General features: G+C 47.9%; 3 protein-coding genes across 4 annotated transcripts; 2 read left to right on the forward strand and 1 right to left on the reverse strand.

The window, feature by feature from the left end:
• Positions 1-2529: 2529 nt before the first annotated feature.
• Positions 2530-18285, forward strand: IGFBPL1 (insulin like growth factor binding protein like 1). Its single transcript, XM_010370001.2, has 5 exons — positions 2530-2974; positions 12300-12409; positions 13159-13275; positions 15090-15248; positions 17518-18285. Exons 1-4 carry the CDS (start codon positions 2530-2532, stop codon positions 15237-15239), a joined length of 822 nt encoding a protein of 273 aa, XP_010368303.2. The 3' UTR covers positions 15240-15248; positions 17518-18285.
• A 10529-nt stretch (positions 18286-28814) lies between these two features.
• ALDH1B1 (aldehyde dehydrogenase 1 family member B1) lies at positions 28815-35602 on the reverse strand. 2 transcript variants are annotated; one of them, XM_010369999.2, is made up of 2 exons: positions 35450-35602; positions 28815-31059 (listed from the first exon to the last, which is right to left on the reverse strand). In XM_010369999.2, exon 2 carries the CDS (start codon positions 31047-31049, stop codon positions 29496-29498), a length of 1554 nt encoding a protein of 517 aa, XP_010368301.1. In that variant the 5' UTR covers positions 31050-31059; positions 35450-35602; the 3' UTR covers positions 28815-29495. The 2 variants fall into 2 exon arrangements, with proteins under 2 accessions (XP_010368301.1, XP_010368302.1); XM_010370000.2 differs by lacking the exon at positions 35450-35602 and adding an exon at positions 33834-34345 and having other exon boundaries at positions 28843-31059.
• A 21553-nt stretch (positions 35603-57155) lies between these two features.
• Positions 57156-57771, forward strand: LOC115894041 (60S ribosomal protein L11-like). Its single transcript, XM_030920411.1, has one exon. It carries the CDS (start codon positions 57163-57165, stop codon positions 57697-57699), a length of 537 nt encoding a protein of 178 aa, XP_030776271.1. The 5' UTR covers positions 57156-57162; the 3' UTR covers positions 57700-57771.
• Positions 57772-70517: the final 12746 nt, after the last annotated feature.

Genomic DNA, 70517 nt, shown 5'->3' on the forward strand with positions numbered 1-70517 from the left:
ACGTTTTGTCCAGTCCAGGTCTCAGGGTCAGGCACTGTACTATGGGAATGGTGGCTCAGTTGGAGGTAATCAAATATCAACTCCCCTGACCCCTAATTCTGACCCTCTCGATGCTCCTTGCCAAGACTCATTCTTAAACTCTTTCTTTGACGAGGACCTCACTATCTCTGGAGCAGCCTAATCTCTCTTTGAACAACTATGAACCATTAGAAAGTTTGAACTTACCAGCAAAGTTGTCCCTGTAAAGCAGCATGGAGTTCGCTTATCTCTTTTGTTTGCAAATCCTGCTTTGTTAAGTGTTTCCTTCTCATAGTGAGACTCCATCTCTGAAAAAAAAAAAATTGTTTAAATTAGCCAGGCGTGGTGGTGCTCACCTGTAGTCTAGCTACTCAGGAAGCTGAGCAAGGGAGAATGGCTTGAGGTTCAGGAGTTCGAGGCTGCAGTGAGCTATGATCATGACATTGCACTCCAACCTGGGCAGCAGAATGAGGTACCATTTCTTTAATAAAAAAAAAAAAAAAAGTGCTTCCTTCACATCATTAAACAATCTTAAATTTCTGCATGTTTACACATTCACATATTTACAAGTATGCCATTACATTAGATGTGCACTTTTTAATTTGCTATTTTACTAAACAATGTATTATAAACATGTTTTCATTTCTATTAACCCATATCTTCTAATTTTTAATGCCTACGTAATCCTCTATTGTTAGATGCACCATAATTTATTTAATGATTGCCTCTCAGTGGGCATTAAGGTTGTTTCCTTTTTTTTTTTTTTTTTTTTTGCTGTAGTGACCAACTCCAGGATGAAATCTTCACACATAGTGATCTTTTTTTTTAGGAGAGATTCCTAGAAGAGCACAGAGAGGTCAAGGGGTGAGAGCACTTTAAAAGGCCACTCCTGGTAAAGACAGCAGCCTTCAGGTTGAAAGTCAGCGTTAATACGTTCTGAGAGCTGCACTGAGTGCATTACCAACATTGTTATATTTATTCCTTACCACCACCCCTTCATGGTGCCTGACCACCCCTGCTCTGTGTGGCTGATTGTAAGGTAAGGCCCAGCGTCAACCAGGCAGATGGCCCTCCTCTGACCACCACATAAAGTGGCCTCAGAAGAGGCTCCTTTTTAGGGATAAGAAGACTGCAAACTGGGAAGGAACTAGGCTTGAAAACAAAATGAACTCCACCCAAGAATGCTGTAGCTGGTCTTCCCAGGCTGCAAGAGGCTTTCTCCATCTCTAGGAGTTCAGCAAAGAAAAAACAACAGAGCACAAGACAAATGAGGGGTGGCCAGTAAAGGCAGGAAAAGTCTCCCATAAAACCTGGTCAGCGTGTCCCTCCCTCCATTCAATGCCTTTACCTGGCAACACATCAAATCCCAGCAGCCAAGACTCTCTTAGGTTTCTCATCTGGGTGCCCTGCCAGGACTCAGGCAGGATGGTGTGCACAGAGCCTGGCCCAGAGAAGGCACAATGGCGGCATTAATAACTGACTACAAGAACCTGCGTTTTTCCAACATGCATTCTCCACTAAGCCACAGGTACACTGACCCTTGTGCACCGAGACTTCATCAGAGCATTATTCGTATTAACCGAAGGATGGAAAACAACTGGTTAAGTAACTGCAACTAAACCCTGAGGAAAGGCCACTCTATATTAACTCCAAAACATATCACCATATCTGATCACAACAAAGTCACTGGGGACGGAGATGCACCATGACTTTACACAGCATTAAGAAACACACTCACAGAACCAATGAACTATGCTCCCATTGACCGTACAAGAAACTCAGTTTCAGAGATGACAAGAGGTGGGGAAACTGTGAAATACTGTAAGTGGAAAAACCAAGTGCAGACTAATGTGTATGGCACGCTACTCCGTGTGTGTGGGAGAGAAACAGAGTGTGTGTGTTTTAAAGGAAGGGGCTTTTATAGGCACATGTGCTTTTATAGGCATAGAGAAAATTTCTGAAAAGATACACAAAAACCCGATAGCACGAGTGGCCTCCGGAAGCCGAGTTGGAGGATGGTGATACAAGGTGGTAGGGAAACCCCTCTTTTCATCCTTAGATGTATATGTAAAATACACATTTTAAAACATATATTCTCTTTATAAAATAAAACTTCTTAAACTACTGAATGCAAAATAAAATTAAATAAAACAGCACATCCTTCTGGCAGGATTTACGGACATACTATCTGGAGCCAGCCTTGGATCCGGAGACTGTACGGTTATCCAATCCTGCCTCTACCACAGCGACCTCGGGCAAGTTCTCCCCCCGACTGGGTCTCGGTTCCCTCAAGAGTCCAATCGGAGGTCGGAGAGCTGCTCTCGGGGCGTCCCTCCAGCTCGGAGCCCTGGGCCACGGGCACCACGCGAGTCCCGGGCTGGAGCAGCGGTTTGCTGGCGCCCCGCGGTGCAGGCCCGGCCAATCAGCGGCCGCGGGGCGGGAGCGGTGGCTGCTTGGCGGGCGCGGAGCGGAGCGCGAAGCAGAGGCGTCGCCGCTGTCCTGAAGCAAGCCATGCCGCGCTTGTCGCTGCTCTTGCCGCTGCTGCTTCTGCTGCCGCCGCTGTCCCCAAGCCTCGGGATCCGCGACGCGGGTGGCCGGCGCCCCGAGTGTGGTCCGTGCCGGCCGGAGCGCTGCCCGGCGCCCGCGCCCTGCCCGGCGCCCGGGATCTCGGCGCGCGACGAGTGCGGCTGCTGCTCTCGCTGCCTGGGAGCGGAGGGCGCGAGCTGCGGGGGCCGAGCCGGCGCGCGCTGTGGCCCTGGCCTGGTGTGCGCGAGCCGGGCCGCGGGGGCGGCGCCCGAGGGCACTGGGCTCTGCGTGTGCGCGCAGCGCGGCCCCGTCTGCGGCTCTGACGGCTACTCCTACCCCAGTGTCTGCGCGCTGCGCCTGCGCGCCCGGCACAAGCCCCGCGCGCACCCGGGTCACCTGCACAAGGCACGCGACGGCCCTTGCGAGTTCGGTAAGTCGGGGTCGGGGATCGGGTGGGTAGAGAAGGGGGTATTCCAACCCTCTGGGGTGTGGAGCGAAGGATCCCCCTGCCCAGTGGTGGACAGCTCTGCCTGGGACTCAGTTTCCCTTTAGGGAGCAGTATTTCGTATCTCTCCTCGTGCTCAGAGAGACTGGGGCGAGAATCCTTGGAGATGCCACTCACCGTGCTAGTCGAATTTTTGGTGAGCCTGCTACCCCTTTTGGTACGTAAGTACCTGCTGATGCAGTCACTTATTTGTAGGCATGGTATGTTTGCCGGGCAGGAGACTGGGAGTTGAGGAGGGGGATCAGAGTTCCCAGGTATCCAGCGCTAGGTGGATTGTTTGAATGGGGAGGAAGGGAAGTTGAGGATGCGGGAGGAGGATGAGTTCCAGACTGGGGAATCGGGAGTCACCAGGCCATAGCACCAGAGCACCAGGGCCCCAGATGTGGGATGGGGCTGAGCTGGGATGCTGAGGGAGCTCCACCCAGGAAAAGTAAGACCTCTGGAGATGTAAGATCTGAAAAGATTGTGGTGCTATTAGGGGCAGACCCAGGTTTCGTGGGTCTAAATAATATATAATTTGGAGAGTCCTGTCTAAAGTAAAGGAATAGAACTGCTAGGGATTTCGAAACTTATTATGAAATGTTAGGGACTTAGAAACTTAAGCTTCATTAACATCAAAGTAAAATAATCTCTGTGTGCTATAGTTGCCCACTCTCTTTATGTACCTTCTGAAAACCAAACAAAAAGAAACCAAAACATTAGTACTGCTTTACCGGCTTCCTAAGCATGAGTGTATCCCGCCCATTAGGTATTGGAGAAGTGCCCCTGTGTACTCTGTCTGGAGTGGGCAGTGAAGAGTTTAGGGTGAGTGAGAAGGTGACCAGTGAGTCCCAAGGAGCCTAGGTTTCAGCCTGGGGTTCAGGCTTCTGGGAAATAATTCTGGCCCAAGTCCAGACTTTAGGGCCTAAGACAATGTAATGACTTAGCTTCAAGAAAGAAGCTTGGGGTGGGGTTCTTCCCAAGCCTTAAGAAGGATCTAGTAGTCTTTCCCCTCAAGTAGTTCAGGTAGATGTACCCAAGTCCAGGAGACACAATGGGTTGTTGGAGACAGGGCAGGAAGGCTCCTGTCCTGGGAAACGTAAAACCAGTGTGTGGCCAGTTGAGCACAGGAAAGTCACCATTGACTGTTCCTAGCTGAAGCTCCCCATGGAGCACAGAGCTGGCTGGGGGTGCATCTGTGCTGCCGCTGGCTCCCTGAGTGGCCCTGGACAGGCCCCTTCTCCTCTCTGGCCATATCAGCCCCAGTGGAGTCATTGTTGAGGTCCCTCTCACTTGGAACAGTTTGTCTCCGCCATGTGGCACTTAAGCAGTGCTGTCTCTTTCCTTTTGCTAGTTCCTATCACTCGTTTTTATAATCTGCTTTCCTCAGCAGTTAATTCACAGGCAATTCTCTTTGTCTCCAGACAGGTAACACTTTAACTCCATATGCAGGAGACATAAGAAATGCTGACCAGGTCCCCAGACTGTAAGTGGTGCTGATGGTCTCAGATAATTTCTCCCCAGAGTGGCATTCTCTTCCTAAGAGAAAGGCACCTGAAAGACATTCAGACCAAATCTGCTGTTATACAGAGAAAGAGACTGAGACCCAGTAAGGTCAGAGCCCTTGTCCAGGGTGACCAGTAAAGGATGACCAGCTCCCTGGTCCCAACACCCTGTCCAGTGCTCTTTTGGCATAGGACTTGATAGTATTAAGTCAGGCAGATGGTGGTTACCATGGTTACCAGAGTGAGGCCAGATGGCAGATGGAAACTCCATACCCCTAATTCACTGAAAATTACCAAATGACAAGTAAATGTGACAGCCCCTCCACTCTGATCTACGGGCTCTGACGCCCACCCCAGGCACAGACCCAGGGAATAAAGATGTTCACGGGGCCACACGGAAGCAACTCAGAACTGCTTTTCATGATCTCATTAGCGACAGGCGTCAGGCCTCCCCGGGATTCAGCCTTTCTTCCGCATCAACCTTTGTGTCATCCACCACAGAACCGGGCACTGTTTGCCTGTCACTCTCTGTCCTGAAGTGCTTGTGTGGCCTCTGCCCTTGTGTCCGGATAAAGCATGAAGGTTTGGACAGGGGATGTTTCCTAGCCCAGGCAGCAGCTCATTCTGTGCTGCCCTAAAGCTATCTTTTATTCAGAAGACACAGCGGGAGTTTTTTAACAATGCCCCTGGGGACCCCGGTTGAAGGGAAGCAGACTGTGAGTCAGAGCAGGGCTGTTCTGCTTCAATATTGGCAATAAAATCACCCCTCCTGACTCCTTTGGAACCCAAGCACCTAGATTTCATGGAATGAGGCCTCGGGAAGTATTTATTGTGTTGGTCACAGTGTGTGAAGGGTCCTTATACATGCCTCTCAGGAGCCTGGGGAAGCAGTTTTCAGGCTTAAATTCTGCCCTTTCCTCCTATGCCCTGAAACGCCCCAAACTGCCACATAATGAGAGTGATCCTTTGATCCACACACATGTACGCAAGACTCGCATATGAATAATTCTTACTGTTGGAAATTGCTTTTGCATCCATCTTTTTTTTTTTTTTTTTTTTTTTTTGAGATGGGGTCTTACTGTGTCTCCCAGGCAGAATACAATGGCTTGATCACAGCTCACTGTGATCCTGGGGTCAAGGAACCCTCCTGCCTCAGCCTTCCAAGTAGCTGGGACTATAGGCACATGCCATCATGCCCAGCTAATTTTTAGAATTTTTTGTAGAGACAGGATCTTGCTGTGTTGCCCAGGCTATCCTTGAATTCCTGGCCTCAAGCAGTCCTCCCACCTCAGTCTCCCAAAGTGCAGAATGAAACTTCCCCCTTCGGCCTGGCACCTAAGGCTTGCAATGGCCTACCCCAAACTACTCTGGGGTGTCCTCTCCTTTCCCAACCATCCTACCAGGCCTCGACCCCATGGACCCACTTGCACACCCACCAAAGGGTTCCCACTTCTGAGCCTCAGTTCATGCTGTGCCTCCCCCTTGCCAGCCTTGGGATGCTCTCCCCATCCTTCAAGGCTTCTCTCAGGAGCTATAGCCCAGTGCTAAATAGAGGGACAAGTGACGAACCTTGGGAAAAACAGGAAGGTGGACCCATATTGAGAAACCCCCAAGATTCAAGGCTGGCGGGTGCACAGCACCTTACTGATCAGGTTGCTAGCAGACTAGCTGTGCAGCGACCATCTGAAAACAGCCAGGCAGGCCAGGCACGGTGGCACACGCCTGTAATCCCAGCACTTTGGGAGGCCAAGGCGGATGGATCACAAGGTAGGAGATCGAGACCATCCTGGCTAACACAGTGAAACCCTGTCTGTACTAAAAATACAAAAACAAAATTAGAAGAAGGATGCAAAAACAATTTCCAACAGTAAGAATTATTCATACTTGGGTCTTCAATACATTCTGAATTATTGGTTGAGCTTCTCACTGGTAAGGTGGTATGGCCTTAGTATTATGATGATGATGATTGCTCTCATTACTTTAAAGGCTGGACTCTTCAGTGTGTGTGCCCTATTTGTTAGCATTGGGAGAGGGTTGGGATCCTACAGACAGCAAGACACCAGGGCATTGAGCCCTGGCAGCTTCAGTGAGCTCCTGAGACCCTGAATCTTAGAAAATACACCTTGGTTGAAATTCCAGCTCCACTTAGAAACCTAGGTCTGTGCTAATATGTGTTACCAGGTAACCAGGAGAGGCAGCAAATGCCACTTCGTGAGAGGGACAAAGAAGGGGGTTTGTGCTCAAAACCCTTTCATGCCGAGGGAGGAGATCTGAGGCGGAGGCTGCAGGGAGCAGGATTAAGCTGTTTCTTGTTCCACATCATAACGTGACTATTAGCATAAATTATCAGAGCTGTTCAGTGCATTGATTATTAAAATCTTTGGTTGTGTGCTTTTTAATACAAGCAGATGGGGTCCTGGGGGATGGCTTGATATTCTGTCTTTCCCTAGCACCATTAACTTTAAAGAAATCTCAGAGGCATTTGGGAAGATTTTTTCTTTTCTTTTTTTTTTTTTTTTTTTTTTTTTTTTTGAGACGGAGTCTGGCTCTGTCACCCAAGCTGGAGTGCAGTGGCCGGATCTCAGCTCACTGCAAGCTCCACCTCCCGGGTTTACGCCATTCTCCTGCCTCAGCCTCTGGAGTAGCTGGGACTACAGGCGCCCGCCACCTCGCCCGGCTAGTTTTTTTTTTTTTGTATTTTTTAGTAGAGACGGGGTTTCACCGTGTTAGCCAGGATGGTCTCGATCTCCTGACCTCGTGATCTGCCCGTCTCGGCCTCCCAAAGTGCTGGGATTACAGACTTGAGCCACCGCGCCTGGTCAAGGGAAGATTTTTTCATTCCAGCCATCAATGACTGATATAATTGACGAGGTAGGGGGACAAAGCACCACACGCTATAATAATAATAATATTGATCCCTTTCATTTGTACAGATCCACACAGTTAATAACTTAGTCACATCCATTTTCTCCCTTCACCCCAAGGATGGGAGGCTGTGGTCATTTTCTTCATTTGCAGATAAAAAGGAAATGATTAACAACTTGCCCTAGCTCAAGTGGTTGGCAGCCAGATTCCTGGGCATTTGAGTCTCCCTCTGGTACTGTTTTTGCTCACCCCACAGTACTGCCTCCTGTGACCATGTGCATCTGGGTGACTGTCTTACCTGCTGGTTAGCCCTTGGATGGTTGGATTTGTGCAATTCTAGGGCTATTGCTGGCACAAGCAGAAGGAAACAATATCAACAAGGAAGAGCTCTAGGGGGATGAAGCTTCCACATTCACAGACTGGACTAGCTAGAAGCCATCCTCCCTCCTGCAAGCCACATCATTCCTGTGAAAGGCAAGCAGAAAGGAAAGCCCTGGTTCCTCCAGCAGTGTGGTGGCTCTGGCAACAGTAAGAGTATGTGCTTGGCTCCCCAGAGTGAGGACTGTAGTCATGGCCCCTGGTACCTGTCATCTGAGGCCAGAGGAGGGTCTCATGCAGGCAAAGAGCTTTAGAGGAGACTGCCTAGGGACAGCACACCCTGCTGAGTCCTCAAGTCCCTCTGCAGAGGTCTTTTACATTCTGTAAGGGTTCTTGCAATTGTTCCTCACAGCAGCCTTTGGGGAGTGGGCTGGGGAGGGAATAGATTCCTGTGCCCATTTTAAAGAAGAAGAAACAGGCCAAGGCCTGGCAGAGAAAGGATTTGAACCTGGACTCTTCCACCCCTGCCTGCCACGCTGTCCTTCCTGCCTGTGGTGGCAGCCATGACATTGAGCGTTCCAGTGCCATGCTGGAGTGAGCCCTTGGGGATAGTAGGAACTGGAAATGTCCTGCTGGTGTCGAGGACACATTGCTCATGTTAGGGGTTATCTTCACAAGAGCTGTTCCCTGGGGGTGATGTTTGGGGTGTTTCATTACTGTCTAGAAAAGAGCTAACATGGCAGGCCTGTGACCATATCCTCAGAAAGACTTGCTGGCAAAGTTGGCCCTGGGCTGGTATCTGGAGACTTAGATTTCAGGGGGGTTCCACTTTTCTCAGAATTGATGAGAGTGGCTCACTGTGCCTGAACTGTACAAACATGTGGTTTATGGGGAACCCCTGCTTTCCTTCTCAGAGTGTGGAATTTAGGTATTCAGTTAGGCAGAGAGTGCCCCTGTGGCCAGCTCCCAGTGAAAAACCCTGGGCACCGGGTCCCTCTTGAGCTTCTCTGGTAGACAGCATTTCTACCAGAGAAATGTGACTCCGTGGGGAGGGCTCTTGGAAGCTTGTGCCTGCTTCCCCTACCCTGACTTTTTCCCTTGACTGATTTTGCCAGATGGGAAAATCCTTTCACTGTAATAGATCACAGCCGGAGTACCACTGTATGCTGAGTCCTGTGAGTCCTCCTAGTCCTCCTAGGAAATCATTGAACTGGAGAGTTGTCTTGGGGATCTCCCAACACAATGCCTAAGCAACTCACCTCTTATTCTGGAACGGAGACCATACAGATAACAAATGTTCCACTTTAGAAACCAGTGTGGGAGTGAATGGAATCATGGTGCTGGGTTTGAGTCCCTGTTTCTCCGAGCACTTTACCTTTCTGAGTCTTGGTTTTCTCATCTGTAAAATGGGGATGGAAGCAGCTACCTCACAGAGCTGGTGTGAGGATTAAAGGGTAGTGTACATGGAAGGGTCCTCTAGGGAAAAGGGAGGATGGTGTTAGCACAGTGGTTCAGAAGAGCTTGAGATCTGGAGCCAGATCACTGGGATCATAGCCAACTCACTCTGCACCCTTTAACCCTGGGTAACCCAGGGCAGCGCCACCATCTGGCAGCTGGTGAGATTGCTGGAGAAATAAACAGGTTAATACCTGTAGGCAGAAAAGTGCTTAGTACACAGTGAGCGCTGTGCTGATAGCATAATTACTGTTATTACTGGTACTGTGATAATTATTTATCATAAAGAGCTACTATGGATAAAAATATTTTAAATTTAAAATCAGATATGTTAAAATTAAAAACAGGGCTGGGAATACAGTGACTTATGCCTGTATTCCCAGAGCTTTGGAAGGCCAAGATGGGAGGATTGTTAGAGGCCAGGAGTTTAAGACCAGCCTGAGCAACATAGCAAGACCCATCTCTACAAAAAAAAAATTTTGTTTCATCAGCTGGGCATGGTAGTGCATGCCTGTAGTCCCAGCTACTCAGGAGGCTGAGGCAGGAGGATTGCTTGAGCCCTGGAGTTCGAGACTACAGTGAGCTATGATTGTGCCACTTCATTCCAGTCTGAGTGACAGAATGAGACCCTGCCTCAAAAAAAAATTAGAACCAGATTATTATGGCACAAGCAACATTAAATTTTTTGAGGTCACAGAACAACTGTTCTGTATCTTGGCTATAGTGGTAATTACATGACTGTATCCATTTGTCAAAACCTAGAATTGCACACCAGAAAGAACGAATTATGCTTTATGTAAATTTAAAAATAAATAAATAAATAAAAATTTAAACATCCCTTTAATGTGCTTTGACCTCCCTTTAAAAGCAGGGCCTCTTTTGTAAAAGAATGGGTATTTTTTGTCACAAAATCAGTTATGAAGTCAGTATTTCCAAGACAGCCTTTCTTAACTGTAGTTGTTGAAAGAGAGAGAGAGACTGAAATATGAGGAGAGAGAGATGAATTGTGATTTACTGGTTTACTCATTTAGGCCTGGAAGGCCTAATGAAATGATGAAATCACATTTTAAATGTATGACTTTACATGAACAAAAGTAAACCACGCTGACTGAGAGTCCCCTTGGTATCCAGGTCCTTCTGACTGTCACCACAGTGAGCCACTGGAGCACCGGTTTGGGCTCCCCTGGAGGCGGCATCCCAGCACTTGTGTGGTTGGGGAGGCGCTGGCGGAACAATGTGAATAAATTAGACTGCCTTTGTCATAGCAGATAGGGCTCCTGCCAGAGAGCTCAGTGTTGTGGCTCTCTGTGGCTGTCAGGCAACGTTAGACATCTAGGATCTTGGTTCCAGGGGCTTTGGCTACACTCAGGCACATGGATTGGGCACCAGCCTTCAGAGGGCCCTCAGATGGGCACAGCTGAAGGAGTGGACGGATCAGATAGAAGAGGAGGAAAGCAGCCTGGGATGGGGAGGCAGTCTGCATTCAACTCCCTGCTGGGCTGCTGGGACAACCAGGGGCTACGGGGCTCCAGAGGGTCGCCCCACGGTCAACAGGTGGGAGTCATAGGCTTTAGCTCTAGGTGAGGATGTCCTTTCTTACCAGTAGAGCCCTCCAAAGACAGAATGGCCTGGCCTGATAGGTGGTGAGTTCTCCATCCCTGGAGGCATGCAAATGGAGGCTGGGTGAGCATGTCATACATGGTCAGACACAGAATCACAGAGAATTAGGATGCTAAAGAGCCTCTCTAGTTTGAGACTATGGCTCTAAGGCAATTTTCCAGAGATTTTTTTTTTGGCACTGGCTTGACAGGGTCTGCTTCCCGGTCTGTCTGGAGGGGCCAAACTAGTCTGCTTTCTGCACCCTGATCCTCCTGTGCATTTGGGTGTGATGCAACCCTGTCCATCACCTCCTTCCTCCTGCCTTCTGTCTCCTCCCTTTGCCATCCTTTTGTATTACAGCCTTATGCAGGTGCAGGCTTGTGGAGAACAACAGGGCTGTCCTTGAGTCACCAGGCAAAGCCCTAGGAGTTCTAGACTCTGCAGTTTGATGACCTGGAAATGAACATGTTTGTTCCTTGATTTGTCATGTGTGTGTTCATCCAGTCATCTGTTTGCTCCTGGCCCTCACTTGCATATCACGTTAACTTACGCTTTTCACCGTCAATCCGTGGTTAGATCAGCTCGACTGCCCTAGGAAGCAGGGGTGTGATCCCCACCTTATTGATGACAGCTGTGTGTGAGCATTATCTGGCCAGGCCTCCACACTACACCTTGCCCAACACACTGTGGTGCTGGATGCCAGGGTGGCTGAGTTGCTGTCCGGTGCAGGTGAGAGCAGGTAGAAACGCCTAGCCTTGATTATTCCAGCCCAGCATGAGCAGAGCAAATGCCAGACACAGGGAGGAAGGCAGAGTGTGGAGTAGCAGCTTGAAACATCTAACATCGGGTCCTGTTCAGAGAGTCCACACCCTCCCTCTCCTCTCTGTCATGTTCTGGCAGTATAGAACCACATTTGTCTGATTCCCTGATTTGCCCAGGCTTGGGTCGGCTTCTGGGGATGGGGAGGCAGAGGGAGTGGGGGAGCCTTGGGGAGTCTTTACTCTGTGCATGCAAATGGGCATCTTGAATGGACCACAGGGGGTTGAGCTCCGGGGTGTGTGCAGCTGTTCTGCCTGGCATTCTTCTTCCTGACGCCCTCCACGTGGAAGGAGAAAGGCCCATCTGTTAGAAGACTGCCGTTGGTGGCGTGACACCAGCCGCTTTAGGAGTCGGCTGCCGTGTTTCCTGGTTGAGTTATAGCAGATGGCAGCCAGAGCCTGGAACAGGCCTTGGGAGGGAGCACTGAGGCCCAAGCTCTGCCACAGATGGTGCTGGGGGACTTTGGGAAGTCGCCCTTCCCCTCTGGACCCCTGTTTCCCCACTGGTAAAACAAAGATGGATCAGGAGATCGGTAGGCAGCTTTCCAGGTCTGAGGAAATCTCTCTTTTAGGATTCCTGCCCAAGTGTGACATGCCGCTCCCCTCATTTCAGGACATCCCAGCAGGCTCTCAGTGGGCAGGGAAATTCAGAGGTGGATTGCTTGGAACCTGACAGGGTAAAGGTTGCATCCCCTTGTCTCCTCCTCTTAGCTCCTGTGGTTGTCGTTCCTCCCCGAAGTGTTCACAATGTCACCGGGGCGCAGGTGGGCCTGTCCTGTGAAGTGAGGGCTGTGCCTACCCCAGTCATCATGTGGAGAAAGGTATTTCTGTCCAAGAACTCATGCGTCTCGTGTGTGTGTGTGTGTGTGTGTGTGTGTGTGTGTGTGTGAAAGAGACAGGGAGAAACAAAGACGTGAGTGGTAAAATGTTTTTCTTTTAAGTGTGTTTGTATATATGCTTTTATAGGTGGGCCAGAGGATGAAGAAAAGATATCTTCTGTACCACTCCTCTGCCTCGAAACTTCTACCCCAAAGCTCTCCCCTTAGAAGGGGACATTGCAGCCCTTCCTGTGCCATTTACACCCTTGGCCACTTAAGGACCCAGAAAGCTCTGCTTTTACCCAGTCTGCATCAGCTGCAGTGGCCGTGTGCGTGTGTATCCTGCTTCACTTCAGGGCTGTATTTCAGACAGACCTGGCTGATGGCAGAAGACTCAGTCCTATTCCAAAACCAAATCTTCTAAAGACTAGTTTTTGAGAGAGCAGCAAGGATCACAGTGTATGTTGTCCCCTTAATGTCAGCAGGCCTGAGACGGGCGTTGAAATTCTGAATCCTTCTGTGGGATAGTGGTGATGTTTGTGTCTTTGCTGTCTGGCAGAGCGTGCTGTCTACATGTACAAGTAGGTTTAAAAAATGACTGATGTCATTTGCATAGGAATGAGCAGTGTTAGGGTTTCAGTCTTTGAGTCAGTGGGAGGAGGAGGAAGGAGGAGGGTGAGGAAGCCTGTGGGATGGTTTTTATCCAGAAATGCTTTTTCTGAGGCCCCTCCTGGCATTCCTGTCCCCTGTAGGTCATGCAGTCCCCTGAGGGCACCCAAGCGCTGGAGGAGCTGCCTGGGGACCACGTCAATATAGCTGTCCAGGTGCGAGGGGGCCCTTCCGACCATGAGGCCACCGCCTGGATTTTGGTGAGTGTTTAGGATTATTGGATATTATTGACTGACCATTAAAAACCATCCTTTATATTTCTACAATGCATTACATGTTTCAAAGCTGTTCTTACCCGTTTCTCACTGGCCCCTCCAGTAACTGTGAGGCAGGCAGGGCAGGTTTCAGATCTGCTGGGAACACATGTGATCTGCTGCCAGGGGCAGAGTGATGGCCCCACAGTGATGTCCACGTCCTCACCCCCAGAACCGTACAACGTTACATGGCAAGGTGGTGGGAGGGAGGTTGTGGTTGCTAAACAGCTGAGATAAGGAGATTTAAGATAAAGAGATTAGCCTGGATTATCCAGGTGGCCCAATTTAAAGGTGAATCTTTAAGTATAGAAGAGGGAAAGAGAAGAGTCAGAGGCAGACTGAAGTGATTCGACGTGAGGAGGACTTGACCCACCATTTCTAGCTTTGATGATGTTGGAAAGGGCCACAGCCAAGGAGTGCCAGCATCCACTAGGAGCTGGAGAAGGCAAGAAAATGAGTCTCCTGAGAGCCTTCAGAAACGCAGCCCTGCCGGCACCTTGATTTTAGCCCACTGATTTTAGCCCCCTTTGGGCTTCCGACCTCCAAAACTGTAGATAATAAATGTGTTTGTTTTAAGGCACTCAGCTTGTGGCGATTTGTTACAGCAGCCCAAGGAAACTAGTACACCTGCCTAAGGTCACCCGCTGGTAAAGGAGGAAGGTGGCACATTCGAGTCCTCTTCCAGAGCTCTTTCCTGCCACTCGCAGCACTTTTACTAAGATGAAGAATGCCACATGTTCGAAGGAGTGATGGAATGAGGAGATGGGCTCCATGTTGGGTCAGTCACTGTACCTTTCTGAGCCTCGATTTCCACTGTTGTTAAAAGAGGGCTTCAAACTGAATGACCTCTGAGGGCCTTTGTGGCCCTGACAGTCTGTGATTTACCTGTGAGTCTCCTGTAAAAAGAAGACCATAATGCTCACACTTCCCCCCCGACTGGCATGAGTTTAAAATGAGCTGATGTGCATACCCCAGTGTGTGGCCCATAGCATGATTTGTAATTGATGGAAGCAGTTGGTTGTAACAAGAGAAAGCAAAAGAGAAACAAGCTTGTTATGGACCTGGCTGTGAGTATCCTCGGGGTGCTCCCTAAGGACAACCTCCTCATTCCACCCACAGCTCTGGGAGGCTTGGTGACTCTTCTCCACCCAGCTGAGAGATTGGGAATGCAATTGGTTGTGTGGTTTTTTTCAATCAAGCACATTCCCTCATTTTTCAAATGAAGCACATTCCCTCATTTTTCAAATGAAGCACATTCCCTCATTTTTCAAATGAAGCACATTCCCTCATTTTTCAAATGAAGCACATTCCCTCATTTTCTTAGGAGAAAAGACAGGGACAAAGAGGTTATCTCTGGTGATATTTTGTAGAGGCTGTCCCTATAGGGAATACTTTGTGGATAATTCTTTGGTCAGTAGATTTTTGTTCTTTTTTTAACTTGAGGTATTTTCCAAATAATCTATACCTTGCACCTTTAATACAAAATGGTATACCATTTACAGGTAGCTCGCAGTACATGGCAGGCATGTGGAGGAATCATTCAGATGACAGCCACAGTAGGGAGCGTGCCTTTCAAGAGGGTCCCTGGGAAGGAAATTTACCTTCGTGTTCCTTGGCAGCCAAGGCAAGGGGAGAAGTAGAGCAAGTTTACCTTATTCTGAAAAGGAGGAGGTGTGCAGACTTTATCATTAAGAACTAACTAAGGAAGTCATTTTGCTGTACCTTATATAACTGTATAAACTTGCCTGTTGTATTTCCAGATCAACCCTCTACGAAAGGAGGATGAGGGTGTGTACCAGTGCCATGCAGCCAACATGGTGGGAGAGGCTGAGTCCCACAGCACGGTGACGGTTCTAGATCTGAGTAAATACGGGAGCTTCCGCTTCCCAGCTCCTGATGACCGCATGTGATGGAGAAATGTACATGTTCTAAGTCATTTTTAGTATTTTACATCCAAGTTATGAGATATTTGAAGTGGCTTATAAGACCTGTAATAAAAAGGAAGAAAAATACATAAATGGAGAAACCAGGGAGACAGCAAAAGAAGATTAGGAACATACTAAGATGAGCAGTAGAATCTCTGGTATATTCTGCACACATCTCCCTCTGAGCTTCTTAGCATGCAAAGGCAAGAGCTGTGAACATGATGTGTGTCCATGAGATGAAAAGACCAGTTGTGTTTTGGGGCTGGAGGGAATATTTCCTCTGTATTCTTCTAGAAAGAGCACTGAGAGAGGTAGCAGACAGTGTCATTGTGACCGCGTCCATGTGAAAAGATTCTCGCAAAGAAGATGCCTGAGCTTCCTTTATGTGTTCCTGGAGCTCTTCCTTGTTCAGGATGCCTGAGCTTCCTTCCTGGGGCTCAGGCCTTGCCTTCCTGTCCTCAACACTATATGCTGCTTCGCAACACATCTCCTTGTGGGTGGGGGCAGAGAGAATCTCCACATTCCCTCTGGCCAGGGCCTCCTCGTCGGTAGTCACACAGCTGACAGCTGGGGTTGCATCTGTTCCCTGCCCACAGGTGAACTGGGAATTCGGGAAAGGAATCACTTTATAAGCCAGCTTTTGCTCCATAAAAATCCCAAAATCTTTCTGGTTCACAGCCACAGACGTTGATCACTTGCTCATGTTCCATGTTATAGCTGTGAGCTGGCTGTGGCCCTGCCCCGTGTGCGCCCCCTCATTCAGGACCCAGCTGGAGGAACAGCTCCAGTGTGGAACATGTCCTTTCTGTGGCCAAGCTGCACACACCATTGCATTTAAAGTTTCTGCTCGGATCTGATGTGTGCCCCGCCCACTTACAGACCAATCAATAGGTCTGGGATTCCCAGTGGGGATCGTGTGTGGGAGGATGTGTGCTTCACTCGCCAGAGGCAAAAGGGCAGGGATTGCATGATCCCTTTTTTTTTTTGTTTCTTTTTAAGACGGAGTCTCACTCTGTCACCCAGGCTGGAGTGCAGTGACGCGATCTCGGCTCACTGCAAGCTCCGCCTTCTGGGTTCACACCATTCTCCTGCCTCAGCCTCCCGAGTAGCTGGGATTACAGGCGCCCGCCACCACGCCTGGCTAATTTTTTTGTATTTTTAGTAGAGACGGGGTTTCACTGTGTTAGGCAGGATGGTCTCGATCTCCTGACCTCATGATCCGCCCACCTTGGCCTCCCAAAGTGCTGGGATTATAGGTGTGAGCCACTGCGCCTGACCTGCATGATCCTCTTACGGGGGAGCAGTGGTAAACAGGCACCATTACCAAGACTGATCAACAGGTGCTTAATAGAACAGGAAAAATTAGAAATAAGTCTGATAGCGTTTCTCAAAAGCAAGAGGATTTTGCCGTGGTTTTAGTTATAATACTCTTTTAGCCACTACTGTTGCACGCCTTCTATGTGCCAGGCCTTACTTCTGGTCTGTAGGGGGTCACAGAAAAACAAAAAGTGGACATCATTGTAATACAAGGAATGCGATGTTAGGGGAATGGGAGGAGATGTTAAGGCACAAAAAGCAGCTTAGAACTGGGGAAAATGAAGGAAGAGTCATCAAGGAGGTGGCATTAGGGTTGAAGGGTGGGTGTACGCGAGTAGTTAAGAGGCCCTAGAAATGGGGAGAAAAATATGAAAATGTAAAACTGTGAAATAGGAATTCAACAAAGAGTTAGGAGATTGGGTCTTAAAATTGTCTTCCTGATGATATGTGACTTGTTTTATATAGACATGTTTCCAGTTTTAAATATATATATCTATAATTTTCAAATACACATATATTTTGAGGCAGAAATGATTCTGGGGTGTGAATACATCAAAAGGATACCATGAAAAATTGTGGAATTTTAAGACAATCACTGCTGCCTGGGTCTTGGGTTCCTTCTGTGACACACAGTATTGCCAGCTCTGGCTTGCATACCTCCAGGGATACAGAGCTCACTACCACTGATAGCCATCTGTGGATTTTCCAATGGTTGAAAAGGTCTTCTTCTTATTAAGCTGGAGTCTGCCACTCTGAAACGTCCACCTTTTGGTCTTGAAAGTATTTCTTGGGGCTCCACAGGGCCCTTCACTCCCCATTGGCACCATTTCCTGCTGGGGAGAGATTTGAAGTGAAGGATCATTTCCCCCACCTTCCATGTAACACATAGTTGATTGTAACAGAGCAGGCTGACTTTCGCTAATTCTTTTTCTCCTTTTCTTCCTAGGGTCTTGATCATAGGATGATGGAAAAGTCAAATAATGGATCTTTGTGCTTCGTGAAGAGTTGGAAAACCTGTGTTTGTAGATGACCCCTTTTGTATGTTTTTAAAAATTAGATGCAAACTAGATTTGTATGCAGATGTAGTTTTTAGCAGGGCAAACAGTGAGAAACGGATTTGCATGTGGCTTTTTTATACTTTTGAAATGAATTGTTCCATGAGAAGTCTTTTTTTAATTACTCTTTTCCAGGGAGATCACAGATTGGCACGTTTGCAATTTCTAAAGGGCTCGTGTCAGCTGTGACTCTTTACCTCATTTGTCTGTGACCTATTAGTGGTGCTCTGTGACTTAGCGTGCATTGTAGAAGGAGGGATGAGGGTCCCAGTTGTCCTCTGCCTGCCTGTAACTTGCTGTGTGACCTGGACAGGTCTCTTCCCCTCTCTGGGCCCTGGTCCCTTCATCTGTGAGTATAGTGTTCTTAACTGGATGTTATCAATGTCCCTTTTAGCCCTGCCATCCTAGAGTAAGATGGCCCTTTGGAAAAATTACAGGAGATGTGATCTTAGTGTTCTTTCTAAAATGGTATTCCCTCAGAAACAAATTCCATTGCTTTACCCCAGGGTGTGGACAGCTGGCTGTAGCTCTTCTATTCCTACCTTTTCCCTTTTAAGGAGACTTAGTTTTATGTGGGATGCTTTACCAGACTCAGGAGCACCTTGGCTGGATCTTTGGAGACCAGAGCATCCATTTATTAGCCTAGCATTCTCTTTTTAAAAAATTTTTTTGAGACAGGGTCATGCTCTGTCACCCAGGCTGGAGTGCAGTGGTATGATCATGGCTCACTGCAACCTCCACCTTCTGGGCTCAAGTGATCCTCCCACCTCAGCCTCCCGAGGAGCTGGGATCACAGGCATGCCCCACCATACCCAGCTATTTTTTTTCTTCTTATAGAGACAGGGTCTCCCTATGTTGCCCAGGCTGGTCTCAAACTCCTGTGCTCAAGTGATCCTCCTGCCTTGGCCTCCCAAAGTGCTGGATTATAGGCATCAGCCACTATGCCTGGCTTAGCCTAGCATTCTTTAAACAGGTGGTTAGAAGCAGTGGAGACCAGGCTTCTGATGATCAAATTGTAAAAAAAAAAAAGGGGGGGGGTGGTTAGCCATTATCTCCAGACTGTGGAATTAGGTTGTAGTCGAATATATTTTACCCGTAAACATTTTGACCTCACCCAAGAATAAAGCTCTCTTTTTTTTTCTTTTTTAATGAAAAAAGAAAGGAGAATATTTGCTATCTTGTCTTAAAAAAAAAACAGATCCTTAGGTTATTACAATTTTTAAAATAAGAATTGAGATCCCTTACTATGTACAGTCCTTGAAGTTCATAAAGCTTGATCCCAACTCTGGGAGAGGGGGCAGGACAGGTGTTAATGTCCCTGCCTTTTGCAGATGAAGAAACCAGGCTCTGAGAGGAAAAGCTACTTGCCCAAGGTGTGAAGGCCTCTGAAAGAGGAGCAAAGCTCCAGGCACTTGGCCCTCCTTGGTCACTTTTCTACTCCACGGTGCTGCTACTCAGGGTCATCTCAAAACTATGTAAAGGCAGATGTTGCCAATCCACAGGCTTCAGAGACTCTTATGAAGACTCTTCCCAACTTTTAAGGCACCCTTTCATACCACTCACATCGTGCATTACATTTTGGAGTCCTCGTTCGAAGTGAACTTTCTGCCTGTAAGCCTGCGATTCCATATCTAAAATATTGGGATGGCATCACCTTCTGTACTATGCAGCAGCAGGAGACTGGCCTGGGATTCTGGAAACATGAGATCCATTTGTATATTAATCCCTGGCTTGCTGTGTGACCCTGAGCAAGTCTCCTTCACTTTCTGTGCCTCAGTGTCCTTATTTGAGTAAAAGGGGAATAAAACTAGATGAGTGGTTTTCAAACTTTAAAACATTGGAAGTTCTCTTTGAAAACAGATGAGAATTGAAATGGATGGCACTGGAAGCTGCTCTTGTCCACGGGGGTCTGGAGCTGCCAGGGGACCTGCTCACATCCCCTCCTCACTCAGCACCTCCCACCCCTCCCTTCCGCACACACTGTGACTTACTTTCATGTGGGAGGGCCTGCAGTTAATTACATTTCCTCGTCACTCAGCACCTCCCACCCCTCCGTTCCCCACGCACTGACTTACTTCCATGTGGGAGGGCCTGTAGTTAATTCTCCTGTGTCTTGAGTGGTTGGGAGATGATTTGGTCAGACCCTTAGTGAAATGATGTGAGAAGGAACAGGAATGCTGTGGCTCTGAAGAAGGTAGTAGAACATCCCACACCTGCTAATAAGCACATTTTGCTAACTCAGTTGACTCCCCTCAAATTTGCCTAGTGAAAATTGAAAGGCTGGATGTGGACCCAGAGAGCAGGGTGGACAGAGCCCATGCTGGAAGTACTGAGCATCAAGACTGTATGGGGCTGGCTTTAGCATCATCATTCTGTGCAAAGACAAATAAATAATTAATGTCACACTGTCTGAAATTCTCACCAAAACCAAAAAGGCACATTAACGTGATTGTTCCAACCTCATGGTTTTTCAAGTGTGAGAGCCCAGAGACCTCTTCAGAGGCTAAGAGAGCATCCACTGCCACAGCTGTTAGCATTTGCAGACATAATCACAATGCCCTCCCCTCCCCGCACCGAACGTGGGTTTTTCTACTGTTTTTGTAGATGTCATGATGTAACGACCTCTGCACCCTGAAAATAAATGTTTTTAAGGACAGTCTTTGTGGTGTCTTTGTTGTAGGAATGCTGTATAGGTGGGTGCAGGTCCCACTGGTGTTCCTTTATCATCCCTCATGCGTCCTGTCCTTTCTTCTGCATGCCCACTTCAGCTACTTAGTCTAGACCCTCCTTACCTCTCACGCCTGGACTATGATCACAGCCCCACCGTTCACCTTGCCCGCAATTTTTAACCAGCCCTAATCATCTTACACTACTGCCCTTGACTGTGTATGTCCTGCCGTATAAGCATTCTAGTACTTCATTCACTTGCTGAGATATGTGCTCTGTCCTCTCCCACACACACTAAGTAGCATTTTCCAGGTGCCAGATGGGTACAAGACACTGAAAATCATATGGATGGAATCATCTGGATTCCTCCCATATGAAAGTAGGTAGAATCAGGTCCTGAACTCAGACTCCAGTGGAGGCATGGGTGAGATGAGGTCACTATCCCTGGCAGCCTACTGTGTCTGCTTTGTGGTTAGAGCAGAGGGAGATCAAGGAAGACTTCCCAGAAGAGGAAGCAGGCATTTGAACTGGCGGGAGTGGGTGTGGGGGATTCCAGGCTAAGGAAACAGCATGCAAAAAGGAGTCAGGGTAGAGCAATGCAGTGTAGTTTGTGAACAGGGAGGAATGGCCAGTTGCTACTGCTCAGAGCTGTGGTAGTGGGCGGCGGTCATTTTGGGCCACACCCGTAAATGCTGACAGAGGAGGTTGAACTTGTTGCCGTAAGCAGTGGACAGCCTGAATCTCTGTCTTCTGTTGTCCACTGGGCTTGAGGAAGACAATTCCATAGCCCATGTTCAATCCCAAATGTATCTGCTTTCCCCCTTAAATACAAATAAGGCTAGTTTTTAGTTAAGGTGGATTTTTTTTTCTTTCAGGTTTTATGGTGAAATTAATTCCAACATCTTTAAAAACACTGCCCTGCCCTCTCCTCCAGGGATGGATGGTGCAGGAGAAATGAGTAAGAACGGCAGATCCAGCGACAGTAAAAGTCTCTGCTCATGAATTTCCTCCTTCCCAGTCTTTACCAGGGCTTCTTGAACATTAAATCAGACAATGATTATTCCGTGATATTTTAATTAATTAAGGGAAAGCCAAGTGCTCTGGTGTCTCAGTTTAATGAATTCAGAACGTGGAAGCCCAGCGCCCAGGGCTGAGTTGTGCACCTACACTTGCCCACGCTCTGGCTCCCTGGGGCTGACCTCTCTCCTGGAACGTGAACTCCTTTACGGCCGGGGCTCCTTTTGAGTTCAGCCTCATTGCATCCAGCAGTGAGAAGTGTGTGGGTCCGAGGAGGCAGACTTGTCTGTGTTGGCTTTCACTGTGGCTGTCTCTTTCTCATGCCTACATCTCCCCTCCATATTAGGGAACGGTTGATTCTTGAGGGAAGAGTAAAAATCCTGAGTACTAGGGAGTCTCCCCTCTTTCCTCCATGCATAAATCCACCCATCACACACATTTGCAGAGCTCCTCCAGTGCACCAGGCATCGCCAGGTAGCGAAGGGTCTACAACTGCTCACAGACCTCGGAGTCTCAGCTCCAGCACAGAGGGCTGCTTGTGGTGCCAGCTGGCGTGCCCCTGTCTCTCTGCGGTTGAAGGTGTATGCAGCTCTTGCTTGGGTGGAAAGGGGACTAGCTTTAGAGTTGGAAGACCCAGAACCAAGGTCAAGCCCTGTCACAGACTGCAAGGCTGGGTCACTTCCGTCAACTCTTACAGCCTCCATTTCCTCTTCAATCCAGGAAGGGTGGCATCCCTGCCCTGGCCTGTTGCTCTAAGAGCCCCATGTGTGAATGGCCACGCACTGTCTGTTCTGCACAGATCTTGGAGGGCTGTGTGCTGGAGGCAGAGGGCTGGGAGTGAAATCAAACATGCTCGGAGTATGTGAGGCACAGTCTAGCAGGACAGAAACATTAGACCCGTTTCAACCAATGAGAGCTGCCTCAGCACAAGACCAAATGAAGGGTGCCCAGAGACCTCTTCAGAGGCTAAGAGAGCATGTGCTGCCACAGCTGTTAGCACAAAAGGCTAGCTCAAAGGGTGAGATTGCTTAAATGAGAAGTTCAGAGGAACCATCCTGGAGGGGGTGGCCCTTAAGTAGGGCTCCAAGGAAAAGGAACAGCATGAGCACGGCTGGATGAGAGGCAGCAAATGGCCCACGAGAGCATTAAACTCAAAAAGCGTCCTTGTCAGAAGCAGTCTCCTGTTGGCACATCTCCATGGACGTGCCACAGGCGGCAGAACTGGGGCGAGCTGCCAGCAAAATCTAAGGTCTTCCACAGTGTTGAACTGTCCTGTTACAGACTATACTTCCTGCCTCCTCTTGCACCTAGGCTGGGTCATGTAGCTAGTGAAATGTGAGTATAAGTGATGTGTTCCATGCAGAGCCCAGGGCTTTCAAAAAGTCACTGTGCCGTTTCTGCACTGTCTTCCCCATTTGCCAGCTGACACGGAGATCTCTGAGGCCCTGGACAGGGGTTTTCACCTGGGTCCCTAGACCCCTTGGGGTTCTACAGGTAGATTCACAGATTCTGTGAACTCCTTGAGAGCGTGCAAACTATGTGCATGTGCATGTGTACATCCTTTTCACGGTGAAAAGGTCTATTGCTTTGATTAGCTTTTCAAAGGAATACAAAACATAAAAGTGGTTAAGAACAGGCCAGGTGCAGTGGTTCACGCCTGTAATCCCAGCACTCTGAGAGGCCAAGGCGGGGGAATCACCTGAGGTCAGGAGTTCGAGACCAGCCTGGCCAACATAGTGAAATACAAAAATTAGTCAGGCATGGTGGTGGGCGACTGTAATCCCAGCTACTCGGGAGGCTGAGGCAGGGAGAATTGCTTGAACCCAGGAGGCAGAGGTTGCAATGAGTCAAGATCGTACCACTGTACTCCAACCTGGGCAACAGAGCAAGGCTGTGTCTCAAAAAAAAAAAAAAAAAGGTTAAGAACCACTGTAGACGGTGGAACCACAAGATGAAAGGAACCTGTGTCCTTGAATCTCCACGTGAAAGGAAAATGCCAATTTGCCAGGTACCTGCATTAGATTGTTACATAAGCAAAACTAAATCATCATTGTATTGAACCCTCAAATTTGGGGTTTCTTCGTTGTGGCAGCTAACATTATGCTAATACATATGGGAAGAACCTTGGCTGGGAGCAACTTGTCCAAGTTGCTCTGTCCACATTTCCAGCTAAGTGAGGTGGGCGGCACCAGAGGCTCTCAAAGGGCCTCATACCAGGACTTCTTGTTTTCCCTTGAGGTTCTTCCTAACTCCAGGATTAATGGACAGATCACTGGGGCTTGGGAGGATTAAGTGACACTCTCAACCCAGGCTGATCTGGCTTCTGTGCCCAACTCCACCAGCTGCTCTTACCAAGGTCTACAGGGAGTCCTGGTGGCTGCCGCCAGGGACACTGCTCAGTACTCATCCTACTTGACCTCTTGGGAGCCTCAGGCTTCGCTGGGGTCTCCCTCCCCCCGGAAAGTACCCGCCTTCCTTGACTTCCTGCCTCCTCTCTCCTGGGTCTTCCTCCTGCTCCTCCTCATTCTCTGCTCACTCCTTGTTGGCATTCTTAAGGTCAAGTGATTTTGCTCCCCTTACAATCTGTTCTCAACATAGCAGCCCCAGTGATCTTTTCAAAACAAGTCGTATCATGTCACTGCTGTGCTCAAAAGCCTCTGGTGGCTCCTTCCTCAGAGTAAAGGCCCCCATCAGTCCATCCACACGGTGACCTCCAAACACTAGCCCTCTGACCCCACTCAGGCTGTGACTTCTCTGTCCTATTTTCCCACCTGGCTTGCTCCATGCCAGTCACCTGGCCTTCTCCTGTGTTCCAGGAGCCTCCAGGCATGCTCCAGTCTCTTTCAGTTCCTTTGTCATCTCTTTGGTGAGACGACCTCTGAGCACCTTACTGAAAATTACAATGTCTACTCCACCCCAACCACTTCCCGATTCCCTTCCCAGCACTATTGTTCTCCATAATACCCTTCATCTCCTGACAGACTAACGATTTCACCTATTTTTCATATGGTCTGTCTCTTCTATCAGAAAGGATGTTCAGGATTTTTTTTTTTTTTTAGTTTCCTGCTGTATCCTCTGCCCCTAGAGTAGTTCTTAGCACATAGTTGACGTTCCATAAAATGTGTTAAACAAAGGAATAAATAAGTAAGAGTCCCACCGTGTCCCTAAATGTGCAACCTCCAGGGGGGTTGCAGTGGCTGGCACCCCTCCCCACCACGTGGTTACTGGAGCCAGAAACATGAAGTTACCCAACTTTCTCTCCTCTCTTGTGCCAAGTTGTCCATCCATCATCACGCTCTGAAGCCTGCCTTCTGGTTGTCCAGGCTCTGCCCCCACCCCACACCCTGGTGCTCCAGCATAACTTTGGGTGCAAGCAACAATGTCCTGAGAGGTGCCGACTCCAGGTTAACTCCCTGAATCTATCCTCCACATTGATGCAGAGGCAGCTTCAAAAATCTAATGTGATCCTATCACTTTCCTTTAAAAGCCCTTGGGGGCAGCCAGACATGATGGCTCACACCTGTAATCTCAGCACTTTGGGTGGCTGAGGCAGGAGGATTGCTTGAGGCCAGGAGTTCAAGACTAGCCTGGGCTACAGAGCAAGATGTCCCCCATCTCTGCAAAATGTTAAAAAAAAATTAACCCAGCATGGTGGCACACACCTGTAGTCCCAGTTACTTGGGAGGCTCAGGTGGGAGGATGGCTTGAGCCCAGGAGTTTGAAGCTGTAGTGTGCTATGATCAAGCAACTGCACTCCAGCCTGTGTGGCAGAGGGAGACCCTGTTTAAAAAAACAAAAGCAAAACCAAAAAGCACGCTCCCATTGCTAGACCAAGTGTGAGCTTCTGGAAGGACACACAAGCCCCTTCACAGTCCAGCCCCTGCCTGCTCCCTGACCCCATGCGTTTCCTCCCTGCCTCTTTCCTCCTCATGGGAAAACTTGCCCTTCCTCCAACCCTCCATATTTCTCAGACTCCAGGAGCATCCTTCCCTTATCCCTCTGGTCCCCTGCTAGTCATTTAGCAGGACCCCATGCCCACTCCCACTGGTCCTGTGAGCTGAGCTGGGAGCCCTGCAAAGCAGTGGTGTGTGGCAGAGTCAGAGGACCTGAGCTTAAGCCTGGCTCCACTCACTGCTGAACACCTCCCGGGCTCGATATCTATCAAGTGCAGAAGGATACTATTGAGTGCCCTGATGGCAGTTATAAAGTGAAACCCCGTCTCTACTAAAGTACAAAAATTAGCCGGGTGTGGTGGTGGTGTGTGCTTGTAATCCCAGCTACTCAGGACGCATCCAGGAGGCAGAGGTTGCAGTGAGCCAAGATTGCGCCACTGCACTCCAGCCTGGTAGACAGAGAGAGACTCCATCTCAAAATTAAAAAAAAAAAAAAAAAAAAGAAGCATGAAGGGAGGTGGCTCACTGTGTGTGCTTGATACAGACAGATGCTTGCTTTCCGCTCATGATCTCATGGCCTCTGTACTTCTCACTGCACTCTCCACCTGGCTCTGTAATTGTCTCTCCTGCCCAGCTGTGAGCTCCGGCAGGGACGGGACTGTCTTACTCAATTCTCTGTCCCCCAGCAATAGGCCTAGAGCAGGATCATCACCCCCCACCCCTTTGTTTTTTCTTAAACCAAAGAGCTACTTGTGTGAATTAATGAACCAGGTGGCCACCAGAGGTCAGCCTCACACCCAGAATGCAGCCAACCCAAATGAAAGTTCCTAAATGGCCCCGGGTCTGAAGACAACCGGTGGGACTGAGCAGCAGCTCTGATGCATCCGCTGTGCTAGTGGCTGGCTGGGTTTGTAGGGCTTGCTGGGCTTTGCTGTGGGTTCTCCAGGCTTGGAGGGTTGGTTCCATGTGCTTGCCAGTATGCCCTGCTCTCTGGTCCCTCGTGCATGCTCACGGGGAACTGATTCCAGAAGAGTTACTTATTAAACCTCTCCACTTCCATTTCCTCATCTGAAAAATAAGTGGAGAGGTAACTCCACTATTCCACAACCTGCTGTATAGGATGGTTGTGAGGCTTCCATAGCATGGCAAGGTGCCTGATACAGTGTTCACGGAGTAAGATCTTGGTGAGAGTTTGCTGAGTGGATGGAAGCCGCAGAATTGCAACATCTCCCTCCAAGTGTGAGTCTGGTGGGCAGTGTCTGGCCTGAATGAGGACACGCAGTTAAACCTCCCTGCTCACAAGTTTGTGCATTCAGCACAATGGTAAAACCAGTGGAGGGGACTGCGCTTGGTGGCTCATGCCTGTAATTCCAGCACTTTGGGAGATCAAGGTGGGCAGATCATTTGAACCCAGGACTTCAAGACCAGCTTGGGCTATGAGGCAAAACCCTGTCTCTTCAAAAAATACACAAATCAGCCAGGCATCATGACGCATGCCTGTAGGCCCAGCTACTCAGGAGGCTAGGTGTGAGGATTGCTTGAACCCAAGAGGTGGAGGCTGCAGTGCACCATGATCGTGCCACTGCACTCCAGCCTGGACGACAGAATGAGACCCTATCTCAATCAATCAATCAATCATTTTAAAAAGAATTTAAAAATGGGTGGAGGAGCCATGATGGCTGAGCTTATTAACAATCTGACCTATGGCTCCTCACTCTCAGAATTTCAGGGCTCAAAACAAGAGACCTTGAAGACCGTCTTTTCCAATCCCACCCCATACTGGAACACTGTCTAGAGAGCTCCTCTTTGGTTAAGGAGTGCTGAAACTTAAATAAGGAATGGATTTGTTAAAATATTGTGATGTTGCACGTTAATCATTAGAGAAACCCACCCACCCACTTCCATGTCCCAGTGCGTTTATGAGAAACTTTCACTGCTGCGCAACAGAGGTGTCAACAGCCTTCAAGAGAAATCTGTAGAAGGTGCACTATGGGGGAATGTCAGGGTCACCTCAGCTGTAGACAAATGGTGTAGAAAGGAGGTCCTAGGAAGAGAGGTGAGGGAACCCGACAAACCCTGAATCCTCAAGCAGCAGTTTCCAGCCAAACCCAAATTATAATAAACAAAATCTTCATGTTGCCTAGGTAAGACAATAGGATGTTTAAGAGTTGACTGGGGCCAGGCATGGTGGCTCACGCCTGTAATCCCAACACTTTGGGAGGCTGTGGCAGGAGGGTTGCTTGAGACCAGGAGTTTGAGACCAGCCTGGGAAATATGGTGAAACCCCATATCTACGAAAAATACAAAAAAAAAAAAAAAAAAAAATTAACCAGGCCATGGTGGTGAGTGCCTGTAGTTCCAGCTACTTGGGAGGCTCACGTGGGAGGACTGCTTGATGTCGGGAGGCAGAGATGACTGGGGTGTGCATTTACAGGAAAGGGGGGATCTGAATGTAAGGTGACTTGTAAGCAGCATTGTCTAGAAAGGTGGACCGAGAGAGGGAGGCTCGGCATTCTGCTTCTATGTTGTGGCCTGGCTGGTTGGATTTGCCTTCACTCCCATCAGTTGGGGAATGAATACAGCAAGACTAACAACAAGCATTATGAACTCTGAGGTTTGAAACTCTGGAAAGCCCCAGCATGTCAAGGTGGCCCCCATGCTAGGCTTGGCTGGAAGGGTGGTGTGGTTTGGAAGGGGTGGGGGGCTGTGGAAACAAGTCCAACAAGATGGGCCCACTCTGAGCAGGAACCAGAGGTTTTCTCTACGGGTCTTACAGTTGCACTTTGTCCCCATCCAAGAGAAAACAAAACGGAAACATTGGGGAGGGGACTTTTGCACCTGACTGAGGGTTGACTAGACCACTTGGGTCCCTTCAATACCCCACACTCCATAAAATGTTCAGCAGCAGGACAATATGGAGACAAAATGGATTTGCTCACAGAATGTATACTTTTTTTTTTATTAAATGAAGTTAATTCACAGCCAGGTGTTGTGGCTCACACCTGTAATCCCAGCACTTTGGGAGGCCGAGGAAGGTGGATCACCTGAGGTCAGGAGTTCGAGATCAGCCTGCTCAAAATGGCGAAACCTCATCTCTACTAAAAATACAAAAATTAGCCAGGTGTGATAGCGTGCACCTATAATCCCAGCTACTCAGGAGGCTGAGACAGGAGAATCGCTTGAACCTCGGAGGCGGAGGTTGCAGTGAGACGAGATCACACCACTGCACTCCAGCCTGGGTGACAGAGTGAGACTTCATGTCAAAAAAAAAAAAGAAAAAAAGAAAAAGAAAAGAAATTAATTCATATACCATAATTAAACAATTCCATAGTTTTACAGTATTTTTACCAAATCCTGCAACCATTACTATTGTTCAATTCCAGAACATTTTCAAAACCTCCCAAAAATAAATCCTATGCCCACTAGCAGTTACTCCTCTATCCCCTGGCAACCACTAATCTATGTTCCATCTCTATGGATTTGCCTAGTTGTATATTTCATATAAATGGAATCATACAGTCTGTAGCCTTGTACACCTCTCTGGCTTGTTTCACTGAGAAGGATGTTTTCAGGGTTCACTGATGTCGCAGGGTGTGTCAGTGCTTCATCCCTTTTTATGGCCGAGTAGTCCAAGGAATATTCCATGCAAACATTTTCTTAATCCACTCATCAGATAATGGACATTTAGGGTGTTTGGGTTTACTTTACAACTGTAATTACGTAAGCATATTCTTTGTCTACTCCTTCCCACAAATTAAGGAAAATCAGTAGCAAAATGAAGGGCAAGCAACTAAAACAGCCAGCAACTGGCACACAGACAAGGAAAAGCACCTTTGGTTTTTAGGTTAAGCCAATGAAGAGTGGGGCCGAGATTTGGTATCCACCTAGTTCAAAACCCCTAACGCTTTCCAAGCCTATGTCTGAGTTGAGTCAATCCACTAAACCATCAAGTCAACCCACGGGAAAGTCCCTGGATCAGCAGGAAGAGCTACAAATTACAGATCATTGGTTTTTAATCTGTCTTCCAGAGACTCCTAAGAGTTCATGCAAGCAACTCATGGGCCCCCAAGGGAGCTGTGGCTGGAGGTTGGATAGGTAGAACTCTGAGCCTGGTCCCCATCCCTGCTTTAAATAGAACGGCCTTGATTGAATTGCTTTATTTGTGGGGTTTCTTCTAAGAGTTAATTTGGAACAAATAAAGGGTGTTCTTGGCTTTAAAATAGTTTGGCAAGCATTGGTCAAGGTGGTTGTGGAACTGCTGGACTGGGACTCGGCCTCCCTGACAGCTGCTCTTACGAGTTCTTCTGAGGAACCTTGATGGTGACTGTCTTCACCTCTGTGTAGGCCTTAAGTCCGTCCTCACCCAGCTCCCTCCCATTTCCAGATTCCTTAAACCCTCCAAATGGTGTGTGGCAGGTGACGATGTTGTAGGTGTTTACCCACACGGTCCCGGCCTGGAGTGCCTGGGTGAAGTACATGGCCTTGTCCAGGTCCCGGGTGAACACAGCTGCAGCCAGGCCATACCTAGTGTTGTTGGCCCTCTCAATCACCTCCTCAATCTTCTTGAACTTGAACAGGGGCTGCACAGGCCCAAAGATCTCCTCTTTGGCGATCCTCATGTCATCCTGCACGCCACCAAAGACAGTAGGCTTGATGAAGAAACCACGCTCCCCAAAACGCTCTCCGCCACAGAGCAGTTTTGCACCCTCCTTCTGGCCAAGTTGGATGTAGCCTAGGACTCGTTCAAACTGCTCCTTGTCCACCTGAGGCCCCTGCTGGGTGTCCAGCTCAAAGGGGTTCCCCACTTTCCTCTGCTTTGCTTTCTCCACGGTTCTCTCGAGAAACTCATTGTAGATGGATTCTTCCACGAAGGTCCGGGAGCCAGCACAGCAGCACTGGCCCATGTTGAAGAACAGGGCTTCGTGGCACTGCTCTACGGCATGCTCCATGTCAGCATCGGCCAGCACGATGCTGGGGCTCTTGCCGCCCAGCTCCAGGGTGACTCTCTTGAGGTTGGAATCACCAGCTGCTTTCTGGATCAGGTGGCCTACCTCGGTGGAACCGGTGAAGGCAACTTTGTCAACATCCATGTGCTGCGCGATGGCCGCACCTGCTGTTGGGCCATAGCCCGTGATGATGTTCACCACCCCAGGGGGAAAGCCCGCCTCCTTGATGAGGGAGGCCAAGTACAGGGCAGAGAGGGGTGTCTGCTCTGCCACCTTCATAACCACAGTGTTGCCTGTGGCAAGCGCCGGGGCGAGTTTCCAACCCTGCATTACCAAGGGAAAGTTCCACGGGATGATCTGGCCACAGACACCAACAGGCTCATGCCGGGTGAAGCAGAAATGCTCGCCATCCATGGGGATCGTCTTGCCATGCCACTTGTCAGCCCAGCCGGCAAAGTACCGATACACCTTGATGACCTCATCCAAGTCCAAGGCGTAAGACTCTTGGAAAGGCTTCCCATTGTCCAAGGTCTCCAGTGAGGCCAAGTAGACTCGATCCCGCTCCACTAGGTCTGCCAGGCGGTTCAGCAGCCGGCCCCGCTCAGAGGCATCCATCCGGCGCCATGGGGACCCCAGGCGGAAGGCCTCCCGGGCTGCTTTCACGGCCAGATCCACATCAGCCCGGTCACCTTCAGCCACGTGCCCGATGACCTCCCCGGTGGTAGGGTTGACCGTCGGGAAAGTCTTCTTGCTGACTGCATCTTGCCATTCGTTGTTGATGAACAGCTGGTTGTAGGAGATGCCTGGGTTCAGAATGGGGCTTGGGAGGGCTGCTGCTGACGAGTACCGGGCAGTCCTGCCCTGGAGGCAAAGCAGCCGGGGTGCCAGGAAGCGCAGCATGCTGACCACTCTGGAGAGGGACAAAAGAAACCAGGGTGAAAAGGTGGGATAAGGCAGGTGGCGGTACCCAAGGGCCCACCAGCTCAGACATTCCAGCATTAAGGATTGTTACCTCTAAAAACATAGACTGTAAGAGCTGTGAGGGCCTTGATGAACTCTCTGGGCCAACTCTATCATGTCCCGCCTATCCTCAGCTCACACCCTCACCTCTGCTGGGTCTCAGTAAGGCCTTCCCTGACCACCCTTTATAAAATTGCAACTCTTCCCACCCCAACACTCTCTATCCCCCCCACCCTGCTTTACTGCTTCTCTATCTCACATCCCAAATACTATCTTTACAGGCTTCTATGTTTGTCTGTCTGCCCCCAATAAAATGCAAGCTCCATGAGCACAGGAACTTATTTTTCTGTTTCATTCATCGCTATGTCCCCGAGCCTAGAGATACGCCTGCTACAGAGCAGCGGCTCAACACATAGTACTGAATGATACACTGAGGAAACACTGAAATTGCCACAAAGGCTGTCTAAGAATTGACTAAGACTTGAGTAGAAATCAAAGAGACTTGGAGACAGTTGTTCTCTGAGAGGGACCTGCTTCACTTCACCTCTGTGCCTCAGTTCCCCCATATGTGAAATGCCTCATGGGGTTATGTTGAATGATGTCTTGCATATGAAAACCCTGACAAGCTCCACTCAGGACATCAGGACTGGCCGTGCCTCAGAAATTGACCTAGCCCAGCACCCCCCAACCACAGGTCTCAGCATAGCCTTTTCAGCTTTCCCAGAGGTGCAGCAAGTCAGGAGGCAGTTGAGAAGAAAAGCTACAACTCTGAGAAGTGTAGACTTCGTTAAAACAACTACTGTTATAAAACTTAAAACAGTGAATAATACATATTAAATGTATTATTAGTTGAAGCAGTTATTCTTCAGTCAGAATTTGAATCTCTCTGCCTTTGATGTCTCATGAATTTTGCTCCGCCCAGCAGTAAAATGGAATTGCACCTGCCTGTCCCTTTACCCCCAGCCTCTCACCCTCCACCCCTGGGCAGGGAGAGGAACAAAAAACTCAATCAGGAAAGCAAGGCTCCATGTAGGTCCCCAGCCCCATAAAAATCAATGTGATAGGCGTGGTGGCTTATGCTGGTAACGCTTTGGGAGGCCAAAGTGGGAGGATTGCTTGGGGCCAGGAGTTTGAGACCACCCTGAGCACATAGCAAGAACTCTGTCTCTACAAAAAAAATAATAATAATAATAAATTTGCCGAGCATAGTGGTGCATGCCTGTAGTTCCAGCTGTTTGGGAGGCCGAGGTGGGGGGAAACACTTGAGCCCAGGAGGTTGAGGCTGCAATGAGCCACAATTGTGCCACTGCACTCCAGCCTGGATAACAGAGCAAGACTGTATCTAATAATAATTATAATAATCAATGCTGATCAAGAAAGTTTCCCTTCCCCTTGGGGGTGTTAGAAATAACGCTCAAAATCCTAAGGAAATTGAACACTCGAACAAAGGATTCTTAGCAAAGCAAATTTACTTCTGCACAGAGGGGTGCCTCCTTGACAAGTTGCCATGAGAGCACACTTGAACAAAGGGGCACAAGAGCCTTTATTCCTGATGCAAGTCCTGCCCCTGTACCCTTTCCCCATTGGCTGGGGTTGGGTCGTACAATCTAAACTAATCCCGGTTGGCTAAACATTTGACTTTTTAGATAGAGTGGGCATGTAAAAGAAAGTGCACAGAAAGGGAAAGGGGTGTCTGCAATGAGCTAGAAAGTTAGTCCTCTTTCCAAATAAGCAAAGGAATGTGAGCTGGTAACTGATAACACTTGGTACTGTGGCGTGCCTGGGCATCTAACAAAGGCAAAAAGGAAAAAAAGGGAAAAAAAAAAAGGGTGGGGGGCTACTATGAATTAAAGAATAAAAGATTGATAAGATTATTTGAAGAGAAACCTCATCATATCCCACAGGGGGAAGCTGAGTCAGCAGGTCTGCCAGTGGTGCCCCAGGGTTCCATTTAGCTCACGACTTTGTCACATGCTGGGACAGAGCGCCCTTGCCAACAACAGGCCTGGCTCTGAGGGTGAGGAGACCAAAAGAAGGTAGGGGAAAGGGGAGTCACCAATCCATGGGGTAAGGATTGGAGGGGTGAAGCAGTCAGGAGAGGTGATCATACGCCAAGGCTGGCAAACCTTTGCAGTCACACAAAGGCTGTTGCTACTCTTGGGGCCTGTATGGGGTCCCTGCCGGGGCCTCCACTTGCAGATAGGAAGATCACAGCTCACAAAACATCATGCTTTACAGTTTGCAGGCCGATTTCTCAAGGGAAATTTGCCAAGCCTCTCTCAGCCCCTAACTGATGAGGGTCGATGATGACCCCCATTTTGCAAGAAGGCTGGGCACCAGCGAGGTTCAGGGACTCATCGAGGACACACAGCAATAAAGTATAGGAGCCTCACTCCAGATTTCCACAGCCCTAACTTTGCACATCCTCCAGAATATGGGCAATTTTTTACAGTTCATTCACTGCGGGAAGGACCGGACCTTCTCTATCCGCGAGGACTGCGGCGGCACCCATCTCACCCCTTCTGTGGTGGAAAGGGCGCAGCCTCTGCGCTTGTCCAAGCCTCTGGGCTATGGTCAGGGGCCCTCTGTTGGAGTGGGCCGAGTGGGCAGGAGTGTTGAAGTCGAGCTAACGTGGGAAGGTCTGGGGGCTTCTGCGTCCTCGGGGCCGCTGTACCATCACCCAGAGGCAGGGGTTGGGATTAGGGGGTGTGGAGAGAGTCCTACCGTGCAACTGTGTCCGGAATTGGTGGGTTCTTGGTCTCACTGACTTCAAGAATGAAGCCGTGGACCCTCGCGGTGTGAGAGTTACAGTTTTTAAAGATGGTGTGTCTGGAGTCTGTTCCTTCAGACTTTCAGATGTGTCTGGATCTTCTTCCTTCTGGTGGGTGGTCTCGTTGTCAAGAGTGAAGCTGCAGACCGTCGTGGTGTCACAGCCCTTAAAGGCAGCGCGCCTGGAGTTGTTCATTCTTCCCGGTGGGTTCATGGTCTCGCTAGCTTCAGGAGTGCAACTGCAGACCTTCGTGGTGAGTGTTACAGCTCATAAAGGCAGCGTGGACCCAAAGAGTGAACAGCACCAAGTTTCATTACAAACAGGTAAAGAAAAAAAACCTTACACAGTGTGGAAGTGGACCTGACCATGTTGCTGCTCACTGGCTCTGGCAGCCTGCTTTTAGTCCCTTATCTGGCCCCACCCACATCCTGCTGATTGGTCCATTTTACAGAGAGCTGATTGGTCTATTTTACAGAGAGCTGATTGGTCCGTTTTGATAGCGCTGATTGGTGCGTTTACAATCCTTGAGCTAGACACAGAGTCACAGAGTGCTAGTTAGCTAGATACAGAGTTAGCTAGATACAGAGTACCAACTGGTGTATTTACAAACCTTGAGCTAGCCACAAAGTGCTGACTGATGCGTTTACAATCCTTGGGCTAGATACAGAGTCACAGAGTACTAGTCCTCCCAAGTCTCCACTGGGTTAGCTAGATACCGAGTACCAATTGGTGTATTCGCAAGCCCCGAGCTAGACACAGAGTGCTGATTGGTGCACATACGATCCTCCGGTTAGATATAAAAGTTCTCCAAGTCCCCATCCAATTCAGGAACCCAGCTGGCTTCACCCAGTGGATACTGCACCCGGGCTGCAGGCGGAGCTACCCGCCAGTCCCAAGCCGCGCCTGCACTCCTCAGCCCTTGGACTATCGATGGGACCGGGCGCCACGGAGCAGGGGGCGGCGCCCGTCCGGGAGGCTCAGGCCGCGCGGGAGCCCACCGAAGGGGAGGGGCTTGGACATGGCGGGCTGCAGGTCCCGAGCCCTGCCCCTCCGGGAGGCAGCAAAGGCCCAGCGAGAATTTGAGTGCGGCGCGGCGGGCCGGCACTGCTGGGGGACCCGGTGCAACCTCCGCAGCTGCTGGCCCAGGTGCTAAGCCCCTCACTGCCCTGGGCCGGCGATGCCGGCCGGCCGCTCCGTGTGCTGGGCCCGCCGAGCCCGCGCCCGCCGGAATTTACACCGGCCTGCGAGCGCAGCCCGGGTTCCCGCCCGCGCTTCTCACTCCACACCTCCCGGCAAGCAGAGGAAGGAGCCTCCGGCCTCAGCCAGCCCAGAGAAGGGCTCCCACGGTGCCGTGGCGGGCTGAAGGGCTCCTCAAGCGCCGCCAAAGTGGACGCCGAGGCCGGAGGCAGAGGAGGCGCAGAGTGAGGGCTCCTAGCACATTGTCACCTCTCACAATGGCGGAAAGGCCAGCCCCCATATGGGGACGCCGGGACCCAGAGAGGAAAGCCCCCACGCGGCGCCGGGACCTGCGGCTTCCCGGGGGAGCCGAGGGAAGACTCGCGTTAGTTACCTGCAGCAGACTTGTGCTCAGGTTCAGGATCAAGCTCGGGTTCAGGCTCCGGTCCTCCCAGCTCTGTCCAGCGGACCGCCTATGGCTGGCCGCAGGTCCCGCCTCCGCGCAGCCTGGAACCCAGAGGCCAGTGAGGCTCCGCCTGCGCCTGGGGCGCTGCCTACGTCCTGCCACCGGCCAAGGCCGCTCCTCCCTCGCCCAGCTCGGTCTTTCCCGGTCCCCGCCCCTCTACCCCCGGCAGCCCGCACCGCTTCAGTTCTCCCTCCCTCGCGTCTCCGCATGCCGAGTGTCCACGTTGCTCAGATCTAGGGTCCTAAGGCACTGGTTTGGGAGCGGAAACAGAGATACGCAGAGAGGGACAGGGGCTTCCCCCGGTCACACAGCAAAGTTTTCGGAGACCGAACCCCAACTACACTTTGCCTTTCTCCCGGCTGCAAGACGCTGCTTGACTGCCATCCTTTAGACTCCCCTTAACCTCCTCTCTGCTTCGCCTGTCCCTCATTTTTTTTTGTTCGGGATTCACTAATTTCTGTCCTCCACTTTGCCCCTTTCTTCAGTTCCTTTAAGAAGATTTTATATTTGGGCATTTTTCAAACTACATTTTTGTTCTAAGGACAAAAAGAATATATGCACAGTGTAGAAAGCTTGGAAAACACAGGAAAGGATGAAAAAAGAAGAAAAAGATCACCTGTAATCTCTTCACCCACGGTCGCCATTATTACGGTTGGGTGTTCCTCCTGCTGGTATTGTTTCATCTGCATCTTTCAAGATTTATTTTAATAAAAATAAAATCGTATAGTAACCTCTGTTGTGCTGCTGTAAAAAAATTTAAACACTTAGCGCTGTATTTTGAAGTTCTCTCCTATCACTAATTACAGATGACATTATCCTCTCCAAGGTGGCATAGAATTCTGTTGTAGGGTTAAACTGTTGGACATTTAATTGTCTCCATTTTGTTGCTATAAAGGTTGCCAAGATGGAGCACTGAACACACATTTCACTCACTCCACCCTCACTGCACCTTCCTTCTGGCTAAGGAAGTCCGAAAGCTAACTGCCATGTTTCCCAGCCTCATTTGCAGTTAAGAGTTCTGGATGTGGACTAGATGCTGCCAATCAGTAGTACTCTGCCGGATGTGGAAGGCAGGCACGCGTTGGAGGATATTGTCCTGCCCCTGGAGGGTGGCACTAGCAGGATAGCAGAAATAGGAGATGTTCTGCGGCAGCATTCCTTGTCCCTTCTCCAGCTTCCTGGCTGTGGACTGGCCGCTGTGGCTGCAGTCGCTCCTTGACCTGGCTTCCTGCTCTTTGAATGGAGGCTGCAGGAGGTTGTCTGAAGTGGCCTCAGACAGTCACGAGGCTGGTGGGCCATGTCCATATTGTCCTGAGAGTCAGTCCTGGTCTGGCTAAGGCTTGCTTCTGCCTCCGACACTTGCAGCAGCTCTGTGAGCACCCAATTCCCTTTATTAAATCCCTGCCTCTCCACCTATCTAGGGTGTTCACATGCAACTGCTTGCACCTAATTCACTTAGTTCTTTCCTTAAGCTACATCTCTATGGAATCTTTTGCTTCCATATCATCCTTAGGATGTTCACAGCCCTTGCTGCAAAAGTTAGCCCTCCATGAAGGCACTATGATTGACATATTATCAGCTTGATGCCCATGCTTTCCTCTGGTTTCTCCAGCAACCACATGAGGCCCTTGCAAAGGCCCTCCTGCCTCCCCCACAGCACGTGAACAGCCTAGCTTCCCTTGGGCTTGGCATAGCACTCCAGGATTGATTGACTTAATGATTAACTGAGCAATCCTTAAGAGGCCTCATTGATAGAGGGAGTGAGTTTATGGCAAAGTGAATATCAGTCCTCATGTAAGAGCACATTAGAAACTGTGGCAGATCTGAGAGGCCAGTTGCAGACAGGAAGTGTCCCCCATGGGGCAAGGTTGGAGGCTGTGCCCTTTGAGGAGCAGCTGAAGGATCTGGGATGTTCACCCTTTAGAACTTGAAAGACAAAGCCGTGCCCTCCAATTCTCTGAAGGGCAAAACCAGACAGGATCTGTGAGGTCCTAGAAGGCAGAGCCAGACCAGTGAAGAATACAGAGGAATGACTCCCAGACAAAGCAGAGCTGGCTAAGGCTGGGAGGACTCCCTTGAGAGGCAGTGGGCCTCTCATCACTGGAGGAGTACAGGGAAGGACAGATAACCATCTGGCAAAATCCTAGTTCAGATAAGAACTAGACAAGGGGCTCCCAAACTTAGTTGTACATCAGAATTGAGTGAGGAGCTTAGTTTTGTTTGTTTGTTTGTTTGTTTGTAGGTGTTTTGAGTAGGAAGAGATTAATATTAACACAAGTGGTGGGAGGCTGGGAAGTGAAGGGCACTAAGCCATTGTCAAGAAATCTGGAAATGCTAAGATTATAGGGAGGCTACTACCAGTGTTTTCTGCAGCCCATAGCCCTGAACTGAGTCCTCCTTAGGGGGGCCTTCAAAGCCTTGGGTAGAAACCCACCTCTGCAGATGCCCACACACCAGCTGCATGCTCTGCTTCCAGGCCAATGTTATTTGTGTGTTTGTGCAAGAGCTTGGCTTCTAGTCTGCATTTGGATACTAATCCCCTAATCCCTTTCCAAAGGGACCTTGGGCAAGTCCCTTTTCCTTTTTGGGTCTCAGTTTCTTCAACTATAAAAATGAGGTGAAGGGGAAGGAAGACAGAGAGGGAAGAGAACTGAGTTTGAGGCAAATACTCAGGGGTTGGTTTTGTTCAACAACATTCAGACTTGCTCATGTTCAGAGAGCAAGCTTCACTTAGGGGATCACTTAGGAAAAAAGAAAAAAAGTATATATTGGTTTGATTTTTAAATGCATCTTTATTTTTAAATTTCCATTTCCTGCAAATGCTTCGGTGTCCTGACCTAGTCTTCCCTCTTCTGTTCAAATACAGAAAATGATTATGCTCAGTGTAGAAGAAACAGTGCAGCTTGCATGTCCTTTTGTTTGGAATCTAGTTGATCTGTTCGTCATTCTCAGAGCTGGATTCTTCTTCAGTAACTTCCTAGACATATAAGGCTCTGCAATGCTGAAGGATAGAAATCGCTTCTCTTCTCCCACCAGTCCAGTGTAAACACATCCCTGGACGACACTGTTGTTGTTACTGTTTTGTTTTGAGATGGAGTCTTGCTCTGTCACCCAGGCTGGAGTAAAACGGCACCATCTCGGCTCACTGCGGCCTCCGCCTCCCCAAATCAAGTGAGTCTCCTGCCTCAGACTCCTGAGTAGCTGGGACTACAGGCACATGCCTCCACACCCGGCTAATTTTTGTATTTTTAGTAGAGACAGGGTTTCACCATGTTGACCAGGCTGGTCTCAAACTCCTGACCTCAAGTGATTCACCCCACTCAGCCTCCCAAAGTGCAGGGATTACAGGCATGAGCTACTGCGCCTGGCCAAGTTTCTCATATGCTTCTGATACATAACCATATTTGGGAAGCACTGGCCTAAGTGGTTTCTGAGGAGTCTACAACTCCGTCATGGTTATTTCCAGAAAGTGACTTCGCCTGCAAATGTGTTGTGTCTAGATTCTATCCAGCATGGCCACCCTTGACACTTTCTAAGCTGTGACTGGCATCAGAACTCACCAAAGTGGTCCTGTTGCAAGGTATTTACCCCCTCAAAAAAAAAAAGAACCTTCCACAGTGCTTGACATTTATGGTTTGGAGAGAAGAACGAATTGCAGTAGCTAAAGGTAAAATGCACAAATTATTTTTGCAGAGGGTTGACTATTTTCTAGGAATGTAATGAATTCAGCTTTTTAATTAGCAAAAAAGATCCAGGCCCTTTGTAAGGATATTGGACGTGGACCCTGTGTGGATTGAAGGGGAAAGGGTGAGATAACACAAGCCACAGTCAGGTCAGTGTTGTCCAGGGATGTGTTTACACTGGACTGGTGGGAGAAGAGAAGCGATTTCTATCCTTCAGCATTGCAGAGCCTTATATGTCTAGGAAGCTACTGAAGAATCCAGCTCTGAGAAAGATGAAGAGATCAGCTAGATTCCAAACAAAAGGACATGCAGGCTGCACTGTTTCTTCTACACTGAGCATAATCATTTTCTGTATTCGAACAGAAGAGGGAAGACTAGGTCAAGACACTGAGACATTTGCAGGAAATGGAAATTTAAAAATAAAGATGCATTTAAAAATCAAACCAATATATACTTTTTTCTTTTTTCCTAAGTGATCCCCTAAGTGAAGCTTGCTCTCTGTGAACATGAGCAAGTCTGAATGTTGTTGAACAAAACCAACCCCTGAGTATTTGCCTCAAACTCAGTTCTCTTCCCTCTCTGTCTTCCTTCCCCTTCACCTCATTTTTATAGTTGAAGAAACTGAGACCCAAAAAGGAAAAGGGACTTGCCCAAGGTCCCTTTGGAAAGGGATTAGGGGATTAGTATCCAAATGCAGACTAGAAGCCAAGCTCTTGCACAAACACACAAATAACATTGGCCTGGAAGCAGAGCATGCAGCTGGTGTGTGGGCATCTGCAGAGGTGGGTTTCTACCCAAGGCTTTGAAGGCCCCCCTAAGGAGGACTCAGTTCAGGGCTATGGGCTGCAGAAAACACTGGTAGTAGCCTCCCTATAATCTTAGCATTTCCAGATTTCTTGACAATGGCTTAGTGCCCTTCACTTCCCAGCCTCCCACCACTTGTGTTAATATTAATCTCTTCCTACTCAAAACACCTAGAGTGGTTTCCATTTTCCTGACCACACCTTAACTGACAGCATCATTGAGACTAAGAAAGACCCAACTGAGAGGAGGAGGAGTAGGTTGGGGGCTGGTGGGGCAGGGAGAGAAGACTGTTGCAGTGCTTACGTGTGGCAATGGCACCTGTAAAGCACAGTTAGAGTTCACCCTAACAGAGCAAAAGACTCAGCTTTTACTACACTGCCCTGGCTGTGGCTCCCCTCCTCATGTCGAAGGTCAAGGAGAAAAGCCACATGCAAATGAACTAAACAGTAATTGAAGGCAGAGCCACTTGCAGCCTTGGGAGCTCCATCTTGCTGGAGAGATGAGGAGGAGTTTGGGAGGAGTTTGGACAGAGGTCAAGGGAGGAACGTGGGTGGTAAATGGAAGGGATATACCAACACCACCCTGGGGCTTGAGAGAGAGCCTGGGCTTCACCCCTGCCTGTCTCTTCTCCCACTGACAAGGTGACAAGCAGCACAAAATAAATTAATGCTGCCTTAACTGTCCTAGTGAGGAAGAAGCTCCAGACTAGACACCACAAATTGGTAGCCCAAGTCTCAAGCCAGCATACGTGTTCTATTTGACCCCAGCAGAGTTGTGGGTTTTTTTTTTTTTCCATTTTATGCTTTCTAATGCTTAAACATTGAGATATTTGACATTAAAAATGTACATTTCTAGTTTTTCTTGAAACATTGGAAGACTTAGTACCATTAGGCCTGCACATAGATATGGAACAGTGGCTCAACTAGAGATGCTCGTAGTAGCTGCCCCCTTTAGGCAGGGCTTTCATTTTTCAGTCTGCCACAGGCCTCACCACTCCCTATTGCTTCACCCTATGTACAATGATCGTGGTAGGCAGAATAATGGCCCCTAAAGACACCCATGTCCTAACACCTGGTACCTATGAAGACATTCACTTACATGGCAAAAGGGGATATTGTAGTTAATGATCTGGAGGTGGGAGATTAGATTGTATAGCTAGGGCCTAATGAAATCACAAGGGTCCTTATCAAAGGGAAGCAGGAGCCAGAGAAAGAGATATGGTGATGGAAGCAGAGGTCAGGTGATGCCGTCACAAGACAACAAATGCAAGCAGTTGGAAAAGGCAAGGGACTGGCTTCTCCCCCAGTGTCTATAGAAGAAACTCATCTCTGCCAAAACCTTGATTTTAGCCCAGGGAGACACTTTGAATTTCTGACCTCCACCACACTCGGCTAATTTTAAAATTTTTCTTAGAGATAGGGTCTCACCATATTACCCAGGCTGGTCTCAAACTCCTGGGCTCAATCAATCCTCCTGACTCAGCCTCCCAAAGTGTTGGGATTATAGGTATCAGTCACCATGCCCAGCCTGATACACTTAATAAAGATTAGCACGAAGCTCTGTGGAAACAGAAGAGGGATCCCTGAGTTCCTCCCCGGACTTCTTGGGAGAAGATGACCTTTCAGCTGAGCCTGTATCAATTAGAGTTAGATTGGATGCCTATAATGAAACAGTGGTTCTCAACTATGCCTGGGCATCAGCACCACCTGGAGAGACTTTGGAAACACCTGAGCAACACTCCACATTGCTAGGAATCCCTGGGTGTTGTTCTGGGTTATCTGGTTTTGTTGTTGTTGTTTCATTTTGTATTTAAGCCCCTCCATTGATTCCATCGTGTAGCCAGTTTTGAGAACTACTGACATCAGAGAAAACCCAAAATAAAAGTGGCATAAACAAGAGAATTGTACTTTTCTCTCACTTAAAGGAAGTCTAGAGACAGCTGTCCAGGTCTGGGGTAGGAGCTCTGCTCCATCTTCATCCCAGAAGCAGAAGATTCTATTAAAGAGCCTTGAGGGAGGAGGGCGGTTGACATAATCCAGTTTGCAATTTGAAATGATCATTCTGGTTGTAGTGTGTGTCTCCTCCAGTTTCCTAGGAGGAAATAAGATTCCAAGTTATGTTACTAACAATAGCAAGTGTTGATAATTACTTAAGCTGGAAGCTGCTGGCACAAAGGGGTTCATTATAATGTCTATTTTTGTGCATATTTAAAATTTCTGGTAATAAAAAGTTAAAAAAAAAATTATGTTACCAAGTCAATAGCAGGTGTCCTCTGGGCTAAAATGCTGTGTAATGAATCTGTCCTTTTGTGACCTCATGATTGGGTCTGAGGGGTCCATGTCTTTCTCAAAATCCACGGTTAATTATTGAACAGCAATCACCAAACCGAGTAGAGTTGGTGCAAAGGGCACTGGCAGGGTGTCAGAGCCTGGGTTCCAGGCTTTCCGTGTGACCTTGAGCCACCACCTCCCTCTGGGCCTAAGTCATTGCCACTGTAAAAAGAGGGGAATAGGAGGAGGAAGACACAAGGGCCTCTAGAAGACTGAAGCACTAGACAGTTGTAGTAAAGCTGTTACATAATGTTCATTTGTTCATTGGCAGCAGTGTCCTTGGGCCACAAATGTTGTAGTCTATGCATGCTATCTGTTAAACCCAGTCAATTAACTTTGCCGTCCTGTTATGGCTGGTTATGGGCCACTATAAGGCAATGGTTGAAGTACAAAGTATTGGCAGGGACCCTGTGTATCTTCATATACTTGCTAATGGAGTCAGCCTGAAATGCTGTCCTACCACCAATGACAGCAGTGCAGTTCTGCTGAGGAAGGTGCAAAGGCTTTTTGGATCCACAGGGCTGATGCCTAGGTGACCAGAGTATGGGAGCCGCAGTGAGCGCTGATTATCCTTGCTTTCCACTTTGCCTCTCTGTCTCTAGCTAGTTCCTTCTGGTTCAAAGACAGTTTCCCCAGCACAGTCCCTTGTCAGGCCCAGCAGTGTCCACATCAGCAAGCATCTGCCACTCATCATTCCTTCTTTCACTCAGCTCCTGTTATTGCTGACCCGCCTATGCCAGGCCCTGCAGTGTGGAGACAAACAAGACATCATACCTGTTCTCAGGCAACTCACAGACTGGGGAGGCAGACAGACATGGAGACTGGCATGTTTCCCTCACACAGTGTGAGAAAGAGAACCCAGAGAGTGGTGCCAAGAGAGCAGAGAAACAGGAAATGGGACAAAACAACTAAACAAAGCCTGGGATGGTCAGGGGAGGATTCCTGGAGGAGGTGATGCTTGACCTGATTCTTGAAAGCTGAATCAAGAGGAGAAACAGCATTTCTGGAAGACAGAGCTGCATGTGCCAAAGGTCAGAAATGAGAGGGAGCCCTGTGGCTTTGGGTGCAGTAAGAAGATCCTCCTGGGTGGTGCCTGGGCTGTGATGGGATAAGTGGGGGCCAGTAAGAGCCAAGGCTGGAGCCCTAGGAGGGGCAGATCATGAAAGGCCTGAAGTGCCTTGCTAAGGAGTTTGGATGTATCCTGAGGAGGCATAGAAGTGACACAGGATGTTTCTCAGTCACTTTGCCAGCTGGGACCTCCGGTCAGCAATGTCTCCCTTGCCTGGACCTCTCTGGGTCCCAGGTCTGCCACTGGAGGCACCCTACCCACTCGTCCCACCTGTGTTATAGCTTGCACCTGTGTTCAGCAGTTCTTGAACTCTTGTCTCACATCCAAGAAGAATGAGGATATGCTGACAATTAAAGGGTGAGGAAGGGCAGAGAACAATAGAACAGCTGTCAGCAGAGAGGGGATGTGGGGATTGGTCCCCCAGCCCTGCAGCTGGGTGGTTTCTCTCCTCAGTGTGGCTGGGTCTGGGGCTTTTTACGGACTCAGAATGGGGAATGCATGCCAATTGGTTTGTGAGCATGCAAAAAAGTTTAAAGTGAAGACACCACCCAAAGGTGGACACGACAGTGTAGAAAACCAGTTACAAAAGGGTAGGCTTGTGTAAAATAGGTGAAGGGTGCGATCGGTCAGAGGAAAGTGTGCCAAACGGGAAGACAGGTTCTCACTCCAGTCTGAGGATCTAACTTGTAGCTTGGCTTTTAGGCTTTGAACTGTCTTTGGCTTGGAGGTGGGATTTCATTGGGGACCCACTCCTATCTGCCTAGGCATTTGGCTGCCTCCTGTCACTATCAGAGGGATTTAAGGCATAAGGGTGACTTGGTTAGATGAGAACCACTTGATTTCCTCAGATCCTATGGCAGTGAGTGAGGAGTAAGTTCAGCTCTGAGTAACAGAGACTCATATAACAATGGCTTACATAAGATGGGAGTTGATTTCTCTAAAAAAGCAAAAGAAAGCCCAGAGGTAAGCAGGTGAGGGAGGTGACTCAATGATGCTCAAGGAGGTGCACCCCTTCCAGTTCCCACTGGTCACCCCTAGCAGGGGAAACTGTCTTCATGATCCCAAATGGCAACTACCACATCTACATTCCAGGGAGCAGGAGGCAGGTGGGAATGGAGAAGACAAAAGGGCAAAGTGTGCATGCCTCTGGCTTTAGAGGAAGGCTCCCCAAAGCTAACCGCCAAACAATACCATTTATATCCCATTGGTCAGAACTTACTTATGTGGTACAACTAGCTGCAAGGCATGCTGGGAAGTAGAATCTTTAGGGTGGTCAGAATATTGGGGCTTTCTTTTCTGTGGCTTGGTGGGAAGACAGACACTGGAGGCTAACTAGGAGGTTCTGTCACAGACCCCTCCAACTCTGCTAAGAGGAAAAGATTACTGTCTCTGATTGACAGATAAGGACACTGAGGTTCAGAAAGAGAAAGTTATTCACTGGTAGGTGGTGCATTTGCAATTGCAAAGCTTGGCTTGGAATCTCACACTCATAAAAGCACTAGGCAAGCTAGTGGAGGTGACTGACTTTGCACTGTCTCCCCTCTCCAAATCTGATTCTAAAGGTCCCACTATAGGTGTGCCTCAGTGAGTCATCAAGGAAGAGCAGCCTGCACCTCCCCAATTCAAGTTAGTCTCTTGCCTCAGACTCCTGAGTAGCTGGGACTACAGGCACATGCCTCCACACCCGGCTAATTTTTGTATTTTTAGTAGAGACAGGGTTTCACCATGTTGACCAGGCTGGTCTCAAACTCCTGACCTCAAGTGATTCACCCCACTCAGCCTCCCAAAGTGCAGGGATTACAGGCATAAGCCACTGTGCCTGGCCAAGTTTCTCATATGCTTCTGACATATAACCATATTTGGGAAGCACTGGCCTAAGTGGTTTCTGAGGAGTCTACGACTCCGTCATGGTTATTTCCAGAAAGTGACTTCACCTGCAAATGTGTTGTGTCTAGATTCTATTCAGCATGCCCACCCTTGACACTTTCTAAGCTGTGACTGGCATCAGAACTCACCAAAGTGGTCCTGTTGCAAGATATTTACCCCCCTCAAAAAAAAAAAAAAAAAGAACCTTCCACAGTGCTTGACATTTATGATTTGGAGAGAAGAATGAATGTGCAGTAGCTGAAGGTAAAATGCACAAATTATTTTTGCAGAGGGTTGACTATTTTCCAGGAATGTGGTGGATTGGAATGCCACACTCTTAAAAGTACTAGGCAAGCTAGTGGAGGTGACTGACTTTGCACTGTTTTCCCTCTCCAAATCTGATTCTAAAGGTCCCACCATAGGTGTGCCTCAGTGAGTCATCAAGGAAGAGCAGCCCTTTCTTTTTTTTTTTTTTTTTTTTGAGATGGAATCTCACTCTGTCACCTGGGCTGAAGGGCAGTGGCCGGATCTCGGCTCACTGCAAGCTCCGTCTCCCGGGTTCACGCCATTCTTCTGCCTCAGCCTCCTGAGTAGCTGGGACTACAGGTGCCCACCACCTCGCCCGGCTAGTTTTTTGTACTTTTTTTTTAGTAGAGACGCGGTTTCACCGGGTTAGCCAGGATGGTCTCGATCTCCTGACCTCGTGATCTGCCCGTCTTGGCCCCCCAAAGTGCTGTGATTACAGGCTTGAGCCACTGCACCCGGCCTCTTTTTTATTTTTGAGACACAGTGTTGCTCTGTCACCTAGGCTGGAGTGAAGTGGCACCATCTCGGTTCACCACGGCCTCCACCTCCTGGGTTCAAGTGTTTTTGTGCCTCAGCCTCCCAAGTAGCTGGGATTACTGATGCATGCCACCATACCCAGCTAATTTTTGCATTTTCAGTAGAGACAGGGTTTCGCCATGTTGGCCAGGCTGGTCTCGAACTCGTTACCTCAAGTGATCTGCCCGCCTCAGCCTCCCAAAGTGCTGGGATTATAGGCATGAGTCCCTGCGCCCTGCCTGAGCAGCTTTTTCCTGAGAGGATTCCAGGATGGTTGTTCCCACCCCTGGCCTTACAGAATCAGGAACAGATCAGGGGAAAGGGGGTCCTTAGAATTTCTGGTCCGACAACACCATTGTACAGATGAGGAAACTAAGGCCCAGAGAAGGGAAAGACTTCTGTAGATCCCACAGGGAGTGAGTGGGAAGGTCTGGGTAGGGTCCATAGTGAGAGTCCACGTATAATCCAATCTTAGTTATGGCTCGCTGGGTGCTACATGTGGTGTTTGGGCAACCTTTTCAGCTAGACTGAAGCCTCATTAAGGCCTCTGCCACAGGTTGGTAAAAGAAATTGCCCCAGGGTTGGAATAACAAAGATGCTTCCCATCGTCAATCTGTTCACATGGATTAAGGGCTATGGAATACTCCTTCCCTGGAACAGAGTGACAACGTGTGTGAGGACGAGGATAGACCCACAAAGGAGAGATGGCACAAGGTGCTGTGGGCAAAGCCCCCAGCTGGGGACCTGGACCCCAGGCTCTCTGACTCACCAGGTGCTCTCTGGGCCCAATTATCCACATGGTGAAGGGACTGCACTAGATTACAGACTCAAGCCAGGTGCAAGGGAGCTGCTTACTGGACCCCTACCCTCTGGTGTTCCCTGAAGAAGCTCCAAGGGGCCCCGTGGCTCCAGGCTTTCCCAGATCTGCCCCTGGGCTGATGCCTGCACATGTTCATGAGGAAGGGCAAGTAAAATGATCAGGAGCAGGAGTCAGGGAGTGTAGCCTCCATCCCGTCACGAAGAGTCCTTCACAGGAGGACGGCCGGGTCAGGTCTGTCTTCCCAGGCCCAATTTCTTGGGCCAGAGATACCTATTAGAAAAAGATAGAGGCAGACAGATCAGGGCTTACTGGCTCAGAAATGGCTCCACTCCCAGCTGCACTCCTGTTGAGTGAATCCTGGCAGGCTGGATTCTGCTCTTAAAGGGTGGGAGAAGCTCCTCAAGAAGCTTCTCTCTAGGCTAAGACGTGCTGGAGCCTGTGCAGGGGCCCCGGCCCAGGCCCAGCGGTGAGATTTGAAATGGTGAGGAATGGAACGTCGGCACAAAGCCTGGCTGTAATTCTTTTGTGCCTGCCCTGACCCTAACCCTTGTGATCTGGTTGGCCACAGTAAGTCATGTGGAAGTTTAGGGGGTCCCAGGCCAAGGGCTGTGAGGCCAGAGTGGAGGTGGCACCTAGGGGCTCAGATAGGGGCTGCTTACAAACTGGTAGGTGAGCATTTCATATTAAAGTACCCATGTGGCTGTACTAGGGCTTTTCCATGGAAAACGAGTCCTGTATTATCATTTATGACTGAGCCAGAGGGGTTCATCCCTGTGATGGGAAGAATATGAATTAACAACATTGTGACGCTGTACAGAAGAAGAGCCTGAATCCCAAGGAGGGTCAGGGCCTGTCCCAGGCCAGGCAGGGAGACTGGCAGGGCAGAGCAGGGCGGGGTGGAGTAGAACCCCAGGCTGTGCATCTGTGGCCTTTGAGGTGCAATTACTGCCTGCTGGGGACAGATCAATGCCTTTAATAGACATGTTTATTTAGGGAATGAAAGTCTCTTTCAATCTTACACAGAGGAGGAGTCATGAGGGAGCTGAGCAACCCTCCAGCTGACCAAGGCCTGGCATCTCAGCTCGCATTCCACCTGTCCCATGATGGGATGAAGAAACTGGTGCACTGAACGGGGTTGTTTGTTCACCAAACAATGTTTGCAACCCTGCTTAATCATTATCTTCTTCTTATCACTGTTCTCTCCTTCACAGAGCATGGGGCTCCCTAGCGTGCAGGCTTCAGGCCTTGCAAAACCTGGATCCTCCCTGCTTGTTTTCCCGATTGCTGCTCTTTGGAGGCCCCTGAGTTCCATTCCCAAAGCTCTCCTGAGGAAGAAAGCCGTTTCTCCCTCCGGCCAAAGATGGTCGCTGGAGAGCACAGGAGAGGGAAAGCAATTATTTTCGAAAACTCAAGGCCACCTCTTCAGGAAGCCCTGGAGTCCATAGTAAACAAAGTTCCCCATCTTATCTGTGAGAAACCTGAAGGAGGATTTTAAAATTCTGGTCTGCCTGTCAGAACAGAATACGTGTAAATAGGTAATTTCCTGCAACCGCAAGGCATGCTGGGAGCCAGACACTTACCAAGGTGACATTGTCCCAGGAGCCTGTTCTGTGCTTTGAATGTGGCACTAGAACCCCCAAACCAAGCCCGAGGGATACAGACTTCTGATTAGTTCCTGTCTTGTGTCTCCCTAAGGTGTGAAATGCTTGGTTTTAGTGCACCTGAAAATGTCACTGCGTAAGTGATCTACTAAATCTTTCTGTTCATAAGAGGGGATATAGCAGGAGGCACTGAAAGATGATCCAGGTACAGGTGGGGATACTGAGGCGCAAGAGGGAAAAGGACCACTGCACGTCCCACAGGGATTCAGTCATGAGTCACAGTATGAATAGTTATTGGTGGTTTACTATGTCCTAATCACTTTACAGGGATTACCTTATTTAAGGCTCATCACACCATGTAATGGGTAACCTAACACTGATTTCTATCGTAGAGGAGGAGACAGAGATTTAGAGAGGTAGGGGGTGGTGCTTAGTGCTGGCTACACATTCGAATCGTCTGGGGGCTTATATTAATAAGTACTGATCCCGGTCTGATTCTTGCAGGTCCACTAAAAACAAAATTAAAGTGAAAAGTACCGGTGCCTAAGCCCCTCTCCTGAGTCCACATTGAACTCTCAGGGTGGGCCCTAGCCATGGGTAGAATGTGAGGTGCTCCAGGTGATTCTAACATGTAGCCAGAGCTGAGACAACGGGGTTGCAGAATTTGCTCAAGGTTACGTGGCCAGTGAGTAGTGGATTCTACCCCGGGAGGTCTGACTCCACTTGGCCTCACCTGGGCATACTGGAAATCAGTGTAATTCATTGCCCTGCAAAAAGTACCTGCTCCCCTTAACAACATCATCTTCTGTGAGCCTGAAACCTCTAGTACATGCAGCTCTGGGACCAGAAGTGTGCTTTCTTTCCTGCTGTAAACTCTCCTGATGGTACCAAATGGATATGACGCAGGGTATTCGTTTGCTATTGTTGCTGTAAAAATTGCTACATGGGCACCTGCAATCCCAGCTACTTGGGAGGCTGAGGCAGGAGAACCCCTTGAACCTGGGAGGTGGAGGTTGCGGTGAGCCGAGATTCCGCTACTGCACTTCAGCCTGGGCGACAGTGCGAGACTCGGTCTCCAAAAAAAACCAAACAAAACAAAACAAAATTTCTACAAATTTCCAGTTCAAAACACACACATCCAAGGAAAGGTGCAGTGCCTCACACCTGTAATCCCAGCATTTTGGGAGGTGGAGGCAGATGGATCACTTGAGGCCAGGAGTTCGAGACTAGCCTGGCCAACAGGGTGAAACCCCATCTCTACTAAAAATACAAAAATTAGCTAGGCATGGTGGTGCATGCCTGTAGTCCCAGCTACTCAGGAGGCTGAGTCAGGAGAATCGCCTGAACCTGGGAGGCAGAGGTTGCAGTGAGCCAAGATCGAGCCACTGCACTCTAGTCTAGGCAACAGAGTGAGACTCTTGTCTCAAAAACAAAAACCAAAAACCAAAAAAATCCACACACACACACACACACACACACACACACACACACACACACACATCCAATCTCTTGCAGTTCTGGAAGTCAGAAGTGTGAAATCAGTTTCATTGGGCCAAAATCAGTTTCACTGAGCCAAATTAAAGGCATCAGGAGGGCCCTGCTCCTTCCTGAGGCTCCAGGGGAGAAGATATTTCCTTGCCTTTCTGAGTTTCTAAAGCTGTTTTTCTTGCATTCTTTGTTTCATAGCTCCTTCCCCTCTCTTGTCTTGCTACAGTGTTACATTGTCACCTCCTTCTGTGTCAAATTTCCCCCTGCCTTTCTTTCATAAGGACACTTGTGATTGCATTTAGGACCCATCTGGATAATCCAGAATCATCTCCCCATTTTTAGATCTTAAACTTAATCACATCTGCAAAACCTATTTTTATGTAAGGTACATTCACAGGTTCCAGGGATCAAGACCTGGATATCTCTGAGAGTTATTATTCAGTCTACTGCACACAGGAAGCAGGGAGATATACCTGCATTCATGTCTCCATTCAGGTTCCACACAACCATCTGTGATCTAGCTGAAGGCCATTGGGCCAAAAACATGTTGGTTGATATTAGTTTGGTCTAAATGAAGATTTTTTTTTTTTAAAAGAATGTTGTAGCCAGCTTCCAAATGGTCCCCAGTGACCCCTGCCTCCTGGTATTCCCACCTGCCCGCATTGTGGGGTTCCCTCCTGCAGTGTATCAGGGATGGTCTGTGTGACCAACAGCATATGGTAGATGTAGTGGTGGGTATGTCATACCCAAGATTAGATGGTGAAAGACCGAGACCCATCTTGGGCTTCTTTCTCTGATCTCTCACGCTGGGAAGCAAGCTGCAGTGTGAGTCTAGAGAGGCCCATCTGGCTAGGAACCGAGGCCTCCTTCCAGGCTGCCAGCACCCCCTTGCGTGCATTTGGAAGTGGGTCCTCCAGACCAAGCAAAGCTTCGGGTGGCTGCAGCCCTGGCTGACAGCATGACCCAAACCCCACGAGAGACCCTGAGCCAGAACCAGCCAGCTAAGCCACTCCTGGATCCCGATGCTCAGAAATTGTTGCTTAAAGTTGCTAAATTGAAGACAATCTATTAGGCAGCAATAGGTAGCTATTACAAGAGATACTTTCAGTCTCTGTTTTTTCTAGTATTGGTAATTTTTAGTCTCTCCAGTGGGGCACTTTGCCAACTTTTGAGTAACTTGGGCACTTTTTTCCATTTTCCAGAAGCGTGCAGGGATTCATTTTTCTCTTTTATAAATTTTCAGCTACTGATCTCTGCATTCCCATGTTCTAATATGAACCAAGGCAAAAAGAGGATGACTTAGAATAAACTGATGTCTGAAAATGGAGAATTTGCTGGAACAAGTGATGTGGCTTATCACTGGGCTCCACTGACTTTGAGGGTGAGGTGCAGAAGGGACCATGAGGATCCTCTGGGCCAGCAGTGCTCAGAGGGTGGTCAGAGACTGCCTCTCAAAATCATGGGGACTTGAAGCTCATCCTCAGACACGCCCACTTGGAATCCAGAGGGGTGGATCTGGGAGTCTGCCTCGTTGACAAGGGGCCCCGGGGATTCTCCCCGGTACCCTGAACCTGACCATGACCCCGACCCCGACCCCTGCTGCAGGTCCACTCTCCTCTGTTGTTGAAAGGAAGTCTTATCTGCTCAGGCTACCATAACAACATACCACACACTAGAGAGCTTAAATAAGAGTCCACAGCTTAAATTTATTTTCTTGCAATTCTGGAGGCTGCAAGTCCAAGATCAAGGTTCAACAGTGTCTGTTTCTGGTGAGGGCTGTCTTCCTCGTTTCCAGGTGACTGCCTTCTCCTCTTCTTGCTGTGTTCTCACAAAGTAGGAGAAGAGGTGGTAGAGAGTGAGAGCGAGAGCTAGCGAGAGAGAGAGAGAGAGAGAGGGAAAGAGAGAAGACGGGGGGAGAAAAGGGAGATGGAGTCATGATCTCATGCATATACATGAGATCCTATGGTTTGGCATATTTTTCACATGAAAAGCAGGATAGTGAAGTGTATTCAAAAGAACATTGAATTTCAAGCTTAAAGACCTGGGGTCTCATCTCACTTCTCCACTTAATCTTTTGTGATCCTAACATTTAAAAACCTAATTTTTCTGAGGCTCAATTTCCTGGTCTGTAAATTAGGAATAATAATACTCAACTCGCAGAGCCATGATAAGGACTAAAAGAACGCGAGCCACGGATGGTGACCAGCACACTCAAGGGGACAGACAGGCTCCCATCTGTGCTGGTTGAAGATAGAGGAGGCGGGAGGGAGCATCAGTCCCAGCCTGGGAGCAGTGGGAGCAAAGGCCTGGGGTAGGAAGCACATGGTAGGGGCGGGGTACTGGGCTGAAGAAGGCGGCTAGAGCTTAGAGTGTGTGAGGGGTCAGCAGCTGTGGGCAGGATCTGTAGGGAATTCGAGGGAATAACAGGCTTTGCTGTTTATTTGCATGCCCACTCGGCTCCCACCCAGATCTGTCCCCCAGACCCCCGACCCTGTGCCCAGAGCACTTGTCCTCCCTGCTCTGAGTGGCGCTTGACTGCCCTGGACCCCCTTCCTATCTCTCCTTTTCTCTCCAAGAAAGTACACCCCTCCTTTGTCTCTTTACCATCTCTTCTTTGCTGTATGCTAAGGTTAAGCTGGACCAGAACAATCCAGAGACCAATGAGGACATGAATGGCCAGCCAGGGAGCCGATATCTGTTAAGGCTTTGTCACCTTGTGGCCTTAGCCATGTTGCTTCTCCTCTCTTGGTGTCAGCTGTTTATTTGCAAAGCTGGGGCTGGACTCGACAAACAGTGCTCAAAGTCCTTTTGTAGTTGAAATATTCCAGAGGATACTGTCACTTGGAAATACATTCTCTCAGGTGAGTGAGTCATAAATGCAACTTGAGAGGCAGACAAAAAAGATGCCAGCAATAAGCCCAAGGGGGCGGGTAATGACAAGGTCTCTGGAGGTGAAAAGGATGAGGACTTTTGGCCTGGGAAACCTCCAAGGTCCCATCTCTTTGTGAGAGTCTGTGAGTCTGTTACATTTCAAGTCAGCTTCAGAAAGCACTTTCTAACTAGCAAAATGGTCTCATGATGGAAAGCACCACCTTGGGAGAGAATGAGCCCCTGTCACCAGGGTGTGCAAACAGAAGCCAGACAAACCATTGGCAAGGACACTGTAGGATGGAGGTTGTAAACTGAAATGTATTCAAAGGCCAGGAACATATTCTGAGAGAGAGAGAGAAGAGAGGCCACATTCACATAACTTTGATTACTATATGTTGTTATAATTGTTCAATTTTATTACTAGCTATTGTTATTAATCATTTACTGTGCCTAACTTGTAAATTAAATTTTATTATAGGTATTTACATATAGGGAATTTATTATAGGTATTTACATACATATTTACATATAGGGAAAAACATAAGCTCTGTTGAGTTTGGTACTATTGAGGTTTCAGGCGTCCACTAGGGGTCTTAGAATGTATTAACGCTTTCATCCTACCTGTTCCTAAATAGGGATTATTTTGTAATCTGATAATCACATGTTTATAGTAATTAGCATGTAATTTTATAGTAAATAACGTGTTTATAGTAATTCTCAGATCATTGGGTCTGACAGGCAAATTTCTTTTTAAAGCTTTGTTGGGAACAGGGCCCCCAAAATCTGGCCACAAACTGGCCCCAAAACTGGCCATAAACAAAATCTCTGCAGCACTGTGACTTGTTCATGATGGCCATAATGTCCTCACTGGAAGGTTGTGGGTTTACCAGAATGAGGGCAAGGAACACCTGGCCCGCCCAGGGTGGAAAACCACTTAAAGGCATTCTTAAGCCACAAATAATAGCATGAGTGATCTATGCCTTAAGGACATGCTCCTGCTGCAGATAACTAGCCAGACTCACCCGTTTATTTCGGCCCATCCCTTCATTTCCCATAAGGGATACTTGTCGTTAATCAAATATCTATAGAAACAATGCTAATGACTGGCTTGCTGTTAATAAATACACGTAGGTAAATCTGTGTTTGGGGCTTTCAGCTCTGAAGGCTGTGAGACCCCTGATTTCCCACGTCACACCTCTATATTTCTGTGTGTGTGTCTTTAATTCCTCCAGCACCACTGGGTTAGGGTCTCCCTGACCGAGCTGGTGTCAGCAAGCTTGATGTTAAATATATTTTAAGTGATCATAATTTATTGAATTTTTTAAAAAAAGAACAATGGGGAGGATAAGGGGGACTACCATAGATATAAACAGCAGAATATTATTCAGCCTTAAAAAAGAAGGCACTCCTGCCATTTGTGACAGCATGGATGGACCTGAGGTACCTTATGCTAAGTGAAATAAGTCAGGAAGATGATTCTTATTTGTGGATGTAAAGAGTAGCCCTCTGCGTGTTTGATATACAAGCCCACTTCATCTGCTTCGGTGGATTCTGCATCATCACGCCATGAGTATGTCAGTGGTCAGATGTCAAGAGCAGACGATGTTGATGACAACTGGGCAGGTAGCATCTCCAGTGTGAAATGCTGAACAAAGGGATGACTCATGTCCCAGGTGGGACAGAGCAGGACAGTACAAGATTTCATCATGCGGTTTAAAACTTACGAATTGTTTATTTTTGGAATTTTCTATTTAATACTTTTGTACTATGGTTGACTTCAGGGTAACTGAAACTGTGAAAAGTGAAAACGTGGATAAGGGGACACTGTTGTACCAAAGTTTCTTTATCCATCTAGCCATCACACAGAAAGACAGATAAATACTGCATGATCTCACTCATATGTGGGATCTTAACAAGGTGAATTCGTAGAAACAGAAACTGGAAGGGTGGTTACCAGGGGTGAGGGATAGGAGAAATGGGGCAATGTTAGCCAAAAGGTACAAACTTGCAGATGAAAAAGTTCTGGAGACCTAATGTACAGCATGAGTATTATTAACTATACAGTTAATAATATAGGACTGATCCCTTTGCTCAGCATTCCACACTGTAGATGCTATCTGCCCACAAGTCATCGACATCAGCTGCAACTATAGTTAATAACTATAACTATATAGTCAACAACTATAGTTCATAATCAGTAATAACTGCTAATTAATAACTATACAGTTAATAAAATTGGCCATGCCTGGCTAATTTTCATCCTCGTTACTGTACAGAATTCCTTGGTGTGACTATACCACAATTAATTCATCCACTCCTGTTGCTGGGTATTTAGGATGTGTCCAGTTTCAGTCTGTTACAAATCATGCTGCCATGAACATTTTTGAACGCCTTTTGATGGCTGTGTACGCACTTCTGTTGAGTGCATACCTAGGAGTGGAATTGCTGGGTCACCGGGCACATATGTGTTTCACTTATAGTAGAAAATGTCAGTCAGCTTTTTGAAGGGGATGTATCCATTTACACCCTGATAGTTGTGGATGAGTTGGTTGCTCCAAATCTCCCTGTATTTAAATATTAACCACAAATTTTTAAACACCCTTTACAGGCCAAACAAAATACAGATTTTATCTGTAGCTGCCTGTTTTCAATCTCTCGAGTGGAGAGAATTCAAATGGCAGAGCAGCTGAGGATTAGACAAGAGCGTTTCCAACACCTCTTTTTGCTGGAGAGCTCAAAATTGGCTCCAGCAAATGGTTCAAGTCTTTCTGATTCCTCCATTCCCACCCAATACCCGCCCCCCCAAAGCTTGTAAAACAGGCTTCCCCCTCCCTACTTATCTCCCTAGACCGCTGTGAAGATTGACTAATAAATGTCTGCAAATTAGCCAGTGAAGAGAAACAGGGCTGTAAGTAGACAATAATCATGATATTAATCAGCATCACATCCAAGGGCGTAGCTCCATTAAGCCAGCCCTTGCCCCACCACTGACCCCCCTCCATTCAGCTGCTCACTCCACTATTCTGTAAGCAATTTTCAGGCATCTGCTCTGGGCTGGGCCCTCAGCTATAGGCTGGAGCTATAGCATGTTCCAGGAGGGCCTGGAAGAGTTCCTGGACTCACCCTCCATGGTACAAAGGAGGAAACTGAGACCCAGGAACAGAAAGGAATCTGCCCAGGTCACAGCACCCTTCAGGCACAGCTAGAGACTGAAGGCCCTAACTCTAGCTCAGGCTCCTTTCTGTACCTGTGAGGCCCCAGACATTCTCAAAGGACCCCCCTTTTCCCCTGGCACTGCATCCATGCCACTCCCTGTGCGCCCCACTCCCTCTAGTCCCCACCAGTTCCTCTCTTTGCAGCTGCCTTGATGAGAAAGGAATTTCCCCCCCGCCCCCCGCTCCCAATTTCCCAGTCCTTTGCCTTCTCCTCAAATCTGTCAGACTGGCAACCCTCTCTGGGTCTCACCATGCCCACCCTGCCTCTCTGTTTCTGCACTGAGGTCCTCCTGGGTGGAGACTCTTCTGAGGTTCTGGTGTCAGACAGAGCTGGAACTAAATCCTAACCCTGCCTCTCTAACTAGATGTATAACCTTGAGCATGCCAAGTTAACTTAACCTCTCTGTGCCTTGTTCTTACGTCTGTGAAATGGGGATATTAATGGTACTTATCTCCTAAGGTAGGTATGAAGAATAAATAACATAAAGTGTTTGGAAACCATTAACCTCAAGGCCAGACAGGAGTTTTGACACCCAGAGAGAAGAAGGCACCAGTCTGTGGTCACATAGCATATCTGTGGAAGAGGCAGGAACTAATCCAAGTCTCCTGGGTCCCAGCCTAGGCTCCATGCAGCACCTTCGAGGGATTTCTGCTGGTTTGTGCAGACCAGTTGGATAGAATTTTTAAGTCAGGTGGTAATGAGACTAAGCACCAAGAAAGAAGCCCATTTCCAGCCCTGACAAAAGGCTGTTTTCTTTAGTGGGAGCCAACCATAGACTAGGTGTACACATGCTTTATAGTCATGAACTCTTGTCTTTGTTACAAAGGAGGCAACCACTTTACAGAAGAGATTATTGAGGCTCAGAGAAGTCCACAAGCCCAGTAAGTAGTGGAGCAGAGTGAGAACACAGGTAGAGCATGTGACTTTGCAAGACACTAGGCTGCCACCTGCTTTGAGATTAGGTTGCTCATATCTGCATAAACCAGTCCTCAGATAATCGCATGGGTGCTGGAGACTGAAGTGGGTACTGGGACCTCCTTTATTAGAACAGGCAATTGCCTGTATTCCATTATGGCGCAGGATCAAGGCGAAAAGGAGAACCCCATGCGGGAACTTCGCATCCGCAAGCTCTGTCTCAACATCTGTGTTGGGGAGAGTGGAAACAGACTGACTCGAGCAGCCAAGGTTTTGGAGCAGCTCACAGGGCAAACCCCTGTGTTTTCCAAAGCTAGATACGCTGTCAGGTCCTTTGGCATCCGGAGAAATGAAAAGATTGCTGTCCACTGCACAGTTCGAGGGGCCAAGGCAGAAGAAATCTTGGAGAAGGGTCTAAAGGTGCGGGAGTATGAGTTAAGAAAAAACAACTTCTCAGATACTGGAAACTTTGGTTTTGGGATCCAGGAACACATCGATCTGGGCATCAAGTATGACCCAAGCATTGGTACCTACGGCCTGGACTTCTATGTGGTGCTGGGTAGGCCAGGTTTCAGCATCGCAGACAAGAAGCGCAGGACAGGCTGCATTGGGGCCAAACACAGAATCAGCAAAGAGGAGGCCATGCGCTGGTTCCAGCAGAAGTATGATGGGATCATCCTTCCTGGCAAATAAATTCCCGTTTCTATCCAAAAGACCAATAAAAAGTTTTCAGTGAAATGTAAAAAAAAAAAAAAAAAAAAAAAAGAACAGGCAATTGCATCTTGGATAGCCCCTGGATCCTTACAGAATGACCTTTTCGGAAAACCTCTAGCTTCCCTTCCACACTCTGGCCCCACCACCTTCACCTTTGCCTTTACCTTCACTGTCAGCAGGGGACTTCAGAGAGATGCACTTGCTGTGGTGTTGGGAATCATATTCTTTTTTTTTTTCTTTCTTTCTTTTTTTTGCGAGGGAGTGGGGAAAGTCTTTCCATGTTGCCCAGGCTGGCCTCAAACTCCTGGGCTCAAGCAGTCCTTCTGCCTCAGCCTCCCAAATAGGTGGGGAAATCACATTTCCTGTTGCTGAATCCAGATCCCACTCTGCCTGTTTTCCTCACCGGCTTCCGGGCATTTCCCTTTCCGCTCTTGACCTCAGTTTCCTCATCTGTACACTGACTAAGTGGGTCCTTCAAAGTGACCTTGACTCTCAGGCAGCCACTCTTTCCTCACCAACATTTCCACCTGCTCCAGGCAGGTGAGACTCAGCTGGAGGCCAGAAGGAAAGCAATGGATTAGAGTGATTCACACCTGGGAGTGAATGGCTGATGGCTCCCTACCACTCCCCTCCTTCCTTATCTCAGCCTTAAAATCAAAAACAAACACACACAAACAAAAACACCAGGGCAGCATCCTGGTGGCATCTTATGTGGACTGAAGAAGAGACGGGAACTAATGAGGAAGACAGGAGAGTACGGGAACAGAAACCTCCACAGCTTGAGCCCAGACCTCAGGCTCTGGAATCAGACAGAGCTGAGCTCAAATCAGTTCTGCCACTGACCAGAATTGTGGCCTTGGCAAGTTCTTAATCTCTCTGAGTCTCAAGTTCCACATCTGTAAAAGAGAATAATAACCGCGGCCTCTGTGAACGACATCACACACATGCAGTGCCCAGCGCCGAGCTGCGCTCCTGATGGGAGCTAGGAGGTGTGGGGTCTCCTTCCTTCCTTCTTTCCTTTTATCCCACCATAGAATGTAGGCCTCCTCCCACCTCTACCCCAGGATCTGGGTGTGTAGGCCACGAGTAGGGTGGTCTGCCCCCACCATCCAGGATGGGAGTGTGGCAGGTGACCTCCTTCCCAGAAGCCCCTCACCCTACATTCTCTGGCTGGGCGCAGATTTTGGAAGCTGAGGGTTGGCTGTGGGACAGGCCTGGCTCCAGACTCCAGGGTGCCAGCCGGGGTGGCGGCGGGGAGCAGCTTGCCTCGAGGCAAGTTTGGCTCAGCCCACTGCTTTGTTTAGCTTCATACACTCAACTCCTCGCTTCTATTTGAAAACCTGAGTCTGATGGGATGGCCTGGCAGCTGGCAAGAAATGTGGGGAGCTGCATCTGGGCAGTGGGAGGCCTGACTGCATGTATGTGACAGCCTGGCCCTCTCTCTGCCTGGGATGGCATTCATTCATTTGCTCATTCAGCCATCAAATATCTACTAGGGGCCTGCCATCTCCCAGGCTCTGTGATAAATGCTGGGATCCAGCTGCTGGGCAAGACTGACATGGCCCCTACTCTGCAGGATCTGGGTGTGTTGGCTGGGAAAGGGCCATTAGTCAAAGGAAGCACAAGTTGGTGTAAAGTGCTCAGTGCTCTCAGGGGTGGGCATATACTATCATTAAGGAGCGTAATGGGCATTAACCAGATGGAAGGGACAGTGGCTCTGTTCCGGTCAATCCAATCATCCAACAATGACTTTCATCCATTCCATGCTGGACCCTGTACTAAGCCCTTGATCAAATTGTCACTCTACTCACCAGAAGCTCCTTGAGGAGTGTGCCGAGGCGTAATTATTCTCCCCTGGACCTTCCCTGCAAGACCCCAGCTTGATTATGCAGAAGGGACTCAGATACTGGAACTGGAATTAAAAGGCATGCAGAAAAGCAGATAATCCTTCCTGGCTGAATAGAGATTTCATGAAGGAGGATCCCAGATTACCAGTGGCATTACTTTGAATGCTGGGGAAGTGAAAGACTCAGGGTCGAGTCCTGATTCTGCTACTCACAGGCTGTGTGACCTCAGGCAAGCCCTTTCCCTCTCTTGTCTTTAATTTCCCCTCTTGTACAAGAAAGGGGTTGAAGCAGGTCAACTCCAGAGTCCAGGTCACAGAGCTCAGGACAAGGTCTAGTGCAGAACGGGGCCAGGGAATGCCTACGTCATTTGTCACAGGGGGGCAGATGCAACCAGGTTTGGGGATGGGACAAACAGCACTAATTGGTGTCATTAACATTTTCATCCTACCTGTTCCTAAATCGGGATTATTTTGTAATCTGATGATTATATGTTTATAGTAATTAGCATGTAATTTCATAGTAAATAGCGTGTTTATAGTAATTCTCAGATCATTGGGTCTGACAGGCAAATTTCTTTTTAAAGCTTGATATTAAATATATTTTAAAGTGATCATAATTTATTGATTTTTTTAAAAAAGAACAATGATAATATGGCGATAAGTTCTGAGACACATGAGATAGGATTCTAGATCAAAAAGGAAGCAGAGATTGGCTTCCAAAGAATAAAATGTAGAAAAGGAAATAGCAGCTTCACCATGGAGAAACCTGGCAGAGTCCACTTTCTCCAAGTGATCCAGGTGAGCCTCCCCAGTGATGTCATGTGGCTGTCACGTATCCATTGGTGTGATGTAACTAGAGGCCACTTCATCTCTGTTGAGCGTTTTCCTTAAACCTTAACCTGTCTAAGCATGAGAAGAACGTTAGACAAACCCAGATTGGGGACATTCTACAGGATCCCCAGCTAGTCCTCCTTAGAACTGTCAAAGTCATGGAAAACAGGGAAAGACTGAGAAACTATCCCGGACCAGAGGGGCCCATGGAGACTCATGACAACTAAATACCATATATGCTGGATGGGATACCAGTGCCAAAAGAGGACATTAATGGGAAGACTGGTGAAATCTAAGTAAAGTCTAGAGTTTACTTAATAGTAATGTACCAACGTCAAGTGTCTTTGTTTTGATGTATATAGCATGATAATGTATAATGTTAATAATGGATATTATTAACATTAATAATAACTGGATAAGGGGTACATGGGAATTCTTGGTTATATATGCAAATTTCTTGTAAATCTAAAATTATTGCAAATTAAAATGTTTATTTTTTTTAAAAAAAGAAACAGAAAAACATTTGGATACTAAAATTATTAAAGTTATTTGGCAAAAATAGGGGAAGAATGATTAATAAACAAAATACCTTACTTCTTAGAAAATGTCATAGAAAAACTCATTTCATCCTAGTTGATGGGGTTAAGATTTTTAGTAGTTATAAAATTACTGAGAAAAATTTTTGAAACTAAACCAAAATATGAGGATTTGTGTAAGACGGTGTCTTATAACCTCCATGCCTTGGCTTGGTGCTAAAATCAGAGCTGCAGAAGGTGCAGGAAAACAAGGGTCACTAACTCTGGAAGGGTTCCTGAAAGCTTTTTAGAAGAGGGGGCATTTCGAATAGGGTCTTGAAGGATATATAAGAGTTATCAAGCTAACCAGAAAAGATAAGAATAGGAATTCCTGCAATTATATTTAATAATATTTATTGGTTAGCTGCTAATTGCCAAGCACTAGACTAGTCCCTGGGACTTTAGCTATAAATTAGACCAAGAAATAGTATCTGCCTTCATGGTGTTTTTTGTTTTTTTTTTTTTCTTATTACTTTCTACAACAGAAATTACACTGTGGTAATGATGGCGTGTATTTGTATGTTTGGTACGTATCCTAGAACTATCAGTCACTGGACCTGCCCACCCACTCTGCCCACTCTGACTTCTAAGGGATGACACTACTCCACATTCAGCCTCTGCTGCCCAGGCCTCTGTGTTCTTGCTCCAGGCTGGCTTCACAGGTATAAGACCTGTGCAGTTGTACAGGGCACTTGGTTTTTATGCTTTACTGTGGCTGTCTTGAAATTCTTAGTAATTTGGCCGGGCACGGTGGCTCACACCTATAATCCCAGCACTTTGGGAGGCCGAGGTGGGCAGATCACCTGGGGTCAGGAGTTCGAAACCAGCCTGGACAACATGGTGAAAACCCATCTCTACTAAAAGTACAAAAATTAGCAGGGTATGGTGGCACACACCTGTAGTCCCGGCTACTTGGGAGGCTGAAGCAGGAGAATCACTTGAACTGAGAAGGCGGAGGTTGCAGTGAGCTGAGATCACGCCACTATACTCCAGCCTGGGCAACAGAGTGAGACTTGGCCTCAAAAGAAAGAAAAAAGAAATTCTTAATAATTTTACACTTCAACTTGCTTTGTAGTGAAGTCTGATAGTACAATGGAGCCTGCACGTGAGCAGGGGAGATATACTGGGTGGTAAGGCATGCATGCGTGGGCTCAGGTCTGCAGGGACAGTGGACACTGTGCAGATCAAGCAGTTGGCATTGCCACCTGATGTGCATACACACTACACCTGGGGCAGTCCAGGGTGTTGTAGGACCCTGAGGGGTGGCCAGGCCCAGGACCTGGGCTCATATTGGTGGCAGTGGTGGCAGGAGTCAGGCTCCAGGAGAGAGGAGATGTGGCTACACTGCTAATAAATCACCCTTGATGGCAAGTGAGCCCTTTGCCCTGCAGCAACATCATCAAACCAGGTGCCTCGGAGAGACTGAGCGAGGAGCTGCTTCCTTCCCAAGGGTGACCACCAGCAGGAGAATGCGCCACTGAGTGACTAACATTATTTTCAATTGTGTCCATTGAAAAATGAGATTAAAAGTATAAATTTTGATGATCTAAAAAATGAATTTGTAGAGAAATGAGCCAAAGAAAGCTTATAATCAATCAAGATATTACTAAAGTATTATTAGAGGATATAGAAAAGAAGAAATAAGCGACTCCATAGACTCAAAACCTCAAAAACTAACTACTAATATTTGGGTGTATTTCTCCCTAGATTTTGCTATGCATATTTTTACACAATTTGAATAACATATATTCCATCAAGTGAATATACCATATTCACTTTCCTTGACATTTATGTGGTTTCCAATTTTTTATATTAAGACTTTGCTTTACATCCTTGTGCATAATTGTACTTTTAAATAAACTGTTCCATTTCAAAAAAGCATAAAGTTTTCATGAATTTCAAGTAATTTTTAGGCCCAGAATTTCTGTTCTTTTTTCTCTATGGTCTCCTTAGGTGAGCCATTCACTCATGTGTTTGGTTATTTCAGTACTGACTTCTCCTTAACTTTATAATAATCAAATTTAATAACTTAGATGAAATTGACAAATCCTTTGGAAGATGCAAACTACCAAAGCTTCACTCAGGAAGAAATAGGTAACAACAATAACCCTATATCTATTAAACAAATTGAATTTAAAATTGAAAAGCTTCCAATAAAGGAAACTCCAGATTCAGATGGCTTTACTGGTGAATTCTAATACCAAGTCATTCGAGGAAGAAATAATACCAATTCTACACGAACTCTTACAGAAAATAGAAGAAGAGGAAACACTTCTCATTTTATAAGGCTGACATTTCCCTGATACCAAAAGCAGACACTCTCCAAAGAAGGAGAAAACTACAGTCTAAAATTCTTCATGAATATAGATGCAAAAATCCTCAACAAAATATTATCAAAGCAAATTCAGCTGTACACACAAAGAATAATTCATAATTGCCACATTGGGAAATAAACTAAATGTCTTTCAACTGGTGAATAAATAAGCAAACTGTGGTGCATTTATGTGATGGAATACTGCTCAGCAGTAAAAAGGAAGACTCAAAAGGCTTCATACTGTAGTCAGCTATTTATATAACATTCTGGAAAAGGCAAAATTATAGGAACAGAAAACAGATGATTGATTGCCAGGATGGGGAGAAGGATGTTGATGGAGGCACAGCATAAGGGAATTTTTTGAGGTGATAGAAAGCTCTGTATCTTGATTGATGTGGTGGTCACATGACTGTGTATGTGTCAAAACTCACAGAACTGTATACCAAAAAGGATACATTGTATTATACGTAAATTATATGTAAATACAACATGCACATAATACCTCATTTTAGTATATGTAAAGAATGTCTTAATTTAAAAAAGAATTAAAAGACCATCTATGCTTCCATTTGTAACGTCCTGGAAAAGACAAAACTAAAGGGACGTAAAATAAACCAGGATTGTAGGAGTAGGGGGTGGAAAGAGGGGTCTGATTACAAAGAGGCAGGAAGCAGCACTTGGGGTGATGGGAATATGCTATGTCTTGATTATGGTGGTGGTTACAAGGCTATATGTGTTTCATAGACCTGTATACCTCAAGCTGGTGAATTTTAGTGTATGTGAAACCTTAATACACCCAACTTTAAAAAGTCTTATGCCCTGGATCTCCTATGACTGCTTGGTTTATCTATGGCAGCAATCCTTTAAAGGACATGTGTATACATTTTTCTCAAGGCGTTTATTTATTCCAAATTATCATCAAATGCCCTGCCTCCAGATCTCAGTTTTTTAATCGGTAAAATGGGGATGTGGCCCTTGTTATCATGTCTCTCAATGGAGAAGGGCATGTGTATTAGGCTATTCTCTCACTGCTATAAAAAAATACTTGAGTCTGGGTAATTTATAAAGAAAAGAGGTTTAATTGGCTCACAGTTCTGCAGGCTATATGAGCATGGCACCAGCATCAGCTCAGCTTCTGGTGAGGATCTTAGGAAGCTTACAATCATGGCAGAAGGAGAAGCAGAAGCAGGTGTCTCACATGGCGACAATGGGAGCAAGCCTGGGGTAAGTGCACTCACTTTTAAAAAAACAGATCTCGGCCAGGCACAGTGGCTCATGCCTGTACTCCCAGCACTTTGGATGCCGAGGTGGGTGGATCACTTGAGGTCAGGAGTTTGAGACCAGCCTGACCAACATGGTGAAAACCTGTCTCTACTAAAAATACAAAAATTAGCCAGGAGTGGTGGTCCATGCCTATAATCCCAGCTACTTGGGAGGCTGAGACAGGAGAATCGCTTGAACCTGGGAGGTACATTTTGTAGTGAGCCGAGATCAAGCCAACGCACTCCAGCCTGGGCAACAGAGCAAGAGTCCGTCTGAAAAACAAAAACAAAAACAAAAACCAGATCCTAAGAGAACTCATTATCTCGAGGACAGCACCAAGCCAGGAGGGCTCCATTCTCATGACCCAAACACCTCCTACCAGGCCCCACCTCCGACACTGGGGATTACATTTCAACTCAAGATCTGGGTGGAGACAAATATCCAAACCATGTCAGCATGGTTTTGAAGTTTGACAATTCTAAATTTAAAATCTGTCTCCACGACTTGCCAACTGTGTGCCTTGGCACCTTAGTCACCTTACCAGGCTCCAGTTACAGTTATGATAAGTACTTACCTCATAGGAAAACTGTGAGGACCAAATGGCATAGTGCATAGTCAGGTGTAATGACAGGCATGGAGTAAACCTGCCATAAGTGGCACCAGTGTCTCAAGTCCTGCTAGCCCCAACCCATACAGAACTGTACAGGGAGACACAGTACTCTGGGATGGGCACCTGTGGTGGGCCAAATAATGCACCCCAGACATCCACATCCTTACCCCCAGGAACTGGGAATGTTGTCTTGTGTGGCAAACGAGACTTTGCAGATGGGATTAAGGACTTGAGATGGGGAAATTATCTGGCTTATCCAGGTGGGCCAAATGGAATTATAAGTATCCTTATAAGGGAAAGTGGGAGTTAGGAGAGACAGAGGCAGAGAAGGGCGCGTGCAAACAGAAGCAGAGTTCGGAGTGATGTGGGTCCACCAGCCAGGGAATGCAGGTCGCCTTGCTGGAGAGGCAAGGAGATGGAGCCTCCCCTGGAGCTTCCAGAGGGAACCAGCCCTGGTGATCCATTGACACTTCTGACCTCCACGAAGCCACCAAGTTTGTGGCACTATGTTACAACATCCACAGGAAATCAACACAGCGTTTCAGGTGAAGGGATCCTATTTCCCAGACCAGTGGGACTTGGTGTGGTGCATGAAGGGCATGACTCTGAATGTGAATTCCATGTTCTTGGAACTGGGCCCGACTGGGGCAATAGAGAATGCAGGGCCCCAGCACAAGTGGAAGCTCTGAGTACATTTGCTCCTGACATGGTCTAATGCATGTCGTCCATCTCCTCCCTCCTGGCTCACGGACCCACCCAGTGATCCTGCCTCTGTCCTCTCACCCCCACACCATTCATGAAGCAGCTGCCGGTAGGCTGGACCGCTGTAGGGAAAACTGTTAAGTGTGTGTCCACTCCAGAAGCATGACCCTCCCCAGTTTTCTCAAGGACCATCCTGAAAACTTCACCCTGCGTGTGATGACAAACCAGTATTGAATTTGGAAGCGATTCAGATCCTGCCTTTTTTTGGCTTTGTTTTGTTTTGAAGGTGCTTTCCACCTTTCCACTGATGTCCACTGGAGGGTGCTGTGCACGTGTTTATAGGAGGCTCTGAACACAACTCAGCATCCGTGTGGCATGCAAACACTGAAGTAGAGAAACACGGACAAAGACATATCTACACACATGTGCCTACATTCAGACATATGGATGCACACAGACCCACAAATCATCATACACATAGCACTCACACATGTGAGGATAGATGTGTATATCTATATACAGTCATGTGTCACTTAACACGGATGCGTTCTGAGAAAGGCATCATTGGGCAATTTCCTCTTTGTGTGAACATCATAGAGTGAACTTACACAAACCTAGATGGCAGAGCCTACTACACACTGAGGCTGTACGGAATAGCCTATTGCTCCCAGGCTACAGACCTGTACAGCAGGTACTGCGCTGAACACTGTAGGCAGTTGTAACATAATGATAAGTATTGTGTATCTAAGCATAACTAAACATAAAAAAGGTACAGTAAAAATACCATATTATAATTTGACTGGGCCACTATCACATATATGGTCCATCATTGACAGAAACATCATTATGTGATGCATGACTATAGAGGTACATAAACACCAGCAAGTATGCACGCAAACATGTACTCATGAACACAGTCACAGTGCCAAAAACACACACAGAAGCACACAAAGCACATATCCACATACATGGTAGATATGTTCAGATACACACATATGGGTTTACATAGGTTCATCTATACACACATACACATATACACACACACACACACAGACCATTAATCCATACATGCATATGAGCATATGAGCCGATTATCACTGGCAGACAAACAGCCACGTGCAGAACGTCATGAATACACATTCTGACACGCAGACTTAAGCATAAAAACATAGACATGCATCCGTAGCGGAACACCAACACGTGTGCACATACATGTACTCCCTAGCCTGGGCCTTCGTTACTTCACCTGTTCAAAAAATGCAATCCCTTGAGGGATGATTAACACTGTAGTGTTTTCTAAGAAAAACAATGGAAATGTCAACTTCATAGTCCTGATGGAACTGTTTATTTGTTAAATGTTAGTGAAAGGCATTTCTAATAATGCACTGGGTCTTTTAAGAGAAAAATAGTAGCCCTGCTCTGACAAAGCAGAAAACCCAAACCATAGTTTTGCAAACACCTTATTAACATATGGAAGGCTCAGAGCTACTCTAAAAGAGATTGTGTTTTAAAAAAGTGGAAAAATTTCAGATTCAGATAAAACCAAAAAATTATGTGAAGTTGAAGAATCTTTAAGTCCAAGCAAGTCCTTCCTTCTCAGAAAGGGTGATGATAAAGAAACATGGAGACTTTGCAAATGATTATCAGACGGCCAGGCCTGGAAATTTGTCTTTGATAAGACAAAGGCATTAAAATAAAAGAAAACATGAAAGGAGAGAGAGAGAAAAGGGCCTATGAAAATAGTTGATCCTATAATAACATTGCAGAGCTGAGAAGTCAGCGGTCAGAAATGCATTCCGCTTGGCAGCCAAGCCCTGCCGTGAAGCGAGAGTGGAGTGTGCTCCAGCAGAGGGTCCAGTGGGGGTGTGAGCAGCTTTGCGTGGACACACGCTATTTACTGCTCTGCCTCTGTTCGCAGGATCCTCAGAAGGCAGGGGAGGATGCTCAGGGTCTGGGCAGGACACCCAGGTCCAAGTCCCATTTCTGCCACAGCAGATCCCTGCTCATCCCTGGGTCTCGATCTCCCCAGGTATGCAGTGAAGAAGTTGCCTTCTCTAATCATGAAAGTTCCTTCCTCCTCTGACACTATCATTACCAGCTCCCTGCACCTCTGAAACCCCACTGTATCTGGTGACCAGAATCATTGCAAGTGGCTCTGTTTGTGCATTTAACAAAGTGCCGTTGCAGCCCATCAGCTCAATACCAGGGAACAATAGCTCAGGAATAGATAAAAGGCATTCATCAGGCAGCCAGGCCCAATTATCATGTCACACTGAATGAATGTATTTTAAAATCTTTTCTGACAAGAAAATGTTCCATGTAGGTACCTTCAAATTAGCTGGAAGATCCAGAAAATTTGCTATTAGGCCTTCTTTGAAGAACCTTTATTCCCCCCTACTGTTCCAGAGGAATTCCTTGGATATTATTAATTCCTTCCAAGAGTGTGACCTTGTACCTCCTGCTGGGACTGAAACACTTTTCCTGTCTGCTCAACTCCACGGGAGCCATTGCGGAGATGACACACACATGGCCCAAATGGGAGATCACCTGTCCATCAGTTTCAAGTGTCGGGAGGGCGCTAGTGGAAATTCTGTTCAATTTTGCTCCACCAGCATTTGCTGAGCATCTGTTGTGTGTCTGTGAGCCCTGAGATAAGAGCTGAGTCCACCCAGCTCTTGTCCCTGAAGGGAGACTCCACTAAAGGGGACATGCTTACAAACAGATCAGTGTCAGGGGAAGGTCATGTAACAGAGTAGAAAGCCAGACAGACTTCATTTTGAAGCCTGATTTGGTCACTGGCTGTGTAACTTTGGGCAGGGCACTTCACCTCTCTGAGTCTCACTTTCCTCACCTCCAGAATGGGGGAGAGGCACATAACTCTGGGGGTTGTTATGAGGAGGGACAGTTTCAGGGGAGGCAAGCCATCCCTCCCTTTGACCCCACACCGTGGTCAAGGCCTGGCATCCCAACCTTGTTCCTGGCTCCCTGGGCTGAAGGGTTGTTTCTGACCTCTCCTCCACTCACAACACACAGCAGTCTTTCTGCGGCTTTGTCTTCAGCTTCATGTTGCAGATGGCTCCATTTGGCTGTGGTCTGGGAGAAGAGATTTCTTTGGCATGGCGAGAAATTGTGTCAAATGTAGAGCTACCTGGAACTCACAGCTCTGGTGTGGAGATCTGGAAAGGCAACAGCAAGCACTTGGTGGAAAAGAGGTATTAATACCCTGATTCAGGGTGTTAATTTCCAAGTGAGTACAGAACAATTTGCTTCCATCTTCATGTGACTGTGGGTTTGTGCAGGAGCAGTTACTGACTAAGGGAGATTTCTCATCGACCCACAGAATTCCAGGGCTGGAGGGGCAACTTAGAGGCCAGCTAATTTCTTGTTTTACAAATGGGGAAACAAGTCCAGAGAGGGGAAGGGGCCTGCTCAGCAGCACACAGTGAGCCATGAAAAAGTTGGGCCTGGATCCCAGATGTCCTGTGCCCTTGGCCTCTGTTCCTCTTTTGATCCTGCTGTGCCACAGATCACCACCTAGAGGCCTGGGATTGGGTTCCTCTTTCCAGCCTTATTCCTCTACACTGGAGCCTCTGGCTGCTGCCCCCTTGACTCTGGCCTGCCCAAGCCTGCAGACTCTTCTCGTTCTTAGCCGTGGGGCATCTCAGGTTCTTCAGTGCTGTAGTGTGGAGATTCTGTCTCCACCAGCCCTGGGGACCCCCAGGCCTCAGGAGAAGTCCACATATTCCCACTGGCACCTCTTCAGTGGGATTACTCCCAACTAGTCCAAATCAGGCTTTGTGGATGACAGAACCACAGAGTGAAGATCTGACTCCAACTTAGCCCTCCGTGAAAGGAGGAGCAATTACACCAAGAACAGATAAGTGGCTCACGCCTGCCATTCCAGCGCTTTGGGAAGCCAAGGCAGGAGGATGGTGTGAGGCCGGGTGTTTGAGACCAGCCTGGGCAATGCAGTGAGACTCCATCTCTACAAATAAATTTTTAAAAATTAGCTACTCAGGAGGCTGAGGCGGGAGACTTACGTGAACCCAGGAGGTTGAGGCTGCAGCAGGCAGTGATCTCATCACTGCACTCTGGCCTGAGTGATAAAGCAAGACCCTGTTTCAGAAAAAAAAAGCACATCCTCACTGTGGCTCTCCCTCCATCCTGCCTCCCTCGCATGCCCCTCACATCTCTCTCTGGACTGTACTCCCTCAGTTGTGTTGACTCTGCTTTCTGGAGGACGCAGTGGGGACACCTTGTGCTACCCCTGTCAGAAAGGTTCTCCTGAATCATTCATCTCACACCATTGTACCCCCAGATCACAGAAGTGTCATGATCCAGAGGAGGGCTCAGGGTCTCAGCTAAGCAGATCTGAATGCTGGCCCCACCCCTGGCTGGCTCTGTAGACCGAGGAGGTTGCAGAGGTGGATACTGGGGGACAGCTTGCTCAGCACCTTTCTGCACTCCTGGTCAGAGAGGCTGGAGAGCTGACCTTGTATTTTCTGTGTTCTCCCCACTCTCACGCAGCTGGGGTCCCGGAGGCGTCAAGTAGACACACTCCTATGAGGTCTGCAAAATGCAAGTGAGTCAGGGGTCACCTTACTTTCTATCTCCTTGGCTGTTCCCAGCAGTGGGCAAGGCTGAGGTTTTCCTGTG

The sequence above is a fragment of the Rhinopithecus roxellana genome, chromosome 16, assembly GCF_007565055.1.
Source record: "Rhinopithecus roxellana isolate Shanxi Qingling chromosome 16, ASM756505v1, whole genome shotgun sequence".
In the NCBI taxonomy this organism is placed as follows: domain Eukaryota; kingdom Metazoa; phylum Chordata; class Mammalia; order Primates; family Cercopithecidae; genus Rhinopithecus; species Rhinopithecus roxellana.

What these genes read in the sequence shown, in the direction of transcription:
- IGFBPL1 (XM_010370001.2), top strand. Translation starts at nt 2,530, where the DNA reads ATGCCGCGCTTGTCGCTGCTCTTGCCGCTGCTGCTTCTGCTGCCGCCG. An exon ending in CGACGGCCCTTGCGAGTTCG is followed by an intron (nt 2,975 to 12,299) that starts GTAAGTCGGGGT and finishes TCCTCCTCTTAG; the next exon opens with CTCCTGTGGTTGTCGTTCCT. An exon ending in CAGTCATCATGTGGAGAAAG is followed by an intron (nt 12,410 to 13,158) that starts GTATTTCTGTCC and finishes TGTCCCCTGTAG; the next exon opens with GTCATGCAGTCCCCTGAGGG.
- ALDH1B1 (XM_010369999.2), bottom strand. Translation starts at nt 31,049, where the DNA reads ATGCTGCGCTTCCTGGCACCCCGGCTGCTTTGCCTCCAGGGCAGGACT.
- LOC115894041 (XM_030920411.1), top strand. Translation starts at nt 57,163, where the DNA reads ATGGCGCAGGATCAAGGCGAAAAGGAGAACCCCATGCGGGAACTTCGC.